This window comes from Schistocerca cancellata, unplaced genomic scaffold (genome assembly GCF_023864275.1).
Source record: "Schistocerca cancellata isolate TAMUIC-IGC-003103 unplaced genomic scaffold, iqSchCanc2.1 HiC_scaffold_782, whole genome shotgun sequence".
Lineage (NCBI taxonomy): Eukaryota > Metazoa > Arthropoda > Insecta > Orthoptera > Acrididae > Schistocerca > Schistocerca cancellata.
Genome location: NW_026046793.1, coordinates 1,992,906 through 2,064,994, shown reverse-complemented (window position 1 = coordinate 2,064,994; position 72,089 = coordinate 1,992,906). Strand labels below are relative to the sequence as shown.

The 72,089-nt window shown below is 42.8% G+C and overlaps 1 protein-coding gene across 1 annotated transcript; it reads right to left on the bottom strand.

The window, feature by feature from the left end:
• Window positions 1-35,544: 35,544 nt before the first annotated feature.
• On the bottom strand, window positions 35,545-48,730 carry LOC126143163 (ribosome-binding protein 1-like). The gene is made up of 2 exons (XM_049915362.1): window positions 48,653-48,730; window positions 35,545-36,261 (listed from the first exon to the last, which is right to left on the bottom strand). Exons 1-2 carry the CDS (start codon window positions 48,728-48,730, stop codon window positions 35,545-35,547), a joined length of 795 nt encoding a protein of 264 aa, XP_049771319.1.
• Window positions 48,731-72,089: the final 23,359 nt, after the last annotated feature.

Here is a 72,089-nt window from a genome sequence, read left to right as displayed (position 1 = left end):
ATTCCGTGATATTCAGTGTCAAAAGTGTGCCGAAAATAGCAAATTTCAGGCATTACTTCTCACCATGAGTGAAGTGGTGGCCAGTGACCTTCACTTGATGACAGAGAGGTGGCATTTGTGTAGAGTTGTCAGTGTTAACAGACAAGCAACAGTGCATGCAATGACCATAGAATTCGATGTGGAACATATGATGAACGTATCCATTAGGACAGTCCAACGAAATTTGTGTTAATGAGCTATGGCAGCAGATAACTGTTGCAAGTGCCTCTGCTAACAGCATAACATCATCTGCAGTAATTCTCCTGGCTTGTGACCATATTGCATGGACACTAGATGACTTGGAAACTATGGCCTGTTCAGATGAGTTTAGATTTCAGATAATGTGGGCTTTGTTTACATGAAATGGACCAGGTTCTGTGGTCCAACCATACCAATCATTGACAGGAAATGGTTATGTTCAGCAGCTTGGAGACCATTTGCAGCCATTCATGGATTTCAACTTCCCAAACAATTGTGGAAGGTCACAGTTCTTTGCTGTTGGTTTGAAGAACATTCTGGACAATTTGCATGAATTATTGGGCCACCAGATTCCCCGACATAAATCCCATCAAACATTTATAGGACATAAATGAGAGGTTAGTTTGTGCACAAAATCCTGCACCAGTAACACTATTTGCAGTTATGGATGGCTATAGAGACACCATGGCTCAATATTTCTGCACGGGACATCCATTGAGTCCATGCCACATCGAGTTTCTGCACTACGCCAAGCAGAAGAAAGTCCAACATGATAGTAGGAGGTATCCCAAGACTTCTGTCACCTCACTATGCTGTATAGTAAGAAGAATACACAATTTTGTTTGTATGTGGTTGTGGAGTATACAGGATGTGAAACGTACACAAAGCTGCCAACTGTAGCCGCAACAATGGCTCCAACCAGGCTGAGCATTGGGTTGAACTGAGATTTGACTTTAGGTATGGGTAATTCGTTCTATTCTAAAACCGTGTACCGGATCAAGACATGAACTGAGGACCTTTGATTTTTCCGTGGCAAGTGCTCTACTGACTGAGCTACCCAAAAATACGCCTCTGTGAAGTTTGGAAGGTAGAAGACCAGATAATTATGGAAGTAAGACTTTGAGGGCTGTTCACGAGTCGTGCTGGGCGACCTCAGCCGGTAGAGTATGAGCCCAAAGAAGGCAAAGGTCCACACTTCAACTTTTGATCCAGCACACACATTTAGTATGTCAGGAAGTTTCATATCAGTCCACACTCTACCACAAAGCGAAAATTTCATTCTGGCATTCTATTCTGCTTCAGCCTTATGGCAGAGTTCATCAGTCATAGCAGCTGTTGGTTGTTGGCGTGCCAGTCTCTCAGCAAATGGCCAGGTGTTTTCAGTTGGTCAAAGTTCTGGAAAACATATTGGCCAGAGCAGTAGCAGAACAATCACTGTATCTAGGTGGGTAGGTCAGGACAGCAATGGTGACATGTGATATTAAGTTGCCTCGTTCACAGATTGTCACAGTGACTTCGGAGACTCATCTCGGCTAAGCCACTTGCCAGAAATGCAAATTATGCTGTCTGTATTAATATCTGTTGGAACCAGAAGTGATTGTGTTGAGGTGTTATATCATGTTTTATGTAATGTAATATACCCGTGTATAAATTTCTGTTTGCCATTATAGAATTATTCATACCTAGATCGGACTAGCTGTGCAGTCTTCGTTACTGTGGACTTTATTTCCTTCTGCAACTTCTGTGCTGGAAGTTGAACAGATCTCTTACAAATCTCAAATTTCCAATAAATAATGTAGAAACGTTCTTTGTTAATATGAATACATTGATCTATTAATTACAACAGTCAAACATGTCATACATTCCTTTATGACCAAGGAGCAGTATCATTAGATTTGCTCAATACAATTACGTATGGCAGTAATTGACCTTTATTCTCTCTTGGATGACAGCTAACTGAACGATCTCAAAGACTCTCCAGATATTGGGGACATCATCACGATTGTCACAGACGTCCTCCTCCTGTGGATTGTACCATATCTCCAAGGTAGGAGCAGACAATGCAAAACCAACAGGTACTATGAAGCTTAGATTCCTGTTGTCATCCTGACTAGCAGATATGCTGTGTCCATTCAACTTAAACACACAGAAAGAAAACAAATTTCCAAACAGCATGCTATACTAACTCATTACTTAAATTTTTGTTGTTGCAATCATCATTCGTTGGTTTGGTAAATGTTGTGCAACAGCTCTGCTTGTTAAAGTGATGTGTTACCTTAGAACTTGTGAACTTGGTAGTGCCCCCATATCATCACACTAGGTGCTGGGCTCATATGACAATGTTTATACTCAGAGCTACCGCACATGATTACATCCATCACAATAGTGTATGCAGAGCTGGGACTCATCTAAACAGAATTTGTCTCGTCAGTATTAAATACAATGTTTTTGTTGCGCACACCGCTGTGGTTGTGCCTCTTTCCACCGGTGTTCTTCTCACTGCCACTGTATTAGTGTATGTCACCACAGTGACAAACATACTGACAGTAGATAGTGCTCCAGACTTCGTCCCACTGACCATGTGGATACTCGTGTTACTGCAAAGTAGCCAGTTTCTTGCCATCTCTCAGGTTTTATCGGTGTGACAGATTGTGTTCTTCCAGTTATTTTGCTGAGTTGTTTCCATTTTATGCACAACATGTTGATTACTAGCCCAACTGTCTTCCTAAAGTGCTGCAAAGTTTGCTGCTGTGTGTACTCGATGCATGCACTCCGAAAGACTTGACTGTTATTATTGGTGTCATGCTGCTATTTCTAGCTGAGTTGGATTCCAGACACCTACTTTGCCCTTTGATGTGCTTGTTTTTCAGAGCTAAAGCTGAAATTCCATGAAATGCAGATTCTGTGTCCCAGCTCTGGTGAATATAATGGCCAGAGAGAACAAAATGAGTGCAGGGCCTCAAGCCTCATTGAAAATCAAGCCTTTGTCCTTGTTTGTTAGGTTTTCTAACATACTTATTGCAGTTGGCTCCTTAATTATGCTGTCCCAGAAACCTGATATTTCCACTACAAGGCTGTTCACATTATATTTCATTTCATAATTATATTCGAGGCAGTACTTAGCGATAGCTGGTTTGCCTGGTTGTTACAGTCGGATGTGTCACTGATGTGCTTTCACCTCTCCTCAAATGTCCCAATAGTCTGCCCCCACGTAAGACGTGCTATGTTCTAATGGCATTTGATATACGCCAGACTTTTGGAGACATAATTTGTAAACAGTTATAGTGAATGTTACATAGTGCAGGTCTTCACAGCGGAGATAGTGGTGAAACCACAAAAAATGACAAACTGTGAAAAAAAACAATTACAATAAGAAATACAAAACCATGGGAAAACGATAGCATTTTGTAACAAGGACAAAAATAAAGCCCCACTGATGATGTTGGAACTTCAGCGAAACATGTCTGGAAGATAGAGGAAAAAATAAAATTGTGTTTTGCTCAAGGTGGACCCTCTCCAAAATCAAATCTATTTGTAAGCAAAGGTGGACAGAAGAGCTTCAACCTCAAGGTGACATATTGTCTTTAACACTGTAAAGACTACTTTTTATCTTAGTTGAAAGGAGTGAAATGCACTGTGTGCCATATTTCTATAGGAGCCTACTGATCTTTCTGAATATTTGGCCGGCATTAGATATGTAAGCAGTTGTTTGCTTCTCTTCTTCCTTCTCAGACTTAATCTTTTTCTCATTCATTCTTGATTTTGACAATCTGAGTACCCATTCCTTTGGAGCATTGCTTGTAATTCTTCAATGATGCTCTCCTTGTCTGGAAGTATCGACCAGATTTTGTAGCAACAAATTTTTGTTAGCTGATGATGACTTGAGGCATGGAGATAGGTCAGTGCATATAGGTTTGCCTTATGCATTGTGACAAAGGTGTCAACGTGTTCTCATATCATGTCAAGGAAAGGTAGCTAGTTCTCTTTTCAAAGTTGCATCATGGGTTTTATGTTACAAAGAGTTTACGTGTTCCAGAAGCTCAAGTTTTTCTGCTTGATGTGACCAAAAGACAAGTGCCGTCCATGTGCCAATAGAAACATGTTTCAGCTTGGAGGATTTTAGTACCTTTGTTTAACTGGGTTCCATGAATAGGTTTGCCATCAGGGGTTTGGTCATCATATTTTCCTTTGAATAGGAAATAAGTTGACTTCAGAAAACACACAAAACTTTCTGTGATACAATCTTCAATGTTTTCCATGATTAGTTCCAAGGTGTCAAAGTGGAACCTGGTAAGAGGGCAATACCACTGAAACTGACCATAATATCAATATTCCGCTTCCGCAGTTGGCTTTGGGGGGGGGGGGGGGGGGTGGGGGGAGGAGGACTCAGCACAACACACCATTAACCAACCACACTTGGAAAGCCTGAGAGATCACCTCACTTTCAACAGGGAGTAAACATTTCACAGTGCATATCAGTTGGAGAAGCTGTGCCAAGTGAAAGGTAGACTTCTCAGTACACAGATCTATTCGACAAGGTGTCAGGATGAAAAAGCCGTACCTACATCTGCAGACATCGAACATCACATTAACACACCAGCCTTGCAAACTTGGCCCTAGTAAGAGAGAGAATTCATGAAATCCGAAGAATGCCAGAGATCACTTAAAAAAATTCTTCATCTCCATCTTTACATGTCAGCTACACACTCTGGAATTCGTGGGAATGGGGTGACAATATGGCCTTGTCACAAACAGAATCAGTGCAGTTGAAAATTACTTCGCACCAGAAAACAAAATTCAATCATTAGCACAAAAAGCCAAGACAAGGTACAGGGAAACATACTGTCATTAATCTCACCGACAATCATGTAGATGAGAATACAGTGAAGATCCTTGCTAAAGGGCTCGATTTCATACACGCTCCAAAAATTATACCAGTAGTAGATTACATCAGCTCCATGGAATATGTTGCAGCTTCTCTACCACCGGAAGCAGAAGAGGTGGTTTGTTGTAAAACCTTTAGAGCACTTATCACAGTGCCTATACTAAGATCCAGCATCTCCAAGGAAGAGCAAGCAACACTGAGAAATCTGCAAGGGGACAAGGAAATTATAGTCCTACCTGCCAATAAGGCGATCCTACAATCCTAATGTCACAAGGACTACAATAAGATTTTTCACCTTTTCAATTATGTAGCATACAGACAACTAAATGTCGACCCTACAAGTAAAATCAAAAGGAAGTCTGACCCTTCTCAATGACTCAAGGCTTGTCATGCAACATGATTAAGGCTCTCAGAATACGCTGAAGCCAGACAGTTGTTTCACAGACGTTTTTATGCACATTGTGACATAAGTTTATCTCCTGTTCTTTGGTAACTATTATGAACAAACTAATGATGTGGTAGTGGGTAGTCCATTATTCAGTACCAGCCTATGCAAAGACCCTAATTTCGCTAATTTGTTTCTGTTGGTATATGATACATTTATGGGGTGTTAGCACTTGGAACAGAAGAGCTGAAGAGTTACTGGAACCTTTAAACTCTGTCCATCATAATACAAAATTTGTGATGGAATTGAGAGAGAGATCAAGCTACCTTTCATTGATGTGTTAGTTATGAGAAGAATCACAATGGATCTCTAGGTCACACCAAGCGAGGTGGCGCAGTGGCTAGCACACTGGACTCGCATTCGGGAGGACGACAGTTCAATCCCGCGTCCGGCCATCCTGATTTAGGTTTTCTGTGATTTCCCTAAATCACTCCAGGCAAATGCCGGGATGGTTCCATTGAAAGGGCACGGCCGACTTCCTTCTCCGTCCTTCCCTAATCCGATGAGACCGATGACCTTGCTGTTTGGTCTCTTCCCCTAAACCAACCAACCAACCCTAGGTCACAGTGTATGTAGAAAGTCTACGTATACTGACATATATCTCCAAGAATAAAGCCATTGCCATCCATCACAAGGGAATTTGATGCTAAAGAATGGTCCATGTGTAGTGGTTCCGTCTGCTTTGTTTCTTGATTTGTTGTCCTCGGTGATGACGTACTGCATTGCTACACTGGCTGAAAAATGAGTTGTGGATTCCGACACTGACTACTGTAAACAATGTAGCCGACAGGTGCACAGTTGCGCTTCACAGTACTTTAATTTCACTGTTCACAACCCGCTAATAATACAGTTATTTGCCCAGTGCACAGTCTTTTTAATAGTTTGCAGGCAGAGCTTCAAATACTGCTACAATAGTTTACTGTTGAACATCTACGAGCAGTAAAAACCTAACCACAAAGTTCACAGTTCTTGAAGAATAGCAAGGTACATATGGAGCAGACACTGTCATTGGTTTGACACGTGGCCTAATTGTTTAACACTTATTCCACAGTTAAGTTGAAGTATTGTTGTTGTTCTAACCAACACAGATTTCTCATCTGAAATTCGGACGTGGACTGACTGACTGACTCATGACCAAAAAGTGGGCCGTTGTATATCATCAGAATAGTAGGCCCTGAAACTACACATTGTTCAATGTTTAATCTACAGAAATTACAATTAAAACTTAACTCATTAAATTAACTGAATACATCAAAAAATTGGTTCTTTTTAACAGTTTCTTCTACTACAAGATGTAGGCCGAATTATTTGTTTAAATCATGAAATTAACAAATATAAGTACACAAACAATACTTTGGACAAAACTGTTAATTACTTTGGAATTAATTAAAGGCTGGCTTTGCTAACATGTTTTTGAATAGAGCCAAATAGATACTTTAAGATTACTAGTATTTTGTCTTCCAAATCTTTACAATTATTACAGAATTTATATTTGTTTATATGTCAACAGTAGAATTTAAGTTAAGAAACAATTACTGATTTCACCCTATAATGAAAGATACTAACTAATAATAGTCAAAATAAATTAGAAAGTCAATTACACATATAAAACTAAGCACAAAATTAGATCTGGTGTTATATTCTTTAAAACTGAGGGCCAACCTTTCTGTATTATGAAAATACAGATTATACTCATGTATGTTATTGGTAATTAGTTCAAAAATGAAAAAAACAAATTCAAGTAGACAGATGGCAAAATAAGAGGGGAATTAAAAATATCCCATCTTGCTTTGTCACACTTGGAGCTCAAACACTTTCAGACAAGAAGACCCTTGCTGAAAAATTTAAAACACTTATGAATAATGTTCTGAAGGAATGGGTACTCATTATCATATGAAATCAAAATAAAGAATATGTGAGATAGAGGTTGAGACTGAGAAAGAAGAACAGGAACTAAGAATTGCTTGTCTGGCTTACGCTGACCAAATATCTGGAAAGATTGGTGGAGTCCAGTGAGAACATGGTATTTGTTGTATTTCACTCCTTTCAACTAAGATAGAAAGCACTTTTGTAATATTAAAGATGATTTAGGCCTCTGTAAGTCTGTTGTGTACCACAAGGCTGACTATCATAACAATCAAAGAGAGATGTGAGTAACATCAGTGATATACTAGACCAACACAACCAAGCGAATTGATGTTGCCAAGTATAGCAGAACCCCACTATCCACATCCTACAGGACCAGAAGCATGGTCAGACCACAAAAAGGCTGGATTATCAGAACAACACTTTTATTGACCCACATCATCATAATACAGTACAGCACAACTTCAATGTTCAACTGGAAATACTATATGAAATATTGTTCCATATTAAAACAGCAACAAAATGAAAACATTCACACAATCAAAAATCTTACAAAAAAGTGTAATGTTTAGTGGTGCGTGTATTGTAAAATATGTCTGTATCGTACAGTAATATATTGTCTCTGTGAATGGCAGCTGAACATCGGTTCATACCTTTTTACAGTACTGCATTAACATGCAATTGATTTACACTTAACTCTTCAAAATACGAGAAATCTACAATTACATCTACACCTATACCTGTACTCTGCAAACCATCATGAAGTGCTTATCAGGATTTCTTCCCATTTCATTCACGTATGGTGTGTGGAAGGAATGATTGTTTGAATGCCTCTTTGCACACTGTAATTTTTTTAATCTCACCCTCACAATCCATATGCGTGTGATACATAGCGAATTGAAGTTCATTCCTAGAGTAATAATTAAAGCTGGTTCTTGAAACTTTGTTAGTAGATTTTCTCAGGATAGTTCACATTTATCTTCAGCAATCTGCTAGTTCAATTTCTTCAGCAACACTGTAGCACTCTCCCACACTGGTGCTCATTCTTGCTGCCTTACTCTGTATGTGTTCAATATCCCCTGTTAGTCCTATTTAGTACAGGTCCTACACACTTGTGCAATACTCCAGAACTGGTCACACGAGTCATTTGTAAACAATATCCTTTATAGACTGATTGCACTTCCCCAGTATTCTACCAACAAACCGAAATCTGTTTTACCCTCAACTGAGACCTTGTGAGCATTCCATTTCATATCACCACAAAGTGTTACATCCAAGTATTTGTATGAGTTGGCTGATTCCAACAGTGACTCATTGATACTACAGTTGTAGGATACTATGTTTGTTTTTTCTTCTTGTAAAGTGCACAATGTTTTGTTTCTGAACATTGAGAGCAAGTTGCCAATCTTTGCACCACTTTGAAATCTCATGAAGATTCGACTGAATATCTATGCAGCTTCATTCAGCACAGATAATTGCGTCATCTATAAAAAGTCTTAATGTTGTGTGAAAGTTCATTGATAGACATCATGAACAGCAAGAGTCCCAGCAACTTCCCTGGGGCATGTCTGATGTTGTTTCTACATCTGATAATGACTCTCTGTGCAAGATAGCATGCTGTGTCTTCCCTGCCTAAAAGTTCCAGTCCAGCCACAAATTTCACTTAATACCTCGTATGATCGTACTTTTGACAGTAAGTGTAGGTATGGTACTGAGTTAAACACTTACCAGAAATCAAGAAATAATGCATCTACCTGACAGTCTGATCCAAATCTTTCAGTATGTTATGTGAGAAAAGTGCAAGTTGGGCTTCACATGATTGACTCTTTGGACTCCATACTGGTTGGCATTGAGGAGGTTATTCTGTTCAAGATACCTCGTTATGTTGGAGCTCAGAATAAGTTCTAAGATTCTACAACAAATTGATGTCGAGGATATTGGACGGTAGTTTTGTGGATCACTTCTTCTAGCCTCATTGTAGATGGGTTTGACCTGTGCTTTTCTCCCTGAACTGGGCAAGGTTTTTTGTTTGAAGGGTCTACAAGAGAGTATAGCTGAAAGAGGGGCTATGTTGGCCACAAATTCAGTATAGAACCTGACAGAGATTCCATCGGGTCCTACAGTTTTGTTCAATTTTAAGGATTTCTTCCCTTTCTCAACACCACTGACACTACCACTGAACACTGACTTCATTTATCTTTCCAATGGTAAGAGGATTAAAAACAGGGCAATTCTCCTGGGTTTTCCTTCGTAAAGGAACATTTGAAAATAGAGTTAGGCATTTCAGCTTTTGCTTTGCTACTCTGAATTTCAGTTCCTGTTTCATTCACTAGGGTTTGGACACTAACTTTGGGGCCACTAACAGCCTTTACATAGGACCGTAATTTCTTTGGGTTTTATGAAAAATCGTTTGACACAGTTCAGCTATGGTAGTCATTGAAGACTTAAACCATTGTCCTCTTGACAGCCAAACCTGCTTCATTCAGCAGCTCTGTATCTATAAACCCAATGCTGTTTTTGTGGGGGAACGCTGGGCGATGCCTAACCCTAAACTTTTTCGTCAACAAAGTAATTTTTTTACGATGTTGAGAACTTGGAAGAGTGCCAAAGATTTATTTCACAGGCGTAAATTTTTTATTTCATTTTTTCGTGTTGGTAATTGCAATAGGAATGATACCAGTGCAGTTTTTGGTGGGAAAAGCGATGCCATTGACTGTTTCAATCAGAAAACTAACAAACTATTTTACTTGTTCTGCGTCTAAAAAACCAAAAACTGTCAATAATTCGTGTGTGAGTGAAAAGCTAGGAAGTTCATCAGTGGATGACGAAAGTGAAACTGTAAACCTGAGCATTGAACCTACGTGGAAAATGCAGTGAACGAACTAGTGCATGATAGAAAATTAAATGATCGTCCAGAGTGTTGGACTTTGGAACAAGTCCGATACCATTTTTTTGTAGTTCGACATGTTGATGACATCACGGCTAAAAGCAGACGAGTGGTATCCCATGCTTCAGTTACAAGTAATTTTTGCTGCATTATATCCAATGTCGGAGTACCCTCAAACTTTTTTTTTTTAGAAAAAAAGCACTGTATAAACCTATGCTTTGTTTTTACAGCTATTATTCAGTTATCTCTGTTTCTTTAGAAGTTTCTTTAGAATGACTGACAAGGGAACCTCCCCATCGCACGCCCCCTCAGATTTAGTTATAAGTTGGCACAGTGGATAGGCTTTGAAAAACTGAACACAGATCAATCGAGGAAACAGGAAGAAGTTGTATGGAACTATGAAAAAATAAGCAAAATATACAAACTGAGTAGTCCATGTCCAAGATAGGCAACATCAAGGATAGTGTGAGCTCAGGAGTCCCGTGGTCCTGTGGTTAACGTGAGCAGCTGCGGATAGAGAGGTCCTCGGTTCAAGTCTTCCCTCGAGTGAAAAGTTTACTTTCTATATTTTTGCAAAGTTACGATCTGTCCGTTCATTCATTGACGTCTCTGTTCACTGTAATAAGTTCACACTGCAAAACCATGCGATTAATAGACGGAAGGACATGCGTCTCCAATGGGAACCCGATATTTTCTATACGACACTTGTGACGGCATGTGCGTCACATGACAGGAATATGTTATCGACCCACCTAACTTGTACACTTGGCGAATGGGTAAAAAGATTCTTCTACCTTGCCCAATTTAGGTTTTTTTGTGGATGTGATAATCGCTCCCAAAAAAAAGTGATGAAAACGTAAGAGTTTGTCACATAAACTGAAAATAAAAAATTAAACTTTTCATTCAATGGAAGACTTAAACCGAGGACCTCTCGTTCCACAGCTGCTCGTGCTAACCACGGGACCACAGCGCTCCTGAACTCACACTATCCTTAATGTTGCCTATCTTGTGCACGGCTACTCAGTTTGTATATTTTGCTTATTTTTTTCATAGTTCCACACAACTACTTCTGTTTTCTCGATTGATCTGTGTTCAGTTTTTCGAGGCCTATCTACTGTGCCAACTTATAACTAAATCTGAGGGGGGTGCAATTGGGAGGTTCCCTTTTGAGTACCAAGGAGAGTCTCTCTCATTATGAAATTTTCTACTAGGTACATATCTAACCAGTCCACGGTCAATTATTCTTTTTAAACTTGAGCCATGCTCATGCCCTGTGCTGAAAGTTTCAAGTTCCTCACTAAGATATGATACTACTGATTTCTTATCTATTTTATTGAACACACATATATCTTTCCTTTTTTTAGTAGTCCTTTGTACTTAGGTAATCATTGTTGCCACAACTGTGTCATGGTCACTGACACTGGTTTCCACGTGGGCATCCTCGAAGAGGTCAGGTCTATTTGTTACCAATATTTCTAATATATTTACAACGTGAGTAGAGTTCTGAACTATCTGTTCTAGGCAGGTTTCAGTAATGTTTCACAGGATGTTTTATCACACAGATCACTAACAAAACTGCAATTTTCCCAATTGATTAGCAGATTATTAAGGTCTCCACCAACGATTACATTATGGCCGAGGAACTTACGTGCAAATGAACTGAGGTTCTCTCCAAAGTTTTCAGTTACATCAGGAGATGAGTCAGTTGGATGATAGAAGGCTCAAATTATCATTTTATGCCCACACCTGATACTGAGTCTTGCCCAAACAGTGTCAGATGCAGCTTCAATTTCTATCTCAGTGGATTTGAGTTTCTTGTCTGCTGCAACAAATTGCATTTGCCTTTCCTTTTGATATACACTTAGATTTTCCACAAAAATCTCACTACCATCAATTTCAGGTTTCGAACAGATTTCTGTACGTAGTGTTACGAGAGCTTCACTGATTTTCGTAAGCAATTTGAACTCTGCCACTTTTTAGTGAATGCTTCGGCAGTTAACCGTTAGGATTTTAATGCTCTCATCTGTGGGAGGCCTTTCTTTCAACCTTACACTGATACTTCTGAGTTTTGTACAGCTATTGTTATCTGGATTGGATGGAGAGTCACTTAATCTAAAAAAAACCTTGTGTACACCCCACACAGTCGGCTACCAGAGTAGCAGCATCTGATGTGGAGGCCTAGTGCACACCTTAGACCTGCTGACATGTTTAGAGGGACCCTGCAGTTCTCTAAGGCACAAGTCCAGGGAGTTGCAGCCTAGCTTGCCACAGTATCTTTGAAGTTGCTGGTTCAGTCCTTCCATTCAGCTCAGAACCAAAGTGCCACGATCAGTTTTTGGGACAATGCTGCAAATTTTGAGCTTTATTGAAATTCCTTGCGCATAGCTGGTCTTCTCAACTTTCTCTGCCAGTCACTCGATTGACCCGAGTATGACCTCGGACACCAGATAACGGCTATCATTTATTTGAACGTGTACCACATTCTGCAATTGTTTGCACTCAGTTTCCTTAATGGCTACCAGAATAGCCTCTTCAACATGTTGAATGATGCCCTTAGATGTACCAGAATGAGTGCATGTGGTGTTCTTTCCTGCCTACTGTTGCCATTTCCCTAAGGGTTACCACAATTCGTCTTATGTATGGACTGCTGATGATAATATATCTCTACCTTTTTGCATTTGCTTCCTTTTGGCACTGTACAAAACTGATGAAATGAGTTCCACTGGCTCATGCTCAGTTTCACTTTCAGTAAAAGACAGCACCTCAGACTTGTCGGCTAGGGGGATCGATACAACACCCTGAGTCCTCCCTCACCATCCACCTTGTACAGGATGCCTAGCTCTACCATTGAAATGCCACTCGCAGTCAAGTGGATGAGTAATACTTCTTGCAGAGGACACTGGATCCACAGAAGTGGATATTACTTCAGGTAGCTTTGGTACTGGTACCACAGATACACAACTCTCAAGAGATCTTCCAGCACAATGACTCACAGCAGCTGTTAATTGTTTGACTGTAATCATGGACATTACCAGCTGCTAATGAATGTCAACCAGTTCATTCTTTGAGAGCAGCACTCAAAGTGGGGCTGCATTTTAGCTGGTGAGATGTGTTACAGGACAGTGAACAAATAAACACTGTAAAAACAGTTGTTCTGGTCTAAAGAAGGACAAAAAAGCCTGTAATGTCCGTTTGCTTAGGAGACGACAGCTTTGATTTTGCTGCTATATTCTACCATTTCCTAATCCACAAAATGTCTGTTGTGGTAGACCTAGAACTTTGTTCGGTGTATTAAAGGGCCATATCAAATGCATTTGTAGCAATGATACCCAAGCCATAGGTTCATTGTCTTCCTCATTATCACTGGTTGTTCAAGTTACAGTGTCAGAGTTGGTAGTCAGTTAATTCTGCTTCTGTTGCGCAGTCAGCATCAGCTATACTGATAGTCACTTACGACACTGGGCCCAATGTTTGCTTGTTAAGATAGCAACACATGTTTACATTTAGTTGGTGTCATAATTTAGTTTTACACACTTTAATATGAAAGAAGTATATTATCACTGATTTATAAAAAAATGTGTGGACAGTAACTAGCTAGAAAAAAGTTAATTCATACTAAAAGTGTTGGAACTATCGCACATAGCAGCTGTCAACTGTCTATAGATCCATATTGCAGACAATTAGCCATCACCAAGTCCAGTACTGACTGTAGCAGTGGCCTGTGTAGGTGAACAAACACTGGAAATGGGATAGTCAGACTAAGTGGTTAGTTGGACCATCCGAGATTAGATTAACGAGATTCTACTGTACCACCAAGAATATAATCATGAAATGAAATGCTATAAGACTAGTCTTGTGGTGGGTTTCTGAGACTGCATAATTAAAGAGTCTATTGAAATGGCATCAGGAAACCTAATATATAGGGATGGAGGTTTCAGCCTGCTACGTAGTCAACATGTTAAATAAGGCTTGGTTGGTTGGTTGGTTTGGGGGGGATTAAAGGGACCAGACTGCGATGGTCATCGGTCCCTTTTTCCAAAAAAAGTAAAACCACCCAAAGAGAATAAAAAACGAACAACAGGAAAGACGTCAGACGACACAGGACAAGAAATACTCCTACAGAGATCAGACGAAACAAATTAAAATCACACAGAGTGTGACAGTGGTTGGCCGACCATAGAGATAAAAAGGAAAAGCCAACCACCGAGAACACATTAAAAACTCAGCGTAAAATCGTAGGCCAATGGCCAGAATCAACACAAAAGAACAGAACAAACACTCAGAGTAAATAATAAAAACCCCCTGCCCGAATAAAACGGAAAACTAAGTCAGCCATACCAGGGTCATCACATAAGAGGGCAGGGAGCGTATCAGGCAGCGCAAATGTCTGCCTGACCACAGCTAAAAGGGGGCAGGCCAACAAAATGTGGGCCACTGTCAAAGCCGCCCCGCAGCGACATGCAGGAGGGTCCTCCCGGCGCAGTAAATAACTGTGTGTCGGGTGGGAGTGGCCAATGCGGAGCCGACAAAGGACGACAGAGTCCCTGCGGTTGGCTCGTAGGGATGACCGCCACACAGTCGTCGTCTCCTTGATGGCACGGAGTTTATTGGGCATGATCCGATTGCGCCATTCAGCGTCCCAAAGCGCAAAAACTTTTCGGCAGAGGACTGCCCGCAAATCAGTCTCTGGGAGGCCAACGTCCAGAGACTGTTTACTCGTGGCCTCTTTCGCCAGGCGGTCAACATGTTCATTGCCCGGGATACCGACATGACCGGGGGTCCACACAAAGACCACAGAGCGGCCGCAACGCGCAAGAGTATGCAGGGACTCATGGATAGCCATCACCAGACGAAAACGAGGAAAACACTGGTCGAGAGCTCGTAAACTGCTCAGGGAATCGCTACAGATAATGGACTCACCTGAGCAGGAGTGGATATACTCTAGGGCACGAAAGATGGCGACTAGCTCAGCAGTGTAAACGCTGCAGCCAGCCGCCAAGGACCGTTGTTCGGAATGGTCCCCTAGAGTTAGTGCATACCCGACAAGACCAGCAACCATCGAACCGTCGGTGTAAACAATTCCAGAGCCCTGATACGTGGCCAGGATGGAATAAAAGCGGCGGCGGAAGGCCTCTGGAGGGACCGAGTCCTTCGAGCCCTGTGCCAAGTCGAGCCGAAGGCAAGGGCGAGGAACACACCACGGGGGTGTACGCAGAGGCGCCCGGAAAGGAGGTGGAACTGGGAAAAACCCAAGCCCGCAGAGAAGCTCCTTGATGCGTACGGCGATCGGACAACCCGACCGGGGCCGACGGTCTGGCAGATGGACGACTGACTGCGGGAACAGGACACGATAATTTGGATGCCCGGGCAAGCTAAAAACATGGGCAGCATAAGCGGCCAGCAAACGTTGGCGTCGGAGCCGCAGTGGAGGTACACCTGCCTCCACTAGGACGCTGTCCACAGGGCTGGTGCGGAAAGCACCAGTGGCAAGGCGTATCCCGCTGTGGAGAATTGGGTCCAGCACCCGCAACGCAGATGGGGAGGCTGAGCCATAAGCTAGGCACCCATAATCCAGGCGAGACTGGATTAACGCCTGGTAGAGCCGCAACAGGGTAGATCGGTCGGCGCCCCAGCGGGTGTGGCTCAAACAAAACAGGGCGCTGAGATGCCGCCAACACGCTTGTTTAAGCTGTCGGATATGAGGCAGCCAAGTCAACCGGGCATCAAAAAGGACACCCAAAAACCTGTGGGTCTCCACCACAGCAAGAAGTTCGTCGGCAAGATAAAGCCACGGCTCAGGATGGACCGTTCGGCGCCGGCAGAAATGCATAACGCGGGTCTTGGCAGCCGAAAACTGAAAACCACGCGCTACAGCCCAAGACTGCGCCTTGCGGATTGCGCCCTGTAGCTGACGTTCAGCTGCTGCAATGCTAATAGAACTATAGTAAAGACAGAAGTCGTCAGCATACAGGGAAGCGGAGACAGAATTTCCTACTGCCGCAGCGAGACCGTTTATTGCAATTAAAAACAGGCAGACACTGAGGACAGAGCCCTGGGGTACCCCGTTCTCCTGGACGAGGGAGAAACTATACGAGGCCACGACTTGCACGCGGAAGGTACGATACGACAGAAAATTTCTGATAAAGATCGGCAGAGGGCCCCGAAGACCCCATCCATGAAGCGTAGAAAGGATGTGATGACGCCATGTCGTATCGTACGCCTTCCGCATGTCGAAAAAGACAGCGACCAGGTGCTGACGGCGGGCAAAGGCTGTACGGATGGCCGACTCAAGGCTCACCAGATTGTCGGTGGCGGAGCGGCCTTTACGGAACCCACCCTGAGACGGAGCCAGAAGGCCCCGAGACTCCAGCACCCAATTTAAGCGCCGGCTCACCATCCGTTCAAGCAACTTGCAAAGAACGTTGGTGAGACTAATGGGACGGTAGCTGTCCACCTCCAGAGGGTTCTTTCCAGGTTTCAAATTGGGGATGACAATACTTTCCAGCCATTGCGACGGAAACTCACCCTCGACCCAGAGACGGTTGTAAAGGTCGAGGAGGCGTCGCTTGCAGTCCACTGAAAGGTGTTTCAGCATCTGACAGTGGATGCGATCTGGCCCGGGAGCGGTATCAGGGCAAGCGGCAAGGGCACTCTGAAATTCCCACTCACTGAATGGAGCGTTGTAGGGTTCAGAAGCGTTGGTGCGAAAAGAAAGGCTCCGACGTTCCATCCGCTCTTTAATGGAGCGGGAGGCCTGGGGGTAATTCGCAGAAGCGGAACTCATAGCAAAATGCTCTGCTAAGCGGTTTGCAATGACGTCGGAGTCAGTACAAACTGCTCCATTCAGTGAGAGCGCAGGGACGCTGGCAGGGGTCCGATAGCCGAAGACCCGTCGAATCTTGGCCCAGACCTGCGATGGAGTGACATGGAGTCCAATGGTGGACACATATCGCTCCCAGCACTCCTTCTTGCCTTGGCGGATAAGGAGGCGGGCCCGCGCACGCAGCCGTTTGAAGGCGATAAGGTGGTCCATGGAGGGATGTCGCTTGTGACGCTGGAGCGCCCGCCGGCGATCTTTAATCGCTTCGGCGATCTCAGGCGACCACCAAGGCACAGCCCTCCGCCGAGGGGACCCAGAAGAACGGGGAATGGCAGACTCGGCGGCAGTGACGATGCCGGCGGTGATTGATGTAACCACCGCATCAATGGCATCAGTTGAGAGAGGCTCAATAGCGGCAGTGGAGGAGAACAAGTCCCAGTCAGCCTTATTCATAGCCCATCTGCTAGGGCGCCCAGAAGAGTGACGCTGTGGTAGTGACAGAAAAATCGGAAAGTGGTCACTACCACACAGGTCGTCATGCACACTCCAGTGGACAGATGGTAAGAGGCTAGGGCTACAGATTGAAAGGTCAATGGCGGAGTAGGTGCCATGCGCCACACTGAAGTGTGTGGAGGCACCATCATTCAAAATCGAGAGATCGAGCTGCGACAATAAATGCTCAACGGTGGCGCCTCGACCTGTTGCCACTGACCCACCCCACAGAGGGTTATGGGCGTTAAAGTCGCCCAGTAATAAGAAAGGTGGCGGCAATTGGGCTATCAGCGCAGCCAGGACATGCTGCGCGACATCACCCTCCGGTGGAAGGTAAAGACTGCAGACGGTAAGAGCCTGCGGCGTCCACACCCTAACAGCGACAGCCTCTAAAGCTGTTTGTAGAGGGACAGACTCGCTGTGAAGAGAGTTAAGGACATAGATGCAGACGCCACCAGACACCCTTTCATAAGCTGCTCGGTTCTTAGAATAACCCCGATAGCCACGGAGGGCGGGGGTGCGCATTGCTGGAAACCAAGTTTCCTGCAGAGCAATGCAGAGGAAAGGGTGAAGGCTGATAAGTTGGCGGAGCTCAGCTAGATGGTGGAAGAAACCGCTGCAGTTCCACTGGAGGATGGTTTTGGCCATGGCTGAGAAAGGCGTGGCGGGACTGGGACGGCAGATTACGCCGCTGGGTCACCTGCTGCCTCCGATTGAGCACCCGTGCTAGTGCTATTGCTATTCACGGCGTCTGAGGGACCGGCGAGATCGAGGTCCTCAGCGGACGCCAGAATCTCCACCTCGTCCTCAGACGCAAAGCTAGAAGGTAGCGATGGGGTGGCTACCACCGCGCGTTCCTTGGGCTTAGAGCTGCTCTTCTTTGATTTCTCACGCTGCTCCTTGGGTTTAACTGGCTGGGAGGGCTTCACCGATTCAGTCTCCGGGACTGAGGAGGATCGGGAAGCCCTTCGACCTGCAGATTGTGGGCACTTACGCCACTGTCGATCGTCAGCCTTCCCGCCGGTGGAAACCTGGGAAGGGAGGGACCCAAGGGACCCCTTGCGAGCGTGAGAAGCTGAAGAAGTTGGACACTTCTCCGGCTTAGAAGCGGGGACCGACGTCCCCGATGGGGGGGATGGTGTTGCTCCTGAGGTAGGTGGCACAGGAGCAACCCGGTGGGTAGAGCCCCCCACTGGCAAGGGGGCAGGAGGAGTTGTACCACTCGTCGATCCGGCCGGAAGGCGCGAAACTGATGGGGCTAGCACAGGTGTTGTAGCAGCGGCGTAGGAAGTTGTCATTCGCACTGGATGTAATCGGTCGTATTTCCGTTTGGCCTCAGTATAAGTCAGTCGGTCCAGGGTCTTATATTCCATGATTTTGCGCTCTTTCTGGAATATTCTGCAGTCTGGCGAGCAAGGTGAATGGTGCTCCCCGCAGTTGACGCAGATGGGAGGCGGGGCACATGGAGTATCGGGATGAGATGGGCGTCCGCAATCTCGACATGTGAGGCTGGAAGTGCAGCGGGAAGACATATGGCCGAACTTCCAGCACTTGAAGCACCGCATCGGGGGAGGGATATAGGGCTTGACGTCACATCGGTAGACCATCACCTTGACCTTTTCCGGTAACGTATCACCCTCGAAGGCCAAGATGAAGGCACCGGTAGCAACCTGATTGTCCCTCGGACCCCGATGAACGTGCCGGACGAAATGAACACCTCTACGTTCTAAGTTGGCGCGCAGCTCGTCATCAGACTGCAAAAGGAGGTCCCTATGGAAAATAACACCCTGGACCATATTTAAACTCTTATGTGGAGTAATAGTAACGTTAACATCCCCCAACTTGTCACAAGCAAGTAACCTGCGTGACTGGGCAGAGGATGCCGTTTGTATCAGTACTGAGCCAGAGCGCATTTTAGACAAGCCCTCCACCTCCCCAAACTTGTCCTCTAAATGCTCGACGAAGAACTGTGGCTTTGTGGAGAGAAAAGACTCCCCATCAGCTCTCGTGCAAACTAAGAATCGGGGCGAATAACTGTTACCTCCATCCTGGGACTTACGCTCTTCCCATGGCGTGGCCAGGGAGGGGAACGTTTTCGGATCGTACTTCTGAGCATTAAATTGAGCCCAAGAACGCTTAGAGACTGCTGGCGGCTGGCCGCCAGCGAGAGATGATGTACCACGCTTCATTGCGGGTCATCCGCCCTGATGCCACCTACTCCGACCAAGGGCCCTCCCCACGGGCGCCACCCAGCCACAGCAAAGGCCACCTGGCAGGATGGCCGTTGCCGGGAGTCCTGATACCCCAAGAGGATAGGCATCTACTCCTTGGCATACGTGGGGAGTTAACGGCGCAGGCATCAGTAGAGCGATCCCTGTGTTGTCAGGGGGCTACAACCAAGAGGGTACATGGCGGCCCCACCACAACGGACTGGCTACCGTGCTGGATCTTAGGTGCAAAACTGTCCAAGGTCGTCGTCGCAGTTAAAAGAAACACTGCAGAGGGCAGCGTGGTAATCGCACCCAGGGACGTATCCCCGCCCTAAAGATCGAAAACGAGCGGGACACCATTGCAACGACGTGAAAGCCGGCTAAAGGTCTAATTGCACGACGGATACAGTGCACCATGTAAGGCGCCCTTCCCCAATTGGCTCGCTCTTCGGAATAATTTAGAAAGATGGAGGTCAAACCCGAGAGGGGACCATCACATAAGGCCAAAAATGTGAGACTCCTTTTAGTCGCCTCTTACGACAGGCAGGAATACCGCGGGCCTATTCTAACCCCCGAACCCGCAGGGGGGAAATAAGGCTTGGGGTCTGACACTCGGTTAAAGATCTTGCTGGCCATCACATCCACCAGAGCTGGGAAACACAGAGAATTTATTTTACAGAATGTAACTGTTGTGTCTGAAAACCAAGGGCATCACACGTCATAGTTTATATTGGGAATCGTACTTGTCTATAAAGAGCAGCATGAGACCAACAATAGTTCAGTCTGGTTGGGATCCAGGCAGTAAGTATACATGTCAGCAAAATTGCAGGCTTGTTCAGTTGTCAGAAAATTGTGCAGAAAATGTTAACAACTTACAGAATAACTGGTAGCATGCGATTAAGTCTATTTCTCAATGCAATGAATGTGATGTGGTTATAAAATACTGTCTGATGAACAGTATGTGTCCTCTTGGATGTTAGTCATGTGGTACTGTTGGTATGGTGCTCCTTGGTGAATATGGTCCTCAAGAACCCACTGATTGCAATTGTAGGAGTCATGGGATCCCAGGCAGTATGAGTAGCAAAATCTTTGGATGATAAACAATAGTCACAGTAGGCCACAGTCATGTTGCTTTGGTGAATTTTGTTTTATGTGTGTTAGTTGTGATCTATGGCTTACTTGCCTAGTATTTCATCTCCATTGCTGTGAACATCAACAGAGGCTATAAAGAATCAGGTGGCAGCTTAAAACTAGAACAAGATCAGCAAGCCCAACTGTTTATACATATCTGTGCAGTGGTTGGATTGAGACATCAACAGACTGCTGCCTCAGATTGTGAATCCACGTATGTTTTGGAGCTTTTAGTTGGGAAAAGTTGGCACGAGGAACCCTAGTGATTGTCATCTGGGAAATAAGGCTACATCAGCAGATCCAGATTACTCACTGGGGCGAGGCAACCACCAAATTCATTTCTCTAATATTGTGGATTTGTCAAGACCCAGTCATTACTACGTAGGAATTTACAGAGGCCATCAAAATTCTAAATCACAAAAATAACTCGAATAGATAAGGAAGATTGGATTTAGACCAGTTGTACTCCTTACTGCTAAACTCTTCCCCATTACAATTTCCACAACCCAGCTCGGCATGAATTCACAATCTCAGGTAATACTTTTCACAAACTGACAGTTACATGGATAAATATAAACATTTTGGTTTACAGAACTTATTTAAGTTTGAAACAGCTGTCCAAGCCTTTATTGCTTCTGATATGCCTCCAACTTCAGGAGGTGAAACATTACTCGGGTGTATGCTTTAAATCACAGCCTAATGTGCATAAAATAAAATTCACCAAAGACATAAACACCAGCCTTGAAATCCTTCCTTGTATCATCCTGTTGCTTTTAAATTAAGGCACATGCTGGTAAACATTTCTCTTTCTTATAGAGATATAACACCATCTTTCAGGAAACAGTCAACATCCAAATGAATGAGAAATCCTCAGCATAAAAGATCAGCAATGTAGTAGTTGTACCCGTCTAAAAATAAACAATAAAATCCACAATTCCACAATTAATTAGCATAGTTTTCATGCAGTACTGTATGTGCATGCACAAAGGTATGCACAAACACCTGACATAAGTTTGGAGACTGCATTGACTATCCTTATCAAGAGCTCACTTAAAACAACAAAGCAGGATTCTCATGTTGTTTCCAATACTGATTTATGATAGGCTTTACAATTTGGTAAACCATAATTCACATACTTTTATGTAAGATTCTAATGCTTGCACTTGTAACCTCTGGAACTACTGTTAAAACGGTCTATAATTTGAGACAGTTAGTGTGCTTTTCTGCTTGGTTACTTTCTCTGTGAGGCTGCTGTCATCATTATTGCTAACAATTATAACTTTTATTATTTCATGGCATTATAATTAAACTGTATTTTTTCCTTTGTGTATCTGTATATTAAAACAGTTAACTTGGTTTACAATCTGTTACAGTATGAGTGCTAAGGAGTGTGATTCATTCAAGGTTCTGAAGGAGTGTGCACGGAATATAGACAAAAAAATAGTACACTTAGAGAGAGCGCTGCTTTGCCCTAACCTCTTTGGAGATCCCCTGAAGGCTACAGCATCAGAGGAATTTGTAGACCAGCGCATTGAGGAGGTTATTGATATCAAGGTATCATTTTAACAGTTACAAAGTTACAAATATAGTGTTGCTTATGTCATTCTTTCACAACTGTGTATGCAGTTAAAAATAATGAACAGTAAGCTGATAGAAATCATGGATATTTGTTTTAAGAGGCTGGGATGAAAATAATACATGACAGATACATACATCCCAGGTTTCAGTGCTAGTGATGTCAGGTAATGAGTCATTTTAGAAGTTGTTTTATTCCTCACATTGTGAATGTGGTTGTTATTCTTGGGTGACCATAAACATGAGCAAGAGATTGGATGCCCTTAAGAAGTACTGAAGATTTAAGAGAAACAGTCAACTACAGCTGACAATTTTCCAAGACTATGTAGGCATATCACCACAGTTTGCTATCAGTGCTGGTGGTATACGTAACATGTTGGCTGCCACAAGGCCGCTGGTGACCTCGACAGAGTCTTAGGCCTTTGGGTGCCTGTAGCAAAGCCTAATGCCCGAGGCTATGGCCCTGGCCTGGCTTGGCCTGGTGATGAAACATCCAACAATATGAATGTGACAGTCAGTATTAACACTTGCCTTGGTATGGCTCATATAAATGAAATGAACTGGTATGCTAGTAATGAGATTTGCAACAATTATATGTCAAGGAAAGGGTTGAAAAAACAGTAAATTATTTCCTATATTGTCTGCAGCACCGCAGTTTCTGTGATTCGTGAACATGGGAACCCGAATCCGTGTGGTAAATCTTTTTTATGTACTTTGGAGTCTAGCACTGGCTATCCTCTCCTTGGGAGCTTACAACTCTTGGGGGTATGTGTGTGGGGAGCACGCAGGAAAGGAAAGAAAATGCCCTTCATCTTTGACTTGATACATAGGATGGCTTCCAAACTGACAACCTGGGTTTTCTCATGGATACTGATTAATGCTACTTACAGAAACTTCCCAACACTTTATCAGCTAATGTGCTAGTAGCCCAAAACCTAGCATGGTAACCATTCCACTGTAGGGGAACTGTGAGGAACCTGTACAGTTTTAGCCCCATAATGATGAAGGGAAAGCATTTTTGGTGCCCAAGCTACAAACTCCTCATGTAAGCCAAGGAGTATGTGCCTGCTTGTTTACTTTAGGGTGCAGGGACACCAAGCAATGGTTTCCTTGCAGGGTAGTAGCTGCAGTGGTGAAAAACTGTGGTGAAATCCCCATTACAGTCACCTTTCATAAGAACAACATGATCCAGAATGTCATAAAGACCTCATGTAATGTGTAGTAACCAAGTAGCACACAAAACTGATCCAAGAAATAAGAATATGGCTTTTATTCATAAACCTCTGGACAACAATGGAAATAAGCCTCTCATGACTTCACATGTAACAAGACAAAAGAATTATACAGAGGTGCAACACGAGTGATACACAGAACAACTGATGCAAACGGTACAAACTAAAAGAACTTAGTGAGAGTGAGTCAGCATTGTTCCGAATGTATATAAATGTGAGTTGCCAGTAGGTGGTGTGGCAGAGACCGTGCCGTGTGCACACTTCCTACAGGTAGCCTCTAGTGCCCAGCCTGCACCGATACAGTTGCCAATTTATTTAAGTACACGTGTGCAGCGACACTACAGTTGGCGCACTCGTGTGATCACGTGCAATAGTAGCAGGATAAGCACACCTCCCCCTCGTGTGAAGTGGGCACCTAGGTGACAGAGGAGATGCCCTCGACTTGACGAGAGACACGTGCGTCGAATGCAGAGCGGCAGTAGCTGATGGCAGAAGTGGGATGACGTGCCAGGTGGGGCCCGGTGCACAGGGTCGGAATATGCGGAGACGCGAGCGTGTCTGAGGATGGTAGGCCTGTGTGTCACACGACAGCAGCACCGGGCTGGAGAGTGCCATTGCCATCTTTGCATTGTCATCAGGAGGCATGTCCCAGTGCAGAGAAGATGGGGCTGGACTCACCAGTGATTATGGCTGAGGTGATGATGACGAGGGGGCTGGTGGAGGCGGCCCGACTGGAGCAGCAGGCTATGACAATGGACCCGAGACCAGTGATTGACCAGCACCCAGTGCTGCACGTGGAGAAGGATAGGGGTACCTGCACAAGAGGCAATGATGGGCTCGAGGCAGAGAGTGGCACAATTAGCTGTGGTGATGAGTGCCCCACCTGCGAATCAGTAGCATCTGGTGGCGAGCTGAGGCGCAACTGGTCAAAGCAGTGCATCACCAGCATGTCGGTCATGCGGATGTCACGAAGGTAGTATCCCTGGTGGCAGTCAGCTGTGGCTGGTATCAACTTGGGCTGGCGATCGCAGCACGAAATGGCCAGACGAACGTGACCTTGGCAGCTGCAGTGCTGGTCGCAGAAGGTGGAGGAGTATCTGAGGCTGCCAGTCGTGAAGCAACTCTGCTGGGTCGTTCCCCCTCCCCCCCCCCCCCCCCCCCCCACTCTCGCACCATGGCTCCAGTGGTGGGAAGCGATAGATACTAGATGCTCATAAAACAGAGAATGGCATTGTCTGGCGAAGAATTGACAACGACCATTTTCATTTTGGACTTGAATGTATGCACTAGTCATTCTGCCTCCTCTATTGATTGGGGGTGGTATGGCGGAGCCATAACATGATGAGTACAGTGAAGGAAACAAAACAGTTGAAAGGTGTGAGAAGTGAATTGGGGCCCATTATGGGAAACTAAGATACAAGGCAACCCATCAGTAGAGAAAGGCCTCAAAAGCATACGGGTTGTGACCTCAGCCAATGTCGACACACACCAGAGAATGTAAAGAAACTGGGAAAATGCATCCACAACCGAGAGCCTATAGGAATTGAAGAAGGGATGTGCAAAGTGTACGTGAATGCACTCCTGTAGCTGGCACAATGTGGGCCAGGGGGACAGAGATGCCCTGGGGTTGTCTTGTCAGGCACACTGCTCACAAGCCACAACAAAACAGACAATTTTGCTTTCAATCCCTGACCAAGAAACATGCCTCCTAGCTAACAGATTAGTACACAAAACTCCCCACTGGCCCTGGTGGAGAAGGGGTAGAACCTCTCATCACAATGCGGCAGAATGACTGCTCTGGGAGAGATGTTTCCCATGGACAACAGCAAAACACCGCCAAAAACAGAGAGGCAGTACTGTAAGGAAAACTAGTTGCACAGGGGGTCCAAAGACTGGTAGTTCAACCCTGTCGAACAAACCGAACCACCTGGCAGAGAATGGGGTTGACGGTAACACCGATTGATATGCACGAGCTTGTATTTGGGAAACCCTCGACCGCAGCGTACGTTTCAGTATCGAGATGGAAGCAAAGCAATTACTCGAGATGGTCAGGTTCGGAAGCCACAGGAAGGTGGGATAAGGCATTCACATTGGCACGTCTAGACTCGGTCGAAAATGGATTTAGTAATTGAGACAAGAACATTGCCCAGAATTGTAGATGGTGTGCTGCCTTGTCAGGCAAGGAAGTGTGATGGTTAAACAAGAAAACCAAGGGGTTATGGTATGCAGTAAGGTGAAACTTGAAGCCATACAAAAAACATAAAATGTCTGGGGAGCATAGACCACGGCAAGAGCCTCTTTTTCCATCTGAGAGTAATGCCGCTGGGCTGGAGTGAGAGATTTGGAGGTGAAAGGAACAGGTTGTTCAGGGCTTGTTGGCATGTGGGTGCACTGGGACTGTGCCGAGGCCTTACTGTGAGGCACCAGTCACCGAGACCGTGTTTTGGTCCGGCGAGTACCCGCAGTGAAACAAAAATTATTAGAAAGCAAAATGGACTTGGCAGTAATTCCAGGCGGAATGACGTCAATTCTGCAACAACTTGATGTCTATTTGAGAAAACCATTTAAGGACAAACTTAAATGCATGCACACGGACTGGCTTTTGAAAAATGACATACAAGTGACACCAGCAGGATGTATAAAACGTGCAGGTTTTGTTGTAAGTGTGCCGTTGGAGTGGTGATGCGTGAAATGTGTTCCAAATCGGTTGCTTAAAAAATGTTCGATATCAAATGCACTAGGTGTTATGGAGTATTATGCTCTTTACAAAGAACTGAGCAGCAAGCACTCAAGTGAAAGTGGTTCAGAATTATCTAATTGATATTTTAAACGTTTCATAAAGTTTTTATTATAAATCTAAAAAAATTTTATTTTATATTTCCACTTTTAATTTCTAAGTAATTTTCATTCTTATTTTGTAACTTTTGCTTTTCATACATTTGAAGTCCTCACGAAAATTGTGCTATGAAAAGCCGATTGGTAAGCCTGTGTTAAGTTTTTGTCAATATGGCCAACACTATGTCTCGGATGTTTTCCTACCAGTGACAAGAGACGGTTCCTGTGAATCCTGAATCGGTATGCTCTTTGTCGTAATATGAATGAATGTAAACAGTGCACCGTGCATACTTTCAAGTTAGCTCTTACCTCATTTAAATCCTGTTTGCCTAACAAACTCGAGTGAGGCAACAGCAAAGAATGTGCATCTCATGTACTGTGTACATTCATACTCTTATGCTGAATAGTAAGACAGACAGAAATGAAGCATAGCTTGTTGCATTGTATCTATAGTTTTCACCCAGCAACCACAGTGCACTGTTCATTCTGATCATGTTATTATCACACAATACTTTGGGGCATGGCAAACTTTGCTCAAATGTCTGCATCTGACAATTACCCCTCAGTCTTCAGTGTACTTAAGACAGGTAGGGGATAAGAACCTGGCCTTCACTGCTAAAGGTAAAGCAGGAGATAGGCCTCAGCTCCTGGGTAAGGTAATGAAGAAACTTCAGTCAGTCCACAAAAAGAGACTGCTTAACAAAACACTTCTGTGTCCTACAGAATATTGCTGGAGTGTGTGGGGTCCATAACAGATGGAACTACCAGGGGATACTGAACATCCATTAAAAAGGGCAGGTTTGTTTTACTCATAGGAAAGTATCACAGAAATAATGAATAATCTGAACTATCAGATGTTTAAAGATGTACATTAGTTATCACGCAAAACCATACTTACGAAGTTTCGAGAACCAGTATTACCGTAAGTGAAAAATCTAGAAATATTCTTCGGCCCCATACACAGCAGTTCCTCAAAGGCAAGCTTACACCAATTACAGTGCACACACAGGCATTTAAGCAGTCATTTTTCCTGTGTGCCATACACAACTGGAGCAATAAGGAACTCTAACATGTCCCACAATGTTAAGTATCCGCTGCCATACATTTCACAATGGTGTACAAGAAGACTTGAAATGATTTTCTTTTGTGTCTATATGATAATCTATTGTAACCATAATCTTTGAACAGTATACCTCTAAGAGCTAGTCAATTTCATTCTGTTGTCTGTGTTAGTATTTGTTCATTACAATGTGAAAGTTCGAGGATGTCCAATTAAGGTAGTTGTCATTCCTTGTTGATATACCATGATATAGTCTTTATTTGGAACTCTGTACTTCTGTTTAAAGCTGTGAGGATACGTACTGTATAGTTAGTGAAAATTGGAATGGATTTGCTTAATTTCTAATTCTTGGATGTACCTCAAAATTTTCCCAGTTTTCAGTAGCTGATGATGTTATAACTAATTTACAAGTCCTTTCTTTTAAGGAAAACCTCAAAAAATGATTGAAGAAACAAAAAATAGCCTAGAAGCTCAGAAAAAATTCAATGAATGGTTGTCTGCAACAAAGAATTCACTGATCCAGCAAGTAGAGGAGATAGAAAGCCACTTACAGAAATATGGCTATAAACCTTCACAAAAGAACTCCAGAGATTTGTATCCTTTTGACACTCCAAAGATATGTGAGTATTTATATGTGTGGTTCTGAAATATCAACATATAAGTACAACACCAAGTGAATATGGGTAGCTAGTATAAAACTTGTTGTTGGTTAGCATGATTACCTTAATGTTTAAATTACCCTGTAGTTTATTCTTGTTTTATTCATTCTCTTACAGTTATTTTATACATTAACCATTTTCATACTGGTCATCTTCTAAAAAAACTTAATGTGAAAATATTGTGACAGCATTTTACTGGCAATGCTAGGAATTGTCCTCAAATGCTACTCAAAAGTGACATAGTATTTCATCTGGATACCATATTAAAGCCAAAATAGTGTAACATCTTACTGGTTTAAGTTTGGTTATTATTAAGAATAACTTGGTTTTATTAAAATTCATTGTAAATTTGTCATGATAATTTGTGATTAATTTATATGCAAACAGTGCATGTTTTAAAGCATTTTTCATTACTTAATTGAACAGAATATGGAAATTAACCACCAACAGAATATTTTGTCATGCAGAATAGTCCAAAGTGCCTGTAGTTTTTCCATTCCATGCCTGCAAATATCTACTGGTTTGATGTTACAGATGTTGTAAAGCAAAGTATGAAATCCAGAATGAGATTTTCACTCTGCAGCGGAGTGTGCGCTGATACGAAACTTCCTGGCAGATTAAAACTGTGTGCCCGACCGAGACTCGAGCTCGGGACCTTTGCCTTTCGCGCGCAAGTGCTCTACCATCTGAGCTACCGAAGCACGACTCACGCCCGATACTCACAGCTTTACTTCTGCCAGTACCTCGTCTCCTACCTTCCAAAGCTGTGAGTACCGGGCGTGAGTCGTGCTTCGGTAGCTCAGATGGTAGAGCACTTGCCCGCGAAAGGCAAAGGTCCCGAGCTCGAGTCTCGGTCGGGCACACAGTTTTAATCTGCCAGGAAGTTTCATATCAGCGCACACTCCGCTGCGGAGTGAAAATCTCATTCTGGAAACAAGGGAATTTTTATGGACAACAATGCACCATGTTTCTGGGTACAATTGTTCACGATTGTTTTGAAGAACATTCTCGATAGTTCAAGCAAATGATTTGGCCACCCACCAAACATTTATGGGACATTATCAAGACATCAGTTCGTGTACAAAATCCTGCACCAACAACACTTTCACAATTATGGGAGGCTGTAGAGGCAGCATGACTCAGTATTTCTGCAGGGGCTTCCAATGAGTGGTTGAGTCTATGCCAAGTCAAGTTGCTGCATATGCCAGGCAAAAGATGGTCCGACACAATATTAGAAGGTATGCCATGACTTGTCATCTCAGGGTATACAGTTCCTGCTGGTTACATGCCCAAAGGTATAGCTGCTGCCTCTGTTACTGCTACAATGGGAGCCAAGGTGCAAGTTAGTAGCCAGAGACATCCAGTGAAGACATCCTGTAAAGAAAATTGGAATACAGAAAAGTGTCAACAGTTGCTCTTATTGTGAGCTAACACAGTTAAGTTTTCTCCAAAATGAGTTTAACTTACTTTGTTGTTGTGGTCTTCAGTCCTGAAACTGGTTTGATGCAGCTCTCCATGCCACTCTATCCTGTGCAAGCTTCATCATCTCCCAGTACCTACTACAACATACATCCTTCTGAATCTGTTTAGTGTATTCATCTCTTGGTCTCCCCTACGATTATTACCCTCCACGCTGCCCTCCAATACTAAATTGGTGATCCCTTGATGCCTCAGAACGTGTCCTACCAACTGATCCCTTTTTCTAGTCAAGTTGTGCCACAAATTTCTCTACTCCCCAATCCTATTCAATACCTCCTCATTAGTTATATGATCTACCCATCTAATCTTCATCATTCTTCTGTAGCACCACATTTCGAAAGCTTCTATCAAATACTTCAAGAAACGACTTCCTGTCACTTAAATCTATACTTGATTTTAACAAATTTCTCTTCCTCAGAAACGCTTTCCTTGCCATTGCCAGTCTACATTTTATATCCTCTCTACTTCGACCATCATCAGGTATTTTGCTCCCCAAATAGCAAAACTCCTTTACTGCTTTAAGTGTCTCATTTCCTAATCTAATTCCCTCTCACATCTTGCTCACAAGATGGTAGAGTTTTGTCAGGACTGGCTCTCCCAAGGCGTCAGTAGTTCTAATGGAATGTTGTCTACTCCCAGGCCTTATTTCGACTCTGGTCTTTTAGTGTTCTGTCAAACTCTTCACGCAGTATCGTATCTCCCATTTCATCTTCATCTACATCCTCTTCCATTTCCATAATATTGTCCTCAAGTACATTGTCCTTGTATAGACCCTCTGTATACTCCTTCCACTTTCTGCTTTCCCTTCTTTGCTTAGAACTGGGTTTCCATCTGAGCTCTTGATATTTATACAAGTGGTTCTCTTTTCTCCAAAGGTCTCCTTAAATTTCCTGTAGGCAGTATCTATGTTATCCCTAGTGAGATAACCCTCTACATCCTTACATTTGTCCTCTAGCCATCGCTGCTTAGCCATTTGCACTTCCTGTCGATCTCATTTTTGAGACGTTTGTATTCCTTTTCGCCTCCTTCATTTACTTCATTTTTATATTTTCTCCTTTCATCAATTAAATTCAATATTTCTTCTGTTACCCAAGGATTTCTACTAGCCCTCGTCTTTTTACCTACTAGATCCTCTGCTGCCTTCACTACTTCATCTCTCAAAGCTACCCATTCTTCATCTACTGTATTTATTTCCCCAATTCTTGTCAATTGTTCCCTTATGCTCTCCCTGAAACTCTGTACAACCTCTGGCTTAGTCAGTTCATCCAGGTCCCATCTCCTTAAATTCCCACCTTTTTGCTGTTTCTTCAGTTTTAATCTACAGGTCATAACCCATAGATTGTGGTCAGAGTCCACATCTGCCTCTGGAAATATCTTACAATTTAAAACCTGGTTCCTAAATCTCTGTCTTACCATTATATAATCTATCTGATACCTGTCAGTATCTCCAGGATTCTTTCATGTATACAACCTTCTTTCATGATTCTTGAACCAAGTGTTAGCTATGATTAAGTTATGCTCTGTGCAAAATTCTACCAGGCGGCTTCCTCTTTCATTTCTTATCTCCAACCCATATTCACCTACTACGTTTCCTTCTCTCCCTTTTCCTACACTCGAATTCCAGTCACCCATGACTATTAAATTTTCGTCACCCTTCACTATCTGAATAATTTCTTTTATTTCATCATACATTTCTTCAATTTCTTCATCATCTGCAAAGCTAGTTGGCATATAAACTTGTACTACTGTAGTAGGCATGGGCTTTGTGTCTATCTTGGCCACAATAATGCATTCACTACGCTGTTTGTAGTAGCTTACCCGCACTCCTATATTTTTATTCATTATTAAACCTACTCCTGCATTACCCCTATTTGATTTTGTATTTATAACCCTGTATTCGCCTGACCAAAAGTCTTGTTCCTCCTGCCAGTGAATTTCACCAATTCCTACTATATCTAACTTTAACCTATCCATTTCCCTTTTTAAATTTTCTAACCTACCTGCTCGATTAAGGGATCTGACATTCCACACTCCGATCCGTAGAACTTATGTATGAAGTATGAAATGTGCAGGCAGCAGCAGCCGGCAGAGGTAGACGCAGGAACGGGGAAGTAATCGATTTTGTGAGTGAGTTCCTAAACAGAAACAAATTGTATAGTTACATGTGTTTGCTTTTATAACAATACAATCAATTATTGACAAAATTATTTAATTGGATGTATAAAAATTCCACTCACCAAGCGGTGGCAGAACACACACATGAAAGACAGTTGTAATTGGCAAGCTTTCGTAGCCAGTGACTCCTTCTTCAGGCAGAATGGTTGAAGGGGAAGGAAGTCTTTCCTTCTCATCCTGTACAGTAAGTCTCTCCTGACTCACGGTTGTAGTTGACTTTTCTGAAATCTACCCCTTTTCCTAAACCTCTCCAGTCCTTTTCCTTTACCCCTCTTCCTTCCCTTTCAACCCCTCTGCCTGAAGGAGGAGCCACAGGCTCTGAAGGCTTGCCAGTTACAACCGTCTTTTATGTGTGTGTTCTGCCGCCACTTGGTGGGTAGATTTTTTATGTATCAAATTAAATAATATTTGTGTGCTTTGATAGTTTAGTGTCTTGAGTTTCTGCATGTTCATTTAATATCTAATAGGTACAGTTATTGCATTTTCGTTCGCATCGTAAAGTAAACCAATCTTGTGAAATGTTACAGGTCCCATATAAGGAGCGAATTATTTAGTCTCACTTGAGTGCTTCACTAGTTCGGTTTTTAATCTCTGCATATTAATCTATTTTATTGCACACAGTTCTTGCTTTGTTGTCAGGGTCTACAGTAGAGTTCTGCAGCACATGTCAATAGTCAATTTGTCTGGGTAGTGTAGTTTTCCACAGTCCTTCATATGGATACGTTGTGTGTGGATGTGAGCCGAGTTGGTGACACTTGGCTCTCAGCTTCAGGCTGTAATGGCTTTAGTTACACAGCTTGAAGATGCAATGGATGGCATCACTGTTGTGGGCCGGCCTTGAGGCTCCAATGGATATTCAGCACATCCGCGTCCTCCAACCGATAGTCTCCGGTGGCCAGCCTTTACTGCTCACACTGAGGTTGACCCCTCCGACCCCTCATCCACGGTCGAGTGGGAGGTCTCTTCGGGGTGTGACAGGCAGCGAAAGACTTCCAGGGGGCTGCACATAGGCCCTCCCTGGTTAGTCTGACAAGCTGGTTCCATTTGCTGTCTGTGGCTGACACTGTTGCTCAGCCAGAAGGAGTCACCTGTTCTGTTTGAGGAAACCTCTTTGCCTGCTAGATCCGGGCAGTCACAGAGGGTGGGATTATTGGTAGTTGGGAGCTCGAATGTTAGGCGCTTTATGGGGCCTGTTAGGGACATGGCTGCCAAGAAGGGGAAGGAAGCCAGTATGCACTCCATGTGCATACTGGGTGGAGTCATTCCAGATGTGGAATGGGTCCTTCCGGATGCCATGAAGAGCACATTGTGCAGCCAAATGCAAGTGGTGACTCATGTCGGTACCAATGATGTGTGTTGCTTTGGATCGGAAGAGATTCTCTCTGGTTTTGAGTAGCTAACAGAAGTGGTATAGGCTACCAGTCTTGGTTGCGAGTTGAAAATAGAGCTCACCATTTGCAGCATAACTGACAGGACTGATTGTGGACCTTTGGTACAGAGCCGAGTGGAGGGTCTGAATCAGAGGCTCAGGTGGTTCTGTGACGGTGTAGGCTGCAGATTCCTCGACTGGTGCCATAAGGTGGTTGGGTTTCAGGGTCCGCTGAACAGGTCAGAAGTCCACTACATGCAGGGGCTGTGTTGCATTGAATGGGCAGTTTTTTAGGTTAGAGGGTCTAGGAGAAAACCAAGAAGAGCTTTAGTCACAAAGGGTGCAGGCCGAACACAGGAAGAACGTAGATACAGGAGCCATCGGTATTGTGTTGGCAAGGTACCAAAGCTTCAAGTGCTAGTAGAAAGCACTGATGCTCAAATCGTTATAGGCACTGAAAGTTGGCTAAAGCCATAGGTAAGTTCAGCCAAAATTTTTGTGAAGAACCTAATGGTGTTCTAAAAGGATAGGCTTAACACAGTTGGCGGTGACATGGTTGTTGCTGTTAGAAGTAACTTAGCTTATCGCAAAATTGAAGTAGATAGTTCCTGTGAGTAAATATGAGCAGAGGTTATTCTTGCAAGCGGAATAAAATAATAATTGGATCCTTTTACTGATCTCCCAATTCGGATGATGCAATTGCTGAAAGGTTCAAAGAAAATTTGAGTTTTATTTCAAACAAGTACGAAACTCGTACAGTTATAGTTCATCATGTCTTTAATTTACCCCCACTATATTGGCGAAAATGTGTGTTTAATTCCCGTGGTACACATAAAACATCACCAGAAATTGTGCTAAATTCATTCTCTGAAAATTATTTCAAGCAGTTAGTACATGAGCCCATGCGAATCATAAACAGTTGTGAAAACACACTTGACCTCTTAGCAACGAATAATCCTGATCTAAAACGAGCATCAGAACAGGTACTGGGATTAGTGAACACAGGGTTGTCTTAGCGAGATTGAATATTGTAAGCTGCAATTCCTCCAAAAATAAATGAAAAATATACCTATTCACAAAAGCAGATAAAAATTCACTTGACGCCTTCCTGGGAGACAATCTCCACTCCTTCCAAATTAACAATGTAAGTGCAGAACAGATGTGGCATGAATTCAAAGAAATAGTATCGGCAGCAGTTGAAAGATTTATGCGAAATAAAGTAACAAACAATGGAGCTAACCCTCCTTGGTACACAAAACCAGTTAGAATTGTTGTAGAAACAATGGGGGAAAAAACATGACAAATTTAAATGGAACGTTGTCTCGAAACCTGGCAGAAAATCCAAAGAGGTTCTGCTTGTATGCGAAGTATGCTTGCTGCAGGACACAAGCAATGCCTCCTCTACGCGATAGTAATGGAAATACTTTTGATGACAGTGCTGCTTGGATGGAACGTATAGGAAATGTTGTGGAGAAGGCTAACCAAAGATTGTGTTTTATGGCAGGACACTTAGCAAATGTAACAGACCTCTAAAGAAACTGCCTACACTACACTTGTCCACTCTCTTTTAGAATAGTGCTGTGTGGTGTGAGATCCTTACCAGATAGGACTGACGGAATGCATCTAGGAAGTTCAAAGAAGGGCAGCACGTTTTGTATTATTGCAAAATAGGGGAGAGAGAGTCACAGACATGATACAGAATTTTGGGTGGACATCATTAAAACAAAGGTGATATCTTCTCACGAAATTTCAGTCACCAACTTTATCCTCTGAATGCTAAAATATTTTGTTGACACCCACCTACATAGGAAGAAACGATCGCCAAAATAAAATAAGCGAAATCAGAGCTCTCACTGATAGATACAGATGTTCATTTTCTTCTGCGCACTGTACGAGATTGGACTAATACAGAATTATTGTAGAGGTGCTTCAATGAACCCTCTGCCAGCCAGTTAATTGTGATTTGCAGAGTATCGATGTCGATGTTTTATAAGAGTTGGCTTAAAAGTGTAACCAGCAACAATCAGATTGTCTCAGGGAAACAGTCAAAACCAATGCCAAAGGTATCTGGCTTCAAACATCTAAATATGATGTCACAATGTGCCATGCAATTTCATACGAAAATGTATGCTCCTGTAAAACTTTCAGTACTGTCCAAATTGTGCACCTTTTCTCTTTGGACACACAAGTACGATCAGCTCAACATACGGTATACTAAAAATAACTTTGTGGCTGACATTTCTGCATGTTGAGTGTTAGCACGAAGTGACAGCCAGTTACAGTTCTTTGTCAAGTTCCATTTGCTCAATCTGTTGCCTTTTCTGTAGATTCATGCAGAGTCTTGTTGTCAGTGTGGCTCTCAGCACATAGCTAACACTGACCCCTCCCATCCTGTCTTGTCTCAACTCATTGCCTCCCCTCGCCCCTGCACTCTGCTCGCCTCCACTGCCCTGCCCTCTGCTCGCCTCCACTGCCCTGCCCTCTGCTCGCCTCCACTGCCCTGCCCTCTGCTCGCCTCCACTGCCCTGCCCTCTGCTCGCCTCCACTGCCCTGCCCTCTGCTCGCCTCCACTGCCCTACCCTCTGCTCGCCTCCACTGCCCTGCCCTCTGCTCGCCTCCACTGCCCTGCCCTCTGCTCGCCTCCACTGCCCTGCCCTCTGCTCGCCTCCACTGCCCTGCCCTCTGCTCGCCTCCACTGCCCTGCCCTCTGCTCGCCTCCACTGCCCTGCCCTCTGCTCGCCTCCACTGCCCTGCCCTCTGCTCGCCTCCACTGCCCTGCCCTCTGCTCGCCTCCACTGCCCTGCCCTCTGCTCGCCTCCACTGCCCTGCCCTCTGCTCGCCTCCACTGCCCTGCCCTCTGCTCGCCTCCACTGCCCTGCCCTCTGCTCGCCTCCACTGCGCTGCCCTCTGCTCGCCTCCACTGCCCTGCCCTCTGCTCGCCTCCACTGCCCTGCCCTCTGCTCGCCTCCACTGCCCTGCCCTCTGCTCGCCTCCACTGCCCTGCCCTCTGCTCGCCTCCACTGCCCTGCCCTCTGCTCGCCTCCACTGCCCTACCCTCTGCTCGCCTCGCCTCCGCTGCCCCTCCGCTGGCCTCCAGTTCACTCCACTCCCTTGATCACCAATCTGACAGTCATGAAGTTAACTGTATTCAAACTATATTAAAGCAATATATTTTCTGGCCAAAACAAATTGGGTTTCAGAGAAAAAATTATGATTTAGTACTGTGGTACATGTAGTACAAACTTACTTTCACTGATTCATTGAATCTCTCTTTTTTTCTTGTAATTGCATGAAAAGATAGAGTTTTTATCAGTTTATGTGCAGTTTCCTGTTCAATTAATGTAACATGTTTCCTCGTTCTTGACAACTTAACACCTTAACATTTCTTCATACTACCTTATGGAGAAGGAGAAGAAGAATCCTGTGATGGAAGCAAGAAAATCACTGATGATAGTTGTATATCTCATGAGGATGAGGGAACGAAGGACTTTGAAGAACTGAATCTAAGCTATAAGGATTCGAACCTGCGACTGCAGCAGCAGCACGGCTCCGGACTGGAGCGCATAGAACCGCATGCCCCATTAGAATACAGTGTTATTGTGAGTGTGGGCTCTGGATGTCAACAGTGAAGGGTAAATCTTTGGATTATTTCACAAATAATTGTGGTAAAAGACTTGAGCACCATGTATTTTTTGAAGAGTTAGTTTCAGAATGTATATAGTGGTTTACACAACATGTTTTCCTAGTTAATAGTCAGTTCCTACGCCCAGTAAATCTGTTTCATAGCTGCAGTGGAAGAGTTATTTTTGAGGGGAAACACCTAAAGGAGCATGCAGATAAGAAGACAGTCAGCCAGGTATCTCTTGGTATCCCCCTACAATTTTTACCCTCCACGCTGCCCTCCAATACTAAATTGGTGATCCCTTGATGCCTCAGAACATGTCCTACCAACCGATCCCTTCTTCTGGTCAAGTTGTGCCACAAACTTCTCTTCTCCCCAATCCTATTCAATACTTCCTCATTAGTTATGTGATCTACCCATCTAATCTTCAGCATTCTTCTGTAGCACCACATTTCGAAAACTTCTATTCTCTTCTTGTCCAAACTATTTACCGTCCATTCACTTCCATACATGGCTACACTCCATACAAATACTTTCAGAAATGACTTCCTGACACTTAAATCTATACTCGATGTTAACAAATTTCTCTTCTTCAGAAACGCTTTCCTTGCCATTGCCAGTCTACATTTTATATCCTCTCTACTTCGACCATCATCAGTTATTTTGCTCCCCATATACCAAAACTCCTTTACTACTTTGTCTCATTTCCTAATCTAATACACTCAACATCACCCAAATTAATTAGACTACATTCAATTATCCTCGTTTTGCTTTTGTTGATGTTCGTCTTATATCCTCCCTTCAAGACACCATCCATTCCATTCTACTGCTCTTCCAAGCCCTTTGCTGTCTCTGACAGAATTACAATGTCATCGGCGAACCTCAACGTTTTTATTTCTTCTCCATGGATTTTAATACCTACTCTGAATTTTTCTTTTGTTTCCTTTACTGCTTGCTCAATATACAGATTGAATAACATTGGGGAGAGGCTACAACCCTGTCTTACTCCCTTCTTAACCACTGCTTCACACGTCAGTGTTCGAGGATAGTAGCAAGATGGCCGCGAGTGTAGAAGTGTGTGAATCTAACTTGAGAAATAGTTATAGTTATGCTGTTAAAAAGGGTGTTTGTAAGAATTGTAACACTGCAATAACAACGCTAAAAGAACGAATTGCTAGCTTACAATTCATAGTCAGTTCCTTGAGAAGCGATATTGACTCACTCAAGAAAGAAAATCGGGATCTGCGATCGAAGCCAACACTTAGTGAAGTGATGCAAGACAAAAGAAATATATCGTCCGAGTGGGTAAAAGTGCCGTACAAAAATAGTGTTCCAACTACAAAAAGAACAACAAAATCTGCTAAAAATGTCACATTTTCGGAGAAAAACAAATATCATGTTTTGCAAACAAGTGACTGTGATAACGACTCTCCAAATGATCGTGAACTTGAAAAAGACAGTGAACTGAAAATGAATAGCGTTTTTTCAAATAATGTCAACAACAAACACAGATCATCAGGGAAAAAGAGTAGTGTACTATTACTAACAGACAGTCATGGCAGGAATCTATCCAGCATGCTCCGTGAGAAAAATCGCGACTTAGCAGTGACTAGTGTAGTGAAACCGGGAGCGGGATGTAAAAATGTTGTAGACATTAACTCTCAGACGAAATTAATGCAAGAAAATGACTTTATCGTCTGTATAATGGGTTCAAACGATGTGGCAAAAAATGAAGCAGAGGTTTGCGTGAAAACGCTACAGAATTTTTTACAAGCCAATAAATGCAGAAGCACAGTATTTGCCACACTTCCTCATAGGCATGATCTGATTTATAATTCGTGTGTAAACAAAGAAATTCGGAAAACAAACATTAAAATAAGGAAACTGTGTTCTCAATACACTAAGTGCGATGTACTGGATATAAGCAAGCTACATGGACATCTGCACACGAAGCATGGAATGCATTTGAACTATGATGGGAAAAGATTTGTTTGTGATCGTGTTAGTGAAATAATCAAAGAAAGACTTGTAAGGGATAGAACAATTTATCAGCTTCCTGAACATCCTTCCAACAGCGAGGAAAACAAAATAAACAAGAAAGAAGAACGAAAATACAACGCTGCTGACGTTCCTAATTTAAACTAGAGGTATGTGATGCTGTAAATATGATTCCCAATTACCAAATCGTGAATACGCCCGAACTAAAAATTTATCACCATAATGTGCAATCCCTGCGTAATAAGATCGATGAAATTAACGTTCTATTAACACATGAACTTAATGATATCTCAGTGTTATGCATTTCAGAGCACTGGCTTAACCCAGAATTCATCCAGAATACGAAAATAAACAAATTTGTCTTGGCTGCTTACTACTGCAGGAATAACAGCAAACAGGGTGGGGTAGCAATTTACACAAAGGATAATGTAGATTTTATTACACTACCTGACTTAACTAGGGCAAATGTCGAAAAGGATTATGAAATTGCAGCTATAAAAATTACTCAGTTCAACCTGGTTATTGCTACAGTTTACCGATCACCGTCCGGGAATTTTGAACTTTTCTTAAACAAAATGGAGTCATTGCTAAATAAAGTAAATAAAATGGATTGTGAATTGATAATCTGTGGTGACTTCAATATTGACTTCCTCGCGAATAGTGGAAATAGGGAGACCATTTTGAACCTTGCAACGTCCTACAATTTAAAGGCTGAAGTAAAAGCAGCTACCCGAGTATCAGAAACTTGTCAAACAGCTCTTGATCAGTTTCTAGTAAAGAAGAGTTTACACAACACCTCACTAAAAATTTTCAATGCAGGTTTTAGTGATCATCTTGCTCAAATATTAAGCATAAAAGTACAAGGCAGTATTATTAACAACATGTCTTTTAGAACAGCATATCGAAGTTATAATCAGCATAATGTGAACTACTTCAACAACTTATTACAGAAAGAAAAATGGCTAGGAGTGTACAAAATGAACGATATAAATGAAAAATTTGACACTTTCATTGATACATTAACCCATTTCTTTGAACTTGCATTCCCACTGAAAACATTAACCATACAGGGAAACTCTAGAACAAACAGCTGGATCACAAAGGGAATAAGGGTTTCATGCCAGAAGAAAAGACTACTTCATGAAATATGTAACTCAAAAAATTCCTCACCTGTAGTACGCGCATACTATAAAAAATACTCCAAAATATTAAGAAAAGTAATAAAAGCAGCAAAAATAATGCATAATGATGAAATCATTTATAATTCAGCTAATAAATCAAAGGCTATGTGGAGTGTTATAAAAAAAGAATGTGGAGAATACAGACAACCTTGGAAAAATATAACACTATCACATAAAAATAAAAAAGTAACAAGCCCCTTAGAAGTAGCTAACACATTTAACAACTTTTTCACAGGTGTTGCTGAAAATATATTACAATCAAACTTTAAGAGCATCCAGGCAAATGAATATAAAATAAGTACATGTAGAGGATCAATGTACATCAGTTCTGTTTCACAAGATGAAGTAGCTAAAGCAATAAAAGGACTAAAAAATTCCAAATCGGCAGGTATTGATGGTATACCTGCAACAATGTTAAAGAAGAGCGCATCAAACCTAATTGAAGTACTCACACATTTATGCGACTGCTCACTTCAGGCAGGCACTTTCCCTGATGTGTTAAAAACATCAAAAGTTATTCCTGTATTTAAAAAAGGGGATAAAGACAATGTAAATAACTATAGACCCATCACAATTTCCTCCTGCATCTCTAAAGTACTGGAAAAAGTTATGTATGAGAAACTTATGAAATTTATAAATAAAAACAGCATCCTATGTAATGAACAACATGGATTCAGAAATAAGAGGTCAACGACAACTGCTGTCTATGAGTGCATCAATTCCATCCTAAACCTGTTGGACAAAAAACAGGAAACAATAGGAGTCTTTATTGACTTGTCAAAAGCTTTTGACATGGTGGACCATAAAATTCTGCTAACAAAGCTAGAAAGATATGGTATTCGAGGTCTGTCCAACAAGTGGATCAGTTCCTTCCTGACAAATCGTATGCAGGCAGTGTGCGTCAAGCACACAAATATTGAACTAAAAACTGTATCTAATCACTTATCTGACTATAAACAAATAAAATGTGGTGTACCCCAAGGATCCGTATTGGGACCCCTTCTGTTTCTTCTGTACATAAATGATCTAAGCTTAAATATTGATGCACACAAATCAATCATATTTGCAGATGACACCACGATTCTACTAAAAGGAGACGACGATGAACAGTTACAGCAGACAGTAAACACGGTCACGAAATAACTTAGCAGCTGGGCACAGAGTAATCAGCTTGTAATAAACAGTAAGAAAACCGTTGCTCTAAAATTCCACAATGTTCCAAACAAGGATATGTTTATCCCATCAGTCTCTATCAATGACGAACCAGTTGGTAACAGTACTGAAACCAAATTCTTAGGACTTTGGCTGCAGAGTAACATCAGATGGAATAAGCATATTGAATGTCTCAATGCAGAACTGAGCAAAACATGTTATCTTCTTTGTTCATTAAAATCATGCTGTAGTGAGAAAACAGTATTGAATGCATATCATGCGTACTTTCATTCTCGTCTTAGATATGGGGTCACCTTCTGGGGAAACTCTAAAATAGCTAATAGCACTTTTAAACTACAAAAAAGGGCCATTAGAATCTTGTTTGGGTGCAAGCCTAGAGACTCTTGTAAACCCCTGTTTAAGAAATCTGGTATTCCCCCATTACCGTGTGTATACATTATGGAAACCCTTTTCTTCTTTAAATTAAATGTAATAGGCAAGGACCAGAGGCTACAAAAAAACTGTGATATACATGAGCACTTTACCAGACAAAACAGGAACTTACATATGACTCAAATCAGCACAGCACTGTGCCAAAAAGGTACTTTTCACATGGGAGTTAAGCTTTATAACAAACTTCCTGGAAACATAAAAGCTATCACTGAGGTCAATACATTTGGAAAATCTCTAAAGTCATATTTACAGCATCACTGCTTTTATTCCATTGAAGAATATTTAAATTTATGAAATGTGTTATATAAATACTTGTGTGTAAAGTGTATTATTGTAAGCTTAAATATGTATGCCTTGAAATTACTTTCAGCCTGTATATTTATAACTTGACTTGTCCAATGTCTTATGCATAAGCTGCTATGTAGACAACAGGACCAATAAAATACAATCTACAATCTACAATCTACAATTTCATGTCCCTCGACTCTTATAACTGCCATCTGGTTTCTGTACAAATTGTAAATAGCCTTTCGCTCCCTGTATTTTACCCCTGCCACCTTTAGAATTTGAAAGAGAGTATTCCAGTCAACATTGTGAAAAGCTTTCTCTAAGTCTACAAATGCTAGAAACATAGGTTTGCCTTTCCTTAATCTTTCTTCTAAGATAAGTCGTACGGTCAGTATTGCCTCACGTGTTCCAACATTTCTACGGAATCCAAACTGATCTTCCCTGAGGTCGGCTTCTACCAGTTTTTCCATTCGCCTGTAAAGAATTCGTGTTAGTATTTTGCAGCTGTGGCTTATTAAACTGATTGTTCGGTAATTTTCACATCTGTCAACACCTGCTTTCTTCGGGATTGGAATTATTATATTCTTCTTGAAGTCTGAGGGTATTTCGCCTGTTTCATACATCTTGCTCACCAGATGGTAGAGTTTTGTCAGGACTGGCTCTCCCAAGGCCGTCAGTAGTTCCAATGGCATGTTGTCTACTCCGTGGGCCTTGTTTCGATTCAGGTCTTTCAGTGCTCTGTCAAACTCTTCACGCAGTATCGTATCTCCCATTTCATCTTCATCTACATCCTCTTCCATTTCCATAATATTGTCCTCAAGTTCATCGCCCTTGTATAGACCCTCTATATACTCCTTCCACCTTTCTGTTTTCCCTTCTTTGCTTAGAACTGGGTTTCCATCTGAGCTCTTGATATTCATACAAGTGGTTCTCTTATCTCCAAAGGTCTCTTTAATTTTCCTGTATGCAGTATCTATCTTACCCCTAGTGAGATAAGCCTCTACATCCTTACATTTGTCCTCTAGCCATCCCTGCTTAGCCATTTTGCACTTCCTGTCGATCTCATTTTTGAGACGTTTGTATTCCTTTTTGCCTGCTTCACTTACTGCATTTTTATATTTTCTTCTTTCATCAATTAAATTCAATATTTCTTCTGTTACCCAAGGATTTCTACTAGCCCTCGTCTTTTTACCTACTTGATCCTCTGCTGCCTTCACTACTTAATCCCTCAAAGCTACCCATTCTTCTTCTACTGTATTTCTTTCCCCCATTCCTTTCAATTATTCCCTTATGCTCTCCCTGAAACTCTGTACAACCTCTGGTTCTTTCAGTTTATCCAGGTCCCATCTCCTTAAATTCCCACCTTTTTGCAGTTTCTTCAGTTTTAATCTACAGGTCATAACCAATAGATTGTGGTCAGAGTCTACATCTGCCCCTGGAAATGTCTTAAAATTTAAAACCTGGTTCCTAAATCTGTCTTACCATTATATAATCTATCTGATACCTTTTAGTATCTCCAGGGTTCTTCCATGTATACAACCTTCTATCATGATTCTTAAACCAAGTGTTAGCTATGATTAACTTGTGCTCTGTGGAAAATTCTACCAGGCGGCTTCCTCTTTCATTTCTTAGCCCCAATCAATATTCACCTACTATGTTTCCTTCTCTCCCTTTTCCTACACTCGAATTCCAGTCACCCATGACTATTAAATTTTCGTCTCCCTTCACTATCTGAATAATTTCTTTTATTTCATCATACATTTCTTCAATTTCTTCATCGTCTGCAGAGCTAGTTGGCATATAAACTTGTACTACTGTAGTAGGTGTGGGCTTCGTATCTATCTTGGCCACAATAATGTGTTCACTATGCTGTTTGTAGTAGCTTACCCGCACTCCTATTTTCCTATTCATTATTAAAGCTACTCCTGCATTACCCCTATTTATAATAATAATAATAATAATAATAATAATAATAATAATAATAATAATAATAATAATAATAATAATAATAATAATAACCAAACATAACAGACATGGAACACTTCTGGAGCAACATATGGTCAAACCCGGTACAACATAACAGGCATGCACGGTGGATACAAGCAGAAACAGACACATACAAGATGATTCCACAAATGCCTCAAGTGATAATTTTGCAACATGAAGTCACCCGAGCAATTAATTCTACACACAATTGGAAAGCCCCTGGAAATGATAAAATAGCAAATTACTGGCTAAAGAAGTTCACCTCAACACATTCACATCTAACTAAATTATTTAACAGTTACATTGCAGACCCATACACATTCCCTGATACACTTGCACATGGAATAACCTATCTGAAACCTAAAGATCAAGCAGACACAGCAAACCCAGCTAAATATCGCCCCATAACATGCCTACCAACAATATACAAAATATTAACTTCAGTCATCACACAGAAATTAATGACACATACAACACAGAACAAAATTATAAATGAAGAACAAAAAGGCTGCTGCAAAGGAGCACGAGGATGTAAAGAGCAACTGATAATAGATACAGAGGTGACATATCAAGCTAAAACTAAACAAAGGTCCCTACACTACGCATACATTGATTACCAAAAAGCCTTTGATAGTGTACCCCACTCATGGTTACTACAGATTTTGGAAATATACAAAGTAGATCCTAAATTGATACAGTTTCTAAACACAGTAATGAAAAACTGGAAAACCACACTTAATATCCAAACAAATTCTGATAACATCACATCACAGCCAATACAGATTAAGCGTGGAATATACCAAGGAGACTCATTAAGTCCTTTCTGGTTCTGTCTTGCTCTGAACCCACTATCCAACATGCTAAATAATACAAATTATGGATACAATATTACTGGAACATACCCACACAAAATCACACATTTGCTATACATGGATGATCTAAAACTACTGGCAGCAACAAATCAACAACTCAACCAATTACTAAAGATAACAGAAGTATTCAGCAATGATATAAATATGGCTTTTGGAACAGACAAATGTAAGAAAAATAGCATAGTCAAGGGCAAACACACTAAACAAGAAGATTACATATTGGATAACCACAGCGACTTCATAGAAGCGATGGAAAAAACAGATGCCTATAAATACCTAGGATACAGACAAAAAATAGGAATAGATAATACAAATATTAAAGAAGAACTAAAAGAAAAATATAGACAAAGACTAACAAAAATACTGAAAACAGAATTGACAGCAAGAAACAAGACAAAAGCTATAAATACTTATGCTATACCAGTATTGACCTACTCATTTGGAGTAGTGAAATGGAGTGACACAGACCTAGAAGCACTCAATACACTTACACGATCACAATGCCACAAATATAGAATACATCACATACATTCAGCAACAGAAAGATTCACATTAAGCAGAAAGGAAGGTGGAAGGGGATTTATAGATATAAAAAACCTACATTATGGACAGGTAGACAATTTAAGAAAATTCTTTCTAGAACGAGCAGAAACTAGCAAAATACACAAAGCAATCACTCATATAAATACATCAGCTACACCATTGCAATTTCATAACCACTTCTACAACCCTTTAGATCACATAACATCAACAGATACAAAGAAAGTAAATTGGAAAAAGAAAACACTACACGGCAAGCACCCGTATCATCTAACACAGCCACACATAGATCAAGACGCATTCAACACATGGCTAAGAAACGGCAATATATACAGTGAGACGGAAGGATTCATGATCGCAATACAGGATCAAACAATAAACACCAGATATTACAGCAAGCATATTATTAAAGATCCCAATACCACAACAGATAAATGCAGACTTTGCAAACAACAAATAGAAACAGTAGATCACATCACAAGCGGTTGTACAATACTAGCAAATACAGAATACCCCAGAAGACATGACAATGTAGCAAAAATAATACATCAACAACTTGCCATAAAACATAAACTAATAAAACAACACGTTCCCACATACAAGTACACACCACAAAATATACTGGAGAATGATGAATACAAATTATACTGGAACAGAACGATTATAACAGATAAAACAACACCACATAACAAACCTGACATCATACTCACCAATAAAAAGAAGAAATTAACACAACTAATTGAAATATCCATACCCAACACAACAAATATACAGAAGAAAACAGGAGAAAAAATTGAAAAATACATCCAACTGGCTGAGGAAGTCAAGGACATGTGGCATCAGGATAAAGTCGACATTATCCCAATTATACTATCAACTACAGGAGTCATACCTCACAATATTCACCAGTACATCAATGCAATACAGCTACATCCAAACATATATATACAACTACAAAAATCTGTAATTATTGATACATGTTCAATTACCCGAAAGTTCCTAAATGCAATATAACATATACCATACAGTTACAAGGAAGTCACGCTTGACCGAGGTCCGCGTCACGTTCCATTTTTAACCAGACTTAAGTCTGAGAAAAAAAGGTCAATAATAATAATAATAATAATAATAATAATAATAATAATAATAATAATAATAAATAATAAATAATAAATAATATTCCAGTCATTAGATGGTAAATCGATAATTATTTATGTATTCCATCTGTCAAGTTGATTGTTAAATGTAGCAGTGCCTTCCTTACCATATGAGAAAATGTGAATAAACAAGCTAATTATTTTAAATTAATTCTTGATGAGCGATTAAGCAAATTTAATTTACATAAGTGAATTGTCCACTTAATAGATTGGTGTAGCCATTTAGATGTTCAGTACATCATTGTACCATCTCTTTAATATCTTGTGTCAATACTAGTCACTTTAACAATTTTTATCTCAAATTTGCTTATAGTATTGCCTAATATTTGTTTGTAAATCACTTGTCAAAGCTCTACTTGTAAAGAATTCACAGTTCGTTGGTGTTTGCTATGTTTTTTTTTTTTAAATGTTAGTACACTCTGGACATGAATAATGTTGTATTTTCAGTACAGTTACTAAAATTATTTAAAGGTATCCCATATCATGGCTTGCAATGTTCTGCTTGTCTTTATAATATGTATGTATTGATTTACACTTGTGTCCCCATGTTACATATTATTTTGTTCCCGATCTTATATAAAAACAAAACATTGATTTATATACTTATTAATCTATTTTTGTATATTTATTGTCTATTTCTGTCAGAAACAGGCATCCTTGTGGATGCTTTCTGTGTTATCCAGTGGTGGTGTAAGTTGTAAGTAGTTGTACTATCATTTAGAATGAAATAAAATACTGTTTGACATGTACAGCTGTTTTAATCCATCTCCCTCTGAATATCTGTCACTTTCAACTTGTTTCATGTCAGGCAGTGTTTGTTAATTTGATGTGGCATCGGGAAGCAACCTCAAAATGTGAAACACTTACAGTATTTTTGTCCATAAAATTCAGGAGAAGGCTGTGTGGGGTATTACTGTCATCAGATCCACAACACTGAAGTAGTTGTATTTGTATGGTTATACCCAACATTAAAATAATTTTCCAGTAAGCAAAATTTCTTTTATGACAACATTCTGAAACAGAAATTTCTAGATATTCCCATGTCAGGACACTTAGCCATTCAGCAGGTCTTCCATAGTCTTTGTTAGGAACTAACTGTCTTAAGTAATACTGTGGCATTATTTTACATATAACTGCTAAACATAAAGAACATAGGTGGTGGGGTCTAACAGGCAGCTCCCAGCAATGGCAGAAGTTTTAGAAAATTTGATTTTTTTCCCAAAACTCAAAAGGGCAAGTAAACCCGAAAAACATTAAAACATTATGTAAGACTTTCCTGATCATTTTGTTGTGATTGTCATGGAGCAACAATTGGCTCTACAGTGACAAGACACAGAAGCTGTGATGTAAATAAACGGATGTTCATGTTGAGGCTAGGCTAGGTACCACATTGGTATAGGACTCTCTCTCTCTCTCTCTCTCTCTCTCTCTCTCTCTCTCTCTCTCTCTCTCTCTCTCTCTCTCTCTCTCCCTCCAGGGAAGTGCAGCATAATATTTCTGAAGCTCTGAGCTGTATGTGGAATTGTGTGGCTATTGGAAACGGAGCACGAGGTGCCTCTGATCTACTTCATGGATTCCTTGCACGATATTGGAAAACAGGAAGGTATAAACTCCCATTCTTAATGCTGCCCTCACTGTCCTGTCTCTGAAAGTAAATGTTTCACAGGGAATCAGATCATTAGTGCAAGGATTATAGTCTCATTTACGCCAACACAGGAACGCTAGAGTGAGAGACTGATTGCCATTTAACATTCACTGATCTGCAATTAGAAAGATCTATTGAATTTTTCAACATCAATGCTACAGGTAAATCAAACATACTGGTGCCAGTTTCAATTTTATTGATTCAAAGTACTTATTATACAAACAGGATGTTGAGAGAGATGACAAACGAAAGATTCAGTCGTCATTCAGTGTAAACAAAATCCTAATTCTACATGGGAGCTGTCTTAGGTGTTTGTGGTTTAGGCAATGTGCTATGCATAATTCCATTGCACAACAAACTACAGTGATGCTCATGGTGATCTGTAGTAACCTTCTGTCTCTTATCTTTTGAATACATCTATAAAATTTGATGCTGCAATTGAGTTTTTTTTTCCCCCACAACCAGGGAACTGACACATGCCAGAAGTCTGATATCATATTGTCATAAAAGAACTGGAAGAGATTGTTTCTTTGATTATGGGGTACACAAACATTTGCTCTGAAATTTGGGTATGTCCTGTTGGTTACATTTAATCTTTTGAAAGCTATTACGCAGCTTACTGCATGCAGTGGAAAGACAGGGATGCCTTCCAGCATAATTGAAGGTTTGTCTCCATCCTTCAGGAGGTACACAGACATTCTTCTCTTTCCTCTCTTGAAATGAATATTCATTATCTATACCAAAAAATGTTACCAGTACACATCAAGTATACAGTTCTTGCACAGGGTGATAAGCATATAATACAACGTATAATTGTGCCGACTTCTGCATCCATCTGACATCGTCCTCACTTGTGAAATGTCAGATAACAGTCATATACTCATAAACATACGTGATGACTGACTCATTCGACATCCATCTCACTTGATTTGCATGAAATACTGGTTTTATTTAAATTTTAAATGGCTAATCACCACACGATAAGACCACAGGGTTACTTTGGAGTATCAATCACAGCTCGTAGATTGAAATAAGAATTTTAAAAAAGGTAAGTTACCAGTTCATTTTCATTACTCTTCTTTGGCATTGTATCTCTTCTCCGTAAATTTTGTCAAATTGTTCTTCTTTCAATAGCTTCCTGCCATCTTTAAGTAAAGCAAATGCAACTCATGTAAGGCATACCTCTTTCTTCAGTCTAAAATATCATAAATTGTTCTGATAGAATACCGTACACAATTATCACCACTTGGAAGACAGTCTGTTAATGTGACTTGTTTTTGCCACATCTGTATAATTGCTAATAGAAAATTTTACGTTTGTACTTAATGGAAACAAAGTGAGGTGCCTTTTACTATTTTGTATATTCCATATTGTTTGACCATTTGTCATTTATGGGAGATAATCTTAATTCTGATGATATGTTTTTGCTTCATTATAGTGTACTGGAAATCCCATCTATAATGAACTGAACAAATAAATGAACAGTTGAAAATTTTGATGTAAACTTGACTAGAAGTTGAACAGAATTGACAGTGTCTTGAAAGGATCATCAACAAAAGTAAAACAAGGATAATGGTATGTAGTCGAATTAAGTTGGGTGATGCTGATGGAATTAGATTAGGAAGTGAGACACTTAAAGTAGTAAAGCAATTTTGCTATTTGGGGAGAAAAGTAACTGATGATGGTCGAAGTAGAGAGGATATAAAATGTAGACCAGCAATGGCAAGGAAAGCATTTCTGAAGAAGAGAAATTTGTTAACATCGAGTATTGATTTATGTGTCAGGAAGTCGTTTCTGAATGTATTTGTATGGAGTGTAGCCATGTATGGAAGTGAAACATGGACGATAAATAGTTTGGACAAGAAGAGAATAGAAGCTTTCGAAATGTGGTGCTACAGAAGAATGCTGAAGATTAGATGGGTAGATCACATAACTAATGAGATGGTATTGAATAGAATTGGCGAGAAGAGGAGCTTGTGGCACAACTTGACTGGAAGAAGGGATCGGTTGGTAGGACATATTCTGAGGCATCAAGGGATCACCAATTTAGTACTGGAGGGCAGCGTGGAAGCTAAAAATTGTAGAGGGAGCTCAAGAGATGAATACACTAAGCAGATTCAGAAAGATGTAGGCTGCAGTAGGTACTGGGAGATGAAGCTTGCACAGGATAGAGTAGTGTGGAGAGTTGCATCAAACCAGTCTCAGGACTGAAGACCACAACAACAAAATGAATGAGTAGTTTTAGATTTGTCTCTCCATCATCACAATATGTGGATGCTTCTGCCCTTCCTTTTTAGCTATACCCAACCTCTCTCTCTCTGCTCTGTGGAAAAGAAACTTTCAGGTCTAAATGATTGGGAGAGTTTTGTTTCCCTGTTGGCAGTACTGTTTTTTTTTACATTCTTGCTGGCTACAGTTTTTCTTCCACATTTTTAACAAAATTGTCATAAGTGTAACATATCTACACCTGTACAATGGCTTGTGTACCACCAAAACTGATAATGGGCGTTTGTTATCTGTGTGGTCAGAGAGTGAAAAATGTACCTAAAATCAGAAGCATGCCATACTTGTTGCAGCGTTACTAATAATTTAAATAAGTTTTCATTCTTATGGGCCTTGTGTTTTGTCCTACACAGACACAGGATCGCATTTCATTATAACAAAGGAAAAAAGATGAAAATCGGCAATATACGTAAGTCAAGATCTTCATTTTGAATATTTGTGGTTTTGGAGTGTTAACGGAGTGGCATGTCAACACGAGGTAAAGAAACGTAATGTGACTGCAGTGTAACGTGTATTTTTTACCCTAGGATGCATATACAGGGCCTCCGAGGCCCTTGTATGTCTTCATTTTTAAAAAAGTTCTGTAATTTTTTGTTTGATTTCAAACTGCTTTCCAGTACTCTTTCACTAACACTGTGACATTCCTCATATCAAGTCTGAACAAGATACCTTTTAAGTTTTTTGTATAATTCAATACGTTTACCCATACACCGTGAATGCATAAGCTGGGCTTCAGAAGCCCTCACACATTTATAAATGTTCTTTAGCCTATATTGTCTTCAAAATTTGTTTGGGAGCAGTTATTAATTCAACATTAACTGTAGTGTATTTCCAGCAACAGGAGTGCCAACAGCAGCAGTAGCTGTAGTAGTAATAGTATAACCAAAAAATAATAAACACTACTTTCACAGATTGGCGATGTCGGTGTATTATTGATCTTTTTGCTATCAAATGTTTTATTATTGCATAGTATTGTTATCCTGTGCTGCTCTTGTCAGCCTCATTGTTACTGTAGTTTGTTTGTTGCTGCAAGGCCCATATTGTTACAAGTATGACTTGTTTAGTGCTGCACAAGCTGCTGTTGGCCTTTTGCTATGGCTTCGACACGCAAAGAAAGAGAGTCAGTACTTGCAAATGCAGTTAGTTTTGAAAGTGTTGTGGCTCAGTGGTTTGAAGAAGATGATTCTTGCGAGGAAGGAAATATATTTGAAGATGCAAGTAGTGAAGAATCAGCCAATGAACCTGCAGATGTGAATATTGAGGCAAATGACAGTCCTTCCAATAATATTACTTCATCAGAGTCTGAAAATGAAGAACCACCACAAACAGGTATAGAAGACCACACATACATTAGTCGGAATGGAACGATTTGGAAATTAGATCCTCCTGCAACTTTTCGTACGCCTGTCCATAATATCATAAAGAAGGCGCCTTGTCCAGCCCGTGGTTTGAAAACCTGTAAACCTAAGGATGCCTGGGACTATTTCATCTCCAAGGAAATACTAGAGGAAATCATCAACTGCACAAATATTGAAGACAGAAGTGTGGCTACTTTACGTGGTAAAATGTGGAAAAACGTTTCGCTTGCTGAAATGGAGTGTTTTCTTGGTCTTTTACTGCTGTCTGGTGTTGAGAAGAGTTGGGATGTCCCTATTAGACAATTATTCTTGGATGAAAAGGCAAATCCTACATATAAGGTCATCATGTCAGTAAATAGATTCAAGGATATAAGGATAATGATTAGATTTGATGACAGGTGTACCCATGAAGCTTGATCTGCAGATGACAAACTTGCAGCTGTTCGCTATGTATGGAAACTATTTCTTGACAAGTGTAGAAATAGAATGATTCCCAATGATTCGCTCACAGTTGACGAGCAGCTAGTCCCATTCCGTGGAAGATGCAGCTTCACCCAGTATATGCCCTCTAAACCAGCCAAGTATGGCATAAAAATATTTTGGTTATGTGATGCTACATCTGCATATGCTTTGGACGAAATTGTTTACACGGGAAAGCCTCGTGATGACTGGGTGTTGTGTGCTGTCCTTAGGTTAGTTAGGTTTAAGTAGTTCTAAGTTCCAGGGGACTGATGACCATAGATGTTAAGTCCCATAGTGCTCAGAGCCATTTGAATTTTTTACATGGGAAGGAAGCCCCATAAACCTACTAAGAAAAATCTCGGATTGAATGTGATGAAAGATCTTGCTAAAAGCATTGAAGGATCATCAGAAAATATTACTGTTGACAACTTCTTTACTAGTGTGCAGCTGGCAGAAGAGATGCTTCAGAAGCAAATTACAGTGGTGGGAATAATCAAACAAAATAAACCAGAAATTTCTAATGAGATGAAACCATCTGCCTCAAGAGCGATTCATTCCTCTTTGTTTGCATTTAGAGGTGACATTACAATGGTGAGTTATGGTCCCAAAAAGAAAAAGTCTGTAGTTCTCATTAGCACAATGCATCACGACAGAAACACTGATGAAACTCATGCAAAAAAGAAACCAGATATAATAAAGTTCTATAACTCTATGAAGGGTGGAGTAGATCAAATGTACCAGAAGATTCGTTATTACACTTGCAAGAGACAAACAAGAAGATGACCATTTGCATTATGGATGAATATGATGGACGTCACAGCAATGAACAGTGAAATTTTATTTTCCGCCCAACATCTGACATACCATAGTGGAAGAAGTGATAAAAGGCGTTTGTTCCTAAGAGATTTAGCAGAGGAAATAGTAAGACCACTAATGGAACTTTGTATTCAGATTCCTAATCTTCCAAATAAAATCGTTAATGCCATGCAAAGATGTGGTGTTCAAAAAGATGTCATATTGCTGAATCAACTACCTGGTTCAGGAAAAAGAAGATCCAATTATTGTCCACATAATAAACGCAGGAAAACTGCTATGACATGCATTAAGTGTAAAACCAACATTTGTAAGGAACATAGTGGCGTTCTTTGTGCTTCTTATTTGTCACATGTTGAAAACTAAAAAAAATTCCAATTTTATATGAACAATGAATAATAACTTTTTGTCAAAATATTGCCTATATACATAATATTGTGAATAATGAGTATGTTTTAATTGAAGAAATTGGTTGTAATAAATATTATAAAATGTAAACTGCAACTTATAAGAGAATTAATAAAATTATTTGTACAGGGTGTTTCAAAAATGACCGGTATATTTGAAACGGCAATACAAACTAAACGAGCAGCGATAGAAATACACTGTTTGTTGCAATATGCTTGGGACAACAGTACATTTTCAGGCAGACAAACTTTCGAAATTACAGTAGTTACAATTGTCAACAACAGATGGCGCTGTGGTCTGGGAACCTCTATAGTACGATATTTTCCACATATCCACCATGCGTAGCAATAATATGGCGTAGTCTCTGAATGAAATTACCCGAAACTTTTGACAACGTGTCTAGTGGAATGGCTTCACATGCAGATGAGATGTACTGCTTCAGCTGTTCAATTGTTTCTGGATTCTGGCGGTACACCTGGTCTTTCACGTGTCCCCACAGAAAGAAGTCACAGGGGTTCATGTCTGGCAAATAGGGAGGCCAATCCACGCCGCCTCCTGTATGTTTCGGATAGCCCAAAGCAATCACACGATCATCGAAATATTCATTCAGCAAATTAAAGACGTCGGCCTTGCGATGTGGCCGGGCACCATCTTGCATAAACCACGAGGTGTTCGCAGTGTCGTCTAAGGCAGTTTCTACCGCCACAAATTCACGAAGAATGTCCAGATAGCGAGATGCAGTAATCGTTTCGGATCTGAAAAATTGGCCAATGATTCCTTTGGAAGAAATGGCGGCCCAGACCAGTACTTTTTGAGGATGCAGGGATGATGGGACTGCAACATGGGGCTTTTCGGTTCCCCATGTGCGCCAGTTCTGTTTATTGACGAAGCCGTCCAGGTAAAAATAAGCTTCGTCAGTAAACCAAATGCTGCCCACATGCCTATCGCCGTCATCAATCCTGTGCACTATATCATTAGCGAATGTCTCTCGTGCAGCAATGGTAGCGGCGCTGAGGGTTTGCCGCATTTGAATTTTGTATGGATAGAGGTGTAAACTCTGGCGCATGAGATGATACGTGGACGTTGGCGTCATTTGGACCACAGCTGCAACACGGTGAACGGAAACCCGAGGCCGCTGTTGGATCACCTGCTGCACTAGCTGCGCGTTGCCCTCTGTGGTTGCCGTACGCGGTCGCCCTACCTTTCCAGCACGTTCATCCGTCACATTCCCAGTCCATTGAAATTTTTCAAACAGATCCTTTATTGTATCGCTTTTCGGTCCTTTGGTTACATTAAACCTCCGTTGAAAACTTCATCTTGTTGCAACAACACTGTGTTCTAGGCGGTGGAATTCCAACACCAGAAAAATCCTCTGTTCTAAGGAATAAACCATGTTGTCTACAGCACACTTGCACGTTGTGAACAGCACACGCTTACAGCAGAAAGACGACGTACAGAATGGCGCACCCACAGACTGCGTTGTCTTCTATATCTTTCACATCACTTGCAGCGCCATCTGTTGTTGAAAATTGTAACTACTGTAATTTCGAAAGTTTGTCCGCCTGAAAATGTACCGTTGTCCCAAGCATATTGCAACAAACGGTGTATTTCTATCGCTGCTCGTTTAGTTTTTATTGCCGTTTCAAATATACCGGTCATTTTTGAAACACCCTGTATATGTTGTATGTAAATGGATGTAACTAATAAAAATTCACTCTTAGACTTATTTTAAAAAAATTAATAAAATGTTAATCAGGCCCACCAGATCCTGTTACTGTATCTTAGGAATCTTTCAATATGACAATAAATTTGACAGAAATAAATTTAACTCCAAAGAACGGTTATCTGAAAAGAGGAAAATTTTAAATTAGGGCAGGGCCTTGGAGGCCCTGCATATGCATTCATGTGTGTTTTTGGCACCATGCATCCTAGGGTTAAATCAGTCTATGCTACATCATTTTTTTGTAAAAGCAAAATTAAATTAATTGTCAGTTGTTAACAATGAAACATGCTTCTCAGTTGGCAATGGTAATAATAGTTTTATACAACACAATAATAAGCAATGACTAGAGACCAGATTGAATGCGATATAAAAATCTTTAAATATGTATGAAAATGTTTAAAATATGCTTGGAAAGTGTCAAACATGCGAGATCAACTAATAAAATAACATGGTACCGTCGGCGTTCGTATATACCATGAAGCTAAACCTGTGTATATGGATCGCAAGGAAGAACGTCGGCCACGCGAAATATCGGGACATATAGAATTGTGATTCATGATCTATATACCTTGTAGTAGAGGTTAAGCTGTGCACTTTTTCAGATAAGTTTTTAAAAAACTACAAAAAGATAACGCACGTCGTGTTTCAAATGATATCCCTTCCATGCTAAGTGCTTCAGTTTGGAACCGCGTGACTACTATGGTCGCAGGTTCGAATCCTGCCTCGGGCATGCATGTGTGTGGTGTCCTTAGGTTAGTTAGGTTTAAGTAGTTGTAAGTTCTAGGGGACTGATGATCTCAGAAGTTAAGTCCCATAGTGCTCAGAGCCATTTGAACCTTCTATGCTATTGTTGACAGGAACAAGAGAATGCGATGAGAGTTAGTCGCTGCGATACAGCTGATGTGCACATATCCAGCTTCGAGACATATCATACTGGGGGGTAGGTATAAGCACTCTGAAATATTTTATTTCAAAACATCGTACAATCAGGAATTTTTCGAACAAGATTTACGTATAATTAATATTATCGGACCAAAGTATCGTTTACAAATTATTTTACATTTTGCTTCTATTGTATGCGTAAACGATCAGGTACTGTTATATATGTGCGGCAGGAAGATTGTGTCTTCGATCACTCAAAACATGCTTATAACCAGAAAAAGGTAACTGGGCAGTATTTGAAGTTGCGTGTTACGTTGACAGTTTATAGCGAAAGTTAACCTGTCTCATTAATGAAACTATCAATTTGGGACGAAGGTTTAAATACTGCGTTATCTTTCAAAACATTTTTCAACTTTTCTGTAAATTATCGGGAATACGTCCTTCAATGAGAATTTCACTAGACTAATTTTGTTCATTAACCGAATAGGTTCATTCAACGTCAAACCTCAAGTTCCAAGCTGTTTAATACCAGCAGGTATGTGGGGAAAAATGTGTGTTAATCATAGCAATGTTTTCTTTTTAATACTATAAATATTAAATGCTTCCTTGCACTGGAAAACTGCCAAAGTCTCTACCCCATCAAAGTCGTTTACTACGCCTCTGATGGCCACGAAATAATGATTTTGAAACAACACAGCTTCGGCCGACGCACCCCAACGAGCTAGCATTAGTTCTGGAGGTAAAGGCAAGTTTGGTAGTTTTTCTTTGTAGGTCTTGATGCAAGGATGTGCGTTAAGGAAGGCATTCTTTGTGGATGAATGAAATTTATTTAAATTCCCAAACATGGAATGTTCTACTTCAGCAAGGCGATGTACTCCATGAGCACAGCACGGCTCATGAATCAAATTGGAATGAAATACTTGGAGGGCTTAATACTTTGATAATATAGGGAGCAGCATCTCAGAAAATCGCAAACACCCTTTGATCTGCAGAAGATTCTGGAAATATTTTTGTTGTGGATTGGCAAGAGAGCCGACCCTGTTTTGAGAGGAAGTCGAAATGCACGCCTTTTAGCTCACGCAGGCTGGCGTAAGGTCTGGAACAGGTCAAGGAAATTAGACTAACAAAAAAGGACGTAGCTGTGGAATACTTAACTTTAATCCATAAAGGGTGAACATCGCTCTTGACGGTACATGTTATACAGCATCAATAGTAACTGGTAATGGCGCTTTGCTAGGTCGTAGCAAATGACGTAGCTGAAGGCTATGCTAACTCTCGTCTCGACAAATCAGAGCGTATTTTGTCAGTGAACCATCGCTAGCAAAGTCGGCTGTCCAACTGGGGCGAGTGCTAGGAAGTCTCTCTAGACCTGCCGTGTGGCGGCGCTCGTTCTGTAATCACTGATAGTGGCGACACGCGGGTCCGACGTATACTAACGGACCGCGGATGATTTAAAGGCTACCACCTAGCATGTGTGGTGTCTGGCGGTGACACCACATTCCTCCCCCGCAAATCGGCGGACGGTCGTGGCATAAGGCTTCCGCCTGCCGTGGGGAGGACCCCATGTTGACGCATGCGACGAGGTGGGGAGCCTAACTACAGGCAAGGCTGTGCCACCCACACCCTGCCATTCGGACCGAGAGGAGCTAGGAAACGCCTGAAATCCTGCTCCGGGGTGCACGCCAACATGTGGTGTATGCACCCGTAGAGAGACAGGTGGGGTCGAAGGGTCGACCTCCATCGGGCCGGGGCACCCGACGGGCGAAGACGACATATGGTCCGGAGCGGGCAAGAGTTCCATGTCGGAGGACAACTGGTCACGGGAAGCGATCGGTGGCGCGTGCCCCAGGGAGGCGCCCAGTGGTTGCAGCGACGCGTCCACTGCGGGCGTCGCCGGCGGGAGAACAGGCGGCGGCGGCGCGTCGCCATGGGGTAAAATGGAAGGCAGCGTCGATAACACCTGGGGCTGAGGCGAGCCAGTAGATGGGTCCCCAGGACGCTGACCGGACGGCACCATCGCTGAAAGCAGACGGGGAGCGGCAAACCCGTGCGACGACAGAGGCGCAGCTGATTGAGATGCCGACGCACCTCACCAGAGGTCCCCAAAACCAGATACATAGCGCGGCTGAGGCAGCGAAGAATGTGCCCTTCGAGCCAACGCCGTGAACCACGATAGTTGCGGTAGTAGACAACGTCGCCTGGAGCAAAAGTAGGTGTCTGCCACTGCACAGGAACCTGATGCGGCGGATGTAGCAAAGACATCAAGGTGCGATGAGGGCGACCGTGGAGCAACTCAGCCGGCGAGCGACCATCTCGAGGCTGAGAGCGATACGAGGACAAAAAGAGCAATAACGCGTCCTCCCGAGAATGTGAATCTTTCAGCTTCAACATCTGTGACTTGAAAGTCCGGACCATACGTTCAGCGGCACCGTTTGACTGTGGCGAAAACGGCGCGGACGTCAGATGTTGAATACCATTAGCCTTGCAGAAGGACTGAAATTCTGCGGACATGAATTGTGGGTCATTGTCGGAAACAATAGTCTGTGGAAGACCTTCAATGCAAAAGATAGCGGATAACGCTTGGATGGTGGCAGATGACGTCGTTGAAGACATCTGGACAACAAAAGGAAAATTACTGAATGAAACTACCACAACCAACCATCGAGCATTCCAGAATAGACCAGCAAAATCGATGTGTAAGCGTTGCATGGCTTTTGGCCATACAAAGAATTTCTGCTGTGGTGCTGATTGTTGTTCGGCATACACCATACAAGAAGAGCACATATTTGTAATCACGGAATCAATTCCGAACCAAGTACAGTGCTGACGAGCAAGTTGCTTCGTTCTCACTATACACCAATGTTCTTGGTGGAGAAGCCGTAAGACAGAGGACTGTAACAAACGTGGGACTATGACCCTGGACTGATCATTATCAGAACGCAACAGCAAAACACCACGTCGTACAAAAAGTCTCTCCTTGTGAGCAAAAAATCGGCGAACCAACGGATCCCCAATCCGTGACTTTGACAAGGGCCACTGCGTAGCAACAAAATGCAGAACGGTAGCAAGGACAGGGTCAGCAGCTGTGGCTGTAGCTACACGACGAAAATCAATCGGAAACAATTCGACCACGTCATCGGTTTCCGATTCAATGAACATGCAAGCAAATTCGGAGGAATCGAATGCTCTATCCTGAGCAACAGGCAAACGAGACAACACATTGGCGTTTCCGTGCTTAGCAGTGGACCGATACAAGATATCGTAGCGGTACTGCGAGAGGAAAATAGACCAGCGAATGAATTTCTGCGCTGTACGTGGAGGTACAGGCTTGGTCGGATGAAAAATATACGATGGACCTGCGTGTCGCCACTGTCAGCGATTGCAGACCAAGCGCCGCCACACGGCAGGTCTAGGGAGACGTCCTAGCACTCGCCCCAGTTGTACAGCCGACTTTGCTAGCGAAGCTACACTGAAAAATACGCTCTCATTTGCCGAGACGATAGTTAGCATAGCCCTCAGCTATGTCATTTGCTACGACCTAGCAAGGCGCCATTACCAGTGTATATTGAGATTGCACTTATGTATCATCAAGAGCAATGTACACCAATTATGGAATAAAGTTAAGTATTACTTCAACTACGTACTTTATTTGCTATTATAAATTCCCATAACTGTTCCAGACCTCACGCCAGTCTGCATGAGCTAGCACGCGTGCATTTCGGCCTCCTCTAGTAACACGGTGTTGACTCTTCTGCCAACACCACACATGGCGACGAGTATAAAAACGGTCGTCTTTATATTGCACTAATTTACTTGTGTCATGGCTTCGCCACAATCTCCAGATGTACAGTCCGAATTTTAAAGCTTGCAGAATCAGCAGACGCAGGCATTATTGGATGCCCTTGGACAGCTCGCCCAGGGTCAACGTGCACTGCAAAACGATGCGGCAGCCGCTGCTTCACCGCTACCACAGACACAACACGCAGTTGCACCACCTTCTCATCCGTTTGATGTGGCGCTGGAAAGCTGGACGGAGTGGTCACGCCAATTTGGATTCCATCTCGCCGCCTACAGAATTCAAGGTAACGAGCGGCAGCCTCACTTATTGGCGTGCGTATGCGTCCAAACGTACCATGTGATAGCGAAATTGTTTCCCCAACGCGACGTAGCAACTCTGTCCTACGAAGAAATTTTGTCTGCTTTAGATGCCTATTTCAAAGAATCAGTCAATGTAGTTGCCAAACGGTATACCTTCTTTCGTATAAAACGTACGGCGGGTCAGACTAATAGGGAGTGGGTTGCAACATTGCAAGGCCTTACTAGGGATTGTGCTTTTGCGTGTGAATGTGGACTCCCTTATTCAGATACTATGGTACGTGATGCAATTGCACAGAACGTTTCTGATGTTCATATAAGGGAACAGATATTGAAACTAGTCAATCCCTCCCTTCTACAAGTGATGGACATATTGGATTAGCAAGACACACTTAACTTTGCTCAGGACTCATTTGAAACTTCGCCAGCCATGTGTCACATTAACCAGCCCGCCGGGCGAGCTGCACGGAACTGTAAACAGCCCTCGCGCCCGTCCGCGCAGCCACATGTTTCGCGTAAGCAAGCAAATGCAGTGCTAAATTCATGCCCGCAGTGTGCTACTAGACATTCGCGTGAGAATTGCCCGTCACGCCAAGCTATTTGCTTTTTCTGTAATAAAAAAGGCCATGTTCAAAGTGTTTGCCAGAAAAAGCTCCGATCGGACACTCAAAACCGTTCCAGGCCCTTTGCTTCACGCCGGAATCGAACCAAGAATACTCGGGCTTGTGAACCATCGCCCATGGAAATTCATGTAGTTAATGCCACTCTGCCCAGCGGTTCTCTCTCTAACAGTGACTGTGTTCGTCCCACAAAAAGTGTGCGTCAACGTAGACGGATATCCCGTCAAGTCGCAAGTGCTTGTGTCCCGGAAACAGTTCACGTTGCACGAGACAGTCGCTCTTGTCTTCAGCAGGACAATAAAGTTTTTGTAGATTTGGACTTTGACGGAAACGTGATACCATTCCAGCTCGATACCGGAGCTGCAGTTTCCCTAATCAATCATGACATGTACAAACAGCTGGGCACACCTCCGTTGCGTGCCGCCAATGTTAAGCTAACTAGTTATTCAGGACAGCATATCCCTGTGTTCGGACAGTGCAGCCTTCTTGCAACATACAAGGGACAAACAAAACTTGTGTCATTTTATGTCCTTCGTTCTTCTTCTGCAGTGAACTTGTTTGGTTTAGATTTATTTCAGTTGTTTAACTTGTCTAGTCAATCAGGTCCTATCAGTGAACCAGACTGTGCCTTCCGCCAGTGTTTCTCGTCTATGTGAAGAATTTGCAGACATTTTTGCACCGGGCCTTGGTTGCGCTAAGAACTATGACGCACATTTGGAACTGAAAGTAAACGCGCAACCGAAATTTTTCAGAGCGCGCAATGTTCCCCACGCATTGCGTGATGAGGTCGCAAACACGTTACACGATTTGAAATCACAAGGTGTAATTGAACGTGTGCAGGCTTCTCTCTGGGCTTCACCCTTAGTAATTTTGCACAAACCTTCCGGAAAATTGAGACTTTGTGTGGACTTCAAGGCAACAGTGAATCTACAACTAGTGACTGCAACTTTTCCTTTACCCCGCCCGGAAGATCTTTTTGACAAACTGTGCCCGGGTAAATATTTTTCGAAGTTGGACCTAGCAGATGCGTACGTGCAAATACCGGTGGACCAAGAATCCCAGCGTGTATTGGTGGTTAACACGCATCTTGGTTTGTACTGATTCAAAAGACTGCCATTCGGGTGTGCATCCGCCCCTGCATTGTTTCAGCAATATCTACAAACTGTTTGTGCGTCGGTCCCTACTGCAGCAAACTATTTGGACGATATTGTGATCTCCGGCAAGACGGAAGAAGAACATTTAGCCAATCTCAGAACGTTATTTCAGGTCTTGCGACAAAATGGTCTTCGCTTGCGGAAGGACAAATGTGTGTTTTTTGCTCGTGAATTGCCATATCTGGGACATGTACTCAATGCCCACGGCATACATACCAGTCCAGAGCACCTTCGTGCCATACAAGACTTGCCTTCGCCGCAGAATTTGAAGCAGCTACAGAGTGTGCTGGGAAAAATCAACTATTATCATAAATATATCCCCCATGCCTCATCCATTTCAGCTCCGCTTCATCGCTTACGCCGTAAAGGTGTTCCGTTCGTCTGGACGACGGAATGCGAACGCGCCTTTCGCCAGTTGAAATCGGCGTTGCTTTCTAATACTTGTCTTACGCCATTCGATCCCCAGAAACCCCTTTTGTTGATGGTGGATGCATCAGATTTCGGGATCGGTGCTGTGCTTGCGCACAAAGATGGTTCACATGATCGCCCTATTGCCTTTGCGTCCAAGTTGCTGTCGTCTGCGCAAAGAAATTATTCACAGATCGAGAAACAAGCATTGGCTCTCGTATTTGGTGTTACTAAGTTTTATGATTACTTGTATGGTCGTCACTTTACCATCATCACAGACCACAAACCTTTGACATCGCTTTTTCATCCGACTAATCCCGTACCTCCACGCACAGCGCAGAAATTCATTCGCTGGTCTATTTTCCTCTCGCAGTACCGCTACGATATCTTGTATCGGTCCACTGCTAAGCACGGAAACGCTGATGTGTTGTCCCGTTTGTCTGTTGCTCAGGATAGAGCATTCAATTCGTCCGAACTTGCTTGCATGTTCATTGATTCGGAAACTGATGACGTGGTCGACTCGTTTCCGATTGATTTTCGTCGTGTAGCTACAGCCACAGCTGCTGACCCTGTCCTTGCTACCGTTTTGCGTTTTGTTGCTACGCAATGGCCCTTGTCAAAGTCACGGATCGAGGATCCGTTGGTTCGCCGATTTTTTGCTCGCAAGGAGAGACTTTTTGTACGACGTGGTGTTTTGCTGTTGCGTTCTGATAATGATCAGTCCAGGGTCATGGTCCCACGTTCGTTAAAGTCCTCTGTCTTACGGCTTCTCCACCAAGGACATTGGGGTATAGTGCGAACGAAACAACTTGCTCGTCAGCACTGTACTTGGTTCGGAATCGATGCTGCGATTACAAATATGTGCTCTTCTTGCATCGCATGTGCCGAACAACAATCAGCACCACCGCGGAAATTCTTTACATGGCCAAAAGCCACTTCCCCTTGGCAACGCTTACACATCGATTTTACTGGTCTCTTTTGGAATGCTCGATGGTTGGTTGTGGTAGATTCATTCAGTAATTTTCCTTTTGTTGTCCAGATGTCTTCCACGACGTCATCTGCCACCATCCAAGCGTTATCCGCTATCTTTTGCATTGAAGGTCTTCCACAGACTATTGTTTCCGACAATGGCCCACAATTCATGTCCGCAGAATTTCAGTCCTTCTGCAAGGCCAATGGTATTCAACATCTGACGTCCGTGCCGTTTTCGCCACAGTCAAACGGTGCCACTGAACGATTGGTCCGGACTTTCAAGTCCCAGATGTTGAAGTTGAAAGAGTCGCATTCTCGGGAGGACGCGTTATTGCTCTTTTTATCCTCGTATCGCTCTCAGCCCCGCGATGTCGCTCGCCGGCTGAGTTGCTTCATGGTCGCCCTCATTGCACCTTGATGTCTTTGCTACATCCGCCGCATCAGGTTCCTGTCCAGCGGGAGACACCTGCTTTTGCCCCTGGCGACGATGTATACTATCGCAGCTATCGCGGTTCACGGCGTTGGTTCGCCGGGCGCATTCTTCGCTGCCTCGGCCGCGCGATGTATCTGGTTTTGGGGCCTCTGGTGAGGTGCGCCGGCATCTCAATCAGCTGCGCCTCAGTCGTCGCACGGGATCTGCCGCTCCCCGTCTGCTTTCAGCGACGGTGCCGTCCGGTCAGTGGCCTGGGGACCCATCTACTGGCTGGCCTCATCCCCAGGTGTTACCGACGCTGCCTTCCATTTTGCCCCATGGCGAAGCGCCGCCGCCGCCGCCGAAGCCGCCGCTGCCGCCGCCTGTTCTCCCGCCGGCGACGCCCGCAGTGGACACGTCGCTGCAACCGCCGGGCGTCTCCCTGGGTCACGCGCCGCCGATCGCTTCCCTTGACCAGTTGTCCTCCGCCATGGAACTCTTGCCCGCTCCGGACCATAATTCGTCTTCGCCCGTCGGGTGCTCCAACCCGATGGAGGTCGACCCTTCGGCCCCTCCTGTCTCTCTAAGGGCGCATACACCGCATGTTGGCGTGCACCCTGGACTAGGTTTCCTGGCGTTTCCTAGCTCCCCTCGGACCGAATGGCCGGGTGCGGGTGGCACAGCCTCGCCTGTTGTTAGGCTTCCCACCTCGTCGCATACGTCAACATGGGGTCCTTCCCACGGCGGGCGGAAGCCTTATAATACAACCGTACGCCGATTTGAGGGGGAGGAATGTGGTGTCACCGCCAGACACCACACTTGCTAGGTGGTAGCCTTTAAATCGGCCGCGGGCCGCTAGTATACGACGGACCTGCGTGTCGCCACTGTCAGTGATTGCAGACCGAGCGCCGCCACACGGCAGGTCTAGAGAGACGTCCTAGCACTCGCCCTAGTTGTACAGCCGACTTTTCTAGCGAAGCTACACTGAAAAATACACTCTCATTTGCTGAGACGATAGTTAGCATAGCCTTCAGCTACGTCATTTGCTACGACCTAGCAAGGTGCCATTACCAGTGTATATTGAGATTGCACTTATGTATCATCAAGAGCGATGTACAATAATTATGGAATAAAGTTAAGTATTACTTCAACTACGTACTTTATTTGCTACTATAATTTCCGTTAACTGTTCCAGACCTCAAGTCAGTCTGCGTGAGCTAGCACGCGTGCATTTCGGCCTCCTCTAGTAACACGTTGTTGGCTCTTCTGCCAACATCACAATATCGTCCAGATAGTTCGCTGCAGTAGGGACCGACGCACAAACAGTTTGTAGATAATGCTGAAACAATGCAGGGGTGGATGCACACCCGAATGGCAGTTGTTTGAATCGATACAAACCCAGATGCGTGTTAACCACCAAAATGCGCTGAGATTCTTCGTCCACCGGTATTTGCAAGTACGCATCTGCTAGGTCCAACTTCGAAAAATATTTACCCAGACACAGTTTGTCAATAAGATTTTCCGGGCGGGGTAAAGTAAAAGTTGCAGTCACTAGTTGTGGAATCACTTTTGCCTTGAAATCCACACAAAGTCTCAATTTTCTGGAAGGTTTTTGCAAAATTACTAAGGGTGATGCCCAGAGAGAAGCCTGCACACGTTCAATTACACCTTGTGATTCCAAATAGTGTAATGTTTTTGCGAACTCATCACGCAATGCGTGGGGAACATGACGCATTCTGAAAAATTTCGGTTGTGCGTTTACTTTCAGTTCGAAATGTGTTTTATAGTTCTTAGCGCAACCGAGGCCCGGTGCAAAAATGTCTGCAAATCCTTCACAGAGACGAGAAACACTGTCTGAAGGCACAGTCTGGTTCACTGATAGGACCTGATTTACTATAGACAATTTAAACAACTGAAATAAATCGAAACCAAACAAGTTCACTGCAGCAGAAGAACGAAGGTCGTAAAATGACACAAGTTTTGTTTGTCCCTTGTATGTTGCAAGAAGATTGCACTGTCCTAACACAGGGATATGCTGACCGGAATAGCTAGTAAGGTTAACATTTGCGGCACGCAACGGAGGTGTGCCCAGCAGTTTGTAAGTGTCTTGATTGAGCAGTGAAACTGCAGCCCTGGTATCGAGCTGGAATGGTATCACTTTGCCGTTAATGTCCAAGTCCACAAAAAGTTTAATGTCCTGCTGAAGACAAGAGCGACTGTCTCGTGCAACACTGGTACAGAATCACTTGCGACTTGACGGGAGTTCCTGCTATGTCGACGCACACTATTTGTGGGACGAACACAGTCACTGTTAGAGAGAGTGGCACTGGGCGGAGTGGCATGAACTATATGAATTTCCATGTGCGAACTGTCGCGAGCCTGAGTATCCTTGGTTCGATTCCGATTCCAGCGCAAAGCAAAGGGCCTGGAATGGTTTTGAGCTTCCGAGCTGAGCTTTTTCTGGCAAACACTTTGAACATGTCCTTTTTTATTACAGAAAAAGCAAATAGCTTGGCGTGACGGGCAATTCTCACGCGAATGTCTAGTAGCACATCGCGGGCATGATTTTAGCACTGCATTTGATTGCCGGCGTGGTACACGTGGCTGAGAGCCTCGCGGCTTTAGCGCGGCCGGGCACGAGGACTGTTTACTGTTCCATGCAGCTCGCCCGGCAGGCTGGTTAACTTGACACATGGGTGGCGAAGTTTCAAATGATTCCTGAGCAAAGTCAAGTTGCCGTGCCGATCCAATATATCCATCACTTGTTGAAGGGAGGGATTGACTAGTTTCAAAATCTGTTCCCATATACGAACATCAGAAACGCTCTGTGCAATTGCATCACGTACCATAGTATCTGAATAAGGGAGTACACATTGACACTCAAAAGCACAATCCCTAGTAAGGCCTTGCAAGGTTGCAACCCCCTCCCGATTAGTCTGACCTGCCGTACATTTTGTACAAAAGAAGGTATACCGTTTGGCAACTACATTGACTGATTCTTTGAAATATACATCTAATGCAGACAAAATTTCGTCGTAGGACAGTGTTGCTACGTCGCGTCAGGGAAATAATTTGACTATCACATGGTGCGTGGTCACCCCGACGGAAGGTAATAAGAAAGGCTGCCGCTCGTTACCTTGAATTCTGTAGGCGGCGAGATGGAATCCAAATTGGCGTGACCACTCCGTCCAGCTTTCCAGTGCAGCATCAAAAGGACGAAAAGGTGGTGCAACTGCATTTTATCTGGAGATTGTGGCGAAGCCATTACACAAGTAAATCAGGGCAGTATAGTTACGAACGCGAATTGGCCTCGTCGCCAAATGTTGTGGATTGGCAAGAGAGCCAACCCTGTTTTGAGAGGAAGCCAAAAAGCACACGTTTTAGCTCACACAGGCTGGCGTGAGGTCTGGAACAGGTTTAAGGAAAGTAGACTAGCAAAAAAGGACGTAGCTGTGGAATACTTAACTTTAATCCACAAAGGGGAACATCGCTCTTGACGGTACATGTTTTACAGCATCAATAGTAACTGGTAATGGCATCTTGCTAGGTCGTAGCAAATGACGTAGCTGAAGGCTATGCTAACTATCGTCTCGGCAAATCAGAGCGTATTTTGTCAGTGAACCATCCCTAGCAAAGTGGGCTGTCAAACTGGGGCGAGTGCTAGGAAGTCTCTCTAGACCTGCCGTGTGGCGGCGCTCGGTCTGCAATGACTGATAGTGGCGACACGCGGGTCCGACATATACTAACGGACCGCGGCCGATTTAAAGCCTACCACCTAGCAAGTGTGGTGTCTGGCGGTGACACCACAATTTTTCTATTACCCTTATTCAAAAATCTGGTAATCGTAGGATGATTTTTCACTTTAAGTTCTTTGTACACCACTAAATACCGCCTGCAGGACTGGCCGTGCGGTTCTAGCCGCTACAGTCTGGAACCGAGTGACCGCTACGGTCGCAGGTTCGAATCCTGCGTCGGGCATAGATGTGTGTTAGTTAGTTTAATTAGTTCTAAGTTCTAGGCGACTGATGACCTCAGAAGTTAAGTCGCATAGTGTTCAGAGCCATTTGAACCACTAAATACGGAGAAACGGATCTTGTTTTAAAGCACCAATCACTAAATTTCCATTGTAGTGGCCACTAGTGTCAATATTTTCGTCAGCTGAAATCCGAATAATGTTGCCCTTGAGTTGATTGCCTATTTCTTTCAGGGCTCGTAGCCAAATGGCCAGTATCTAATTTTTACGCAATGTTGATTCATCTGGCTTATTTTGATTCAAGTAGTATTGGAGCAGAACACTTTTGAGGAAGGGTCTGTAAGTTCGTGAAGAGGAGTTTTGTTCCAATGAATGCTGCACATAGATCCATGTTAAAGCAGTTTTTTTGGTTGGCTTTGGAGGTTAAATGCATGCTACTGCTTCTTGTCGCAGCGAAAAGTTGTCGTGGGACTTTCTTTTGCATTCCTGCGATATGAAGACTTGTCTTGTCGTGCTGGTCTGTTTGAAAAACTTTTTGCATGAAACGCTTTATTTGCAAACTCTACAATAAAAAACATTTCCGTGATATGTGCAAGGGTGACAGTTATTGAATTATATGAAGAAAAACGTAAATTGTTACAAACTACGGCATGCGCACATTTTTCAACATGTAAACATCAGTACAGATATTCGGATTTAGATTATGACATTCGATATGCCTGCCATCATTGGCGATGATGTGCCGCAGACGAATAGCGAAATTCTGAACGACTCAGTGAAGTGTCGGAACATCAATGCTGTCGGTGACCTCCCGAATAGCTGTTTTCAGCTCAGTAATGGTTTTTGGGGTTGTTGGTGTACACCTTTCTTTAATATACCCCCCAAAAATGGAGGTGCACGTGTTCAGATCCAGAGAATATTGCGGCTAATCGAGTCCCGTGCCATTTGCCTCTGGGCCCCCCAGAGCCAGAACGCGGTCCCCAAAGTGCTCTTCCAGGGCAGCACTCACTCTCCTGATTCGATGGAATCGAGCTACGTCTTGCATTAAGTACATACATGTCGAAATCAGGGACACTTTGGATAACAGGGATGAAATCATCTTCGAAAACCTTCACGTACCGTTCGTAAGTCACCGTGGCATTACGAAACATTGCACCAATTTTCCGTGCCTGGACATTGCACACCATACAATCACCTAGTGAGGGTGAAGAGACTTACCTATAACGAAATGCGAATTCCCAGTCCCCCAAATGCGCCAGTTTAGCTTATTATTGAAACCACCCAAATGAAAGTGGGCTCGGTCGCTAAACCGACCGTACAGCGCGTACCGATTACCGTCATGTACCGTGGTCAACGTGCAGTTTGAACGTCCTAACGCCGACCGTACAGAAGTTATGAGGATTTTATTTCATATCGTTCAATAATTTTCACGCTGTAAATGTTCCAGGATGGTCAGCTATCCACGAAACATTTCTTTTTTTTTTTTGGGTGGCACGGTGCATAATACGTTGTTGCGGTTTATCGCCCGCGATGCTGCTGCTATCGTTGGCCGGGATCGCGTGACTGACATACGAATATTGAACCGATGGGTTGAGGAATGGCACACTCGACCCCATGCAGGATGTTACTGGCTCCACGCGACTAGCGCACGTGAGAAAAGACACTGATCGGTCGTCCGTTTGGGATCGTACAGCCACGTCGTATACCTCGAATCAGGAAGCGGCCTTGCAACACGACAAGTGTGCGCATGGACTGTGTGCTCAGCTCCGGGTGGGGGGGGGGCACTAACTTTCACCATGGTGAAATTTGTTGCGCCCTCTCTTGGCACAGCCGCAGAGAGGAGCGCCGGCAGTGGTGTGCTCAAGTTAACACTGGACACAAGGGAGGCACCGTGGCGTCTTCTCAGTCAGCGTGCTACGTACAGCTTAAACTTTGTACAAATAAAAGAAACTAGACTGAAAACAATGAATGTGTGACTAACAACTTGCGTAATTTAATTTAATCGTTGCTGGCTTGTGCGTATGACAGGATGGGGATTAAGTGGGGGACGAGTGGTAGGCGTATTGACTCTGCCTGCCCGTTCCTGTTCCACAACCTGTTCGCTAGCCAGTAGCCTCTCGGTTAGCGATGGGACTCAGCTGTAGTTCGCGCTCATCCTGTGAGATATCAAAACGAGATTGTGCAAGAACCCGCCCATCTAGATTTTTAGAACTAAAATATGCATCAAACCTCGTTTTCAGTTAAATGTGCAATTACCTGTGAAAAGGAGCCAGGTTTGCAAATATAAACGCAACATGCAAATGTATATAATCCGGTCTCTAGTAATGACTTATTCAGAATATTTCCATAGGAAATACGTTTCAGGTGCTGACTACCATACTGTTACATGCCTAGTATTAAATCTGTCTTGGGAACTACAGTCTTGGGAAGGACGGACGTTAATGCCTTCGACAAAATTATTAAATGCTGAGAACTGCACCGACTTGAACATCATATTGCTGGTTTGATTTGTATCCAGTCGCTTTACAAAAACATCTTACCAGGAAATGTAGTCAAAGCAAGGAAAGTATTCAATCAGTATAAGTGAACACTGAGAACATCGTGTGAAGTAAATAACTGACCATCGTGCAGAGGCCTCTAGAAACAACATAGAATTCTCTCTGTTGCAGTGATTAACACAACCTCACTACAAGGGGGAAAATATTCCTCCTTGCTAGTCTAGTGTGTAGGTCAGCAAGTCCCCACCTTGGATAAATTGACAAACTTTAGATATCTATAAATTCAATACATCTTAAATGTACCTTATTTCCCTCTCTCCTCTTGTAATTTACCGTACTTGTAAAATTACAAGGATTAGCTTATCTTATAAGCTATATTCAATTACTGGAACTTTTTATCAGTTGTTACGGTATGTAACAATCCTCACTGTAAAAAGATTACAAGATTCTTATGAGACACAAGTAAGCGAAGCATTATTCTGTGATAAATATTACTGTGGGCATATGGACACCAAGCAATAGCAGATAAAGTGCGGCTATGTGATCAAACTGAGGAATTTGAAGCTTTTTCCCTGTTGATTTTAATACACTGAAATTAGCTAGAGTAAGCATAAATACTTTTACATAAATGCAATATGCAACAACTGCTCTGACTGGGACTGTGGAACTCTACGAACTACACTGCTACGCATTAAAATTGCTACACCACGACGATGACGTGCTACAGACGCGAAATTTAACCGACAGGAAAAATATACTGCGATATGCAAATGATTAGCTTTTCAGAGCATTCATACAAGGTTGGCGCCGCTGGTGACACCTACAACGTGCTGACATGAGGGGAGTTTCCAACCGATTTCTCATACACAAACAGCAGTAGCCGGCGTTGCCTGGTGAAACGTTGTTGTGATGCCTCGTGTAAGGAGGAGAAATGCGTACCATCACGTTTCCCACTTTGATAAAGGTCGGATTGTAGCCTATCGCGATTGCGGTTTACCGTATCGCGACATTGCTGCTCACGTTGGTCAAGATCCAAGCAGAATATGGAATCGGTGGGTTCAGGAGGGTAATACGGAACGCCGTGCTGGATTCCAACGGTCTCGTATCACTAGCACTCGAGATGACAGGCATCTTATCCGCATGGCTGTAACAGATCGTGCAGCCACGTCTCTATCTAGTCAACAGATGGGGACGATTGCAAGACGACCTGCACGAACAGTTCGACGACGGTTACAGCAGCACGGACTATCAGCTCGGAGACCATGGTGGCGGTTACCCTTGACGCTGCATCACAGACAGGAGCGCCTGCGATGGTGTACTCAACGACGAGCCTGGGTGCACGAATGGCGAAACGTAATTTTTTGGGATGAATCCAGGTTCTGTTTACAGCATCATGATGGTCGCATCCGTGTTTGGCTACATCGTGGTGAACGCACATTCGAAGCATGTATTCGTCATCTCCATAATGTCGTATCACCCGGCGTGATGGTATAGGGTGCCATTGGTTACACCTCTCGGGCACCTCTTGTTCGCATTGACGGCACATTGAACAGTGGACGTATCATTTCAGATGAGTTATGACCCGTGGCTCTACCCTTCATTCGATCCCTGCGAAACCCTACATTTCAGCAGGATAATGCACGACCGCATGTTGCAGGTCCTGTACGGGCCTTTCTGGATACAGAAAATGTTCGACTGCTGCCCTGGCCAGCACATTCTCCAGATCTCTCACCAATTGAAAACGTCTGGTCAATGGTGGACGAGCAACTGGCTCGTCACAATACGCCAGTCACTACTCTTGATGAACTGTGGTATCGTGTTGAAGCTGCATGGGCAGCTGTACCTGTACACGCCATCCAAGCTCTGTTTGACTCAATGCCCAGGCGTATCAAGGCCATTATTACGACCAGAAGTGGTTGTTATGGGTACTGATTTCGCAGGATCTATGCACCCAAATTGGGTGAAAATGTAATCACATGTCAGTTCTAGTATAATA

What these genes read in the sequence shown, in the direction of transcription:
- LOC126143163 (XM_049915362.1), bottom strand. Translation starts at nt 48,730, where the DNA reads ATGTCTGTGTACCTCCTGAAGGATGGAGACAAACCTTCAATTATGCTG. An exon ending in CTGTCTTTCCACTGCATGCA is followed by an intron (nt 36,262 to 48,652) that starts GTAAGCTGCGTA and finishes CATGACTGTCAG; the next exon opens with ATTGGTGATCAAGGGAGTGG.